Source organism: Lepidochelys kempii, chromosome 6, assembly GCF_965140265.1.
Source record: "Lepidochelys kempii isolate rLepKem1 chromosome 6, rLepKem1.hap2, whole genome shotgun sequence".
NCBI lineage: Eukaryota > Metazoa > Chordata > Testudines > Cheloniidae > Lepidochelys > Lepidochelys kempii.
In genome coordinates, this window is record NC_133261.1 from 6,075,133 (window position 1) to 6,147,221 (window position 72,089).

At 45.3% G+C, this 72,089-nt stretch overlaps 2 protein-coding genes and 3 pseudogenes across 2 annotated transcripts; all 5 read left to right on the forward strand.

The window, feature by feature from the left end:
* Nucleotides 1-4,273: 4,273 nt before the first annotated feature.
* LOC140912770 (olfactory receptor 5AR1-like) lies at nucleotides 4,274-5,212 on the forward strand. Its single transcript, XM_073347798.1, has one exon. The coding sequence runs from the start codon at nucleotides 4,274-4,276 to the stop codon at nucleotides 5,210-5,212; it is 939 nt and encodes a 312-aa protein (XP_073203899.1).
* A 28,469-nt stretch (nucleotides 5,213-33,681) lies between these two features.
* LOC140912775 (olfactory receptor-like protein COR4) lies at nucleotides 33,682-34,680 on the forward strand (annotated as a pseudogene).
* An 18,013-nt stretch (nucleotides 34,681-52,693) lies between these two features.
* LOC140913770 (olfactory receptor 5J3-like) lies at nucleotides 52,694-53,632 on the forward strand. Its single transcript, XM_073350568.1, has one exon. It carries the CDS (start codon nucleotides 52,694-52,696, stop codon nucleotides 53,630-53,632), a length of 939 nt encoding a protein of 312 aa, XP_073206669.1.
* A 1,608-nt stretch (nucleotides 53,633-55,240) lies between these two features.
* On the forward strand, nucleotides 55,241-55,970 carry LOC140912778 (olfactory receptor 5AP2-like; annotated as a pseudogene).
* A 12,659-nt stretch (nucleotides 55,971-68,629) lies between these two features.
* On the forward strand, nucleotides 68,630-69,398 carry LOC140912785 (olfactory receptor 5AP2-like; annotated as a pseudogene).
* The last annotated feature ends 2,691 nt before the right edge of the window (nucleotides 69,399-72,089 follow it).

Sequence of the window (72,089 nt, forward strand, 5' to 3'; positions counted from 1 at the left end):
AATAAATATTCTCTTTTGGTTCTGGCAATTCTGAATTAATTCTGATTCAGAGCCAAATCTCATGGAGATCAGATTTATTGACTCCAGAGGTCCTGACTTTTCTAAGAAGGCTGCATCCTCAGATGGTGTCAGTTGCTAACTCCACTAAAGCCAATTTTCCATGTACACATGCTGATGATCTGGCTCATTAGAGCAGAGCAGTAGCTCTTTTGTAGAAAAGGTTGAGACTCACTTATCATTGGCTCTAAAATCCACAGCCTTACTCAAACTGTCTTGAAAATGGCTCATCCTCGTGGAGGTCTAGGGTAGGGTTAATGGACTAAATGTGGAGTCATGCATGCAAGGGAGAGCCCCTTGAAAAGTCCCAGGATATCAGAATTATACAGTTCACATCACGTTGTTTTGTGAATGTCCTGGGCACGCTGGGGCTCTGATTCTCCCCAGACTGTTCTCACCTTCTCGGGGTTGATCCCAGCTAGTGTCTGGCACCCACTGACCCTCTGAGGAAAGGAACATTTCAAAAGTTATTCAAGGTAAACTTTCATGTTCAGGGGGAGGGCTCAAAGCCAGAGGGTTTGCAGGCAGCCTGGCCACAGAACAACAAGGTGGTTCAAGATGGCTGGATCCCAGTGCCCACCTTGCTCTGTGATTTTTGAATCCTGGCTTTGGCAGATTTCCACACATGTGTATTGTGTATGTATGACAAGGAGGAAGGTGGAGAGGAGAGCTGAATTGCATCTGTTTGTGCATGTGGTGGGAGGGAAAGCTTGAAGCAGCCAGGTCTTTTGTGAAATGGTCACAGCAATGGATGTGGTGGAGAGTTGGGCGTTGGAGAAGTGGTAGAATAATGCGGGGGGGATCTCCACTGTCCAAACACTAGGGCTTCGAAAACCCAGTTCGATGCCTCAAGCCCTGAAGAAGAACTGACTTTTGAACAATGTAGGGTTGTTATTTTCCTGTGATCCCTTAATGTATAAGAGATCGTCCTTGTCATAAATATAAAGGAAAGAGTAAACCCTTTTAAAATCCCTCCTGGCCAGAGAAAACAAATCTTCTTACCTGTAAAGGGTTAAGAAGCTAAAGCTAACCTTGCTGGCACCTGAGCAAAAGGACCAATGAGGAGACAAGATACTTTCAAAAGCTGGGAGGAGGGAGAAAAACAAAGGGGCTGTGTCTGTGTGATGCTTTTGCCAGAGACAGAACAGGAATGGAGTCTTAGAACTTAGTAAGTAATCTAGCTAGAGATGTGTTAGATTATGATTTCTTTAAATGGCTGAGGAAATAAGCTGTGCTGAATAGAATGAATATTCCTGTCTGTGTGTCTTTTTTGTAACTTAAGGTTTTGCCTAGAGGGATTCTCTATGTTTTGAATCTTATTACCCTGTAAGGTATTTACCATCCTGATTTTACAGAGGTGATTCTTTTTACTGTTTCTTCTATTAAAATGTTTCTTTTCAAGAACGGAATGCTTTTTTAAAATTTTTCTAGGATCCAAGGGTTTGGGTCTGTGGTCACCTATGCAAATTGGCAAATTTACCAAACCTTCCCCAGGAAGTGGGGTGCAAGGGTTCAGAAGATTTTTTGGGGAAAGACGTTTCCAAACAACATTTTCCCAATAAACCCAGATAAACGTTTGGTGGTGGCAGTGGAAGTCCAAGGGCAAAGGGTAAAATAGTTTGTACCTTGGGGAAGTTTTAACCTAAGCTGGTAAAAGTAAGCTTGGGAGAGTTTCATGCAGGTCCCCACAACTGTACCCTAGAGTTCAGAGTGGGGAAGGAACCTTGACAGTCCTCAAAGGGACCTTTTCTCTCTGGGAGCTCAGAGACGCTGACAGAGCAGAACCATAAGTGGCATAACTGGTGGGATGGGAAGTCGAGCCACCTGTACCCTTCCCCACCCATAACCCCCCCACCACCACCATTGCCCCACAATTATTCCCCAGGACAGTTTCATTAGGTGGAGGGAGGGGGCGCTTCTTCCCTCTACTTTTCCTGGGTAAAGGGAAGGAACCCCAAACTTCCCCCTTCTCCACACTGCAGTGGGGAAGGGGTAGGCTCACCCTTCCCTTGGTGCTTCTGCTTCCAGGGAAAGGGGGAGGTCAGAACAGAACTGGGAAGTGTGGGGAAGAAAGGAGGGCATTGGAGCTCAACAGTGGGAAGTCTAGCAGGAGCTTCTACTCTCCCTCCCCCCAGAAAAGCCTCCTCACAGCCAAGCTCTCTAATTGTGTCTCCTCTTCAAACAATTGCCTCCACTGACTCCGTGTTAATCCTTGTGCTGGTCCTGCATCCTTGACCTGCAGGAGGCCACGTGATTGGAGGACTGGTCTGCTCTGTACAGACAGAGAAACAGGAGACAAGGAGATGATGTAAAGATAGTGAAGGGACTGACATTCAGCTCCTGCTTTCTGTGGCCATGGGAATCCTTGCCAAAGGGGCAGTGGCTTAGGAGAGCTGGGCAGTGGAACATGAGGATGCCAAAATTATTGGACCAGAGAGTGCGAGTGGTTCGGGCACACACCTCATGGGCAGTAGACCCAGGTCCATTCCCCCTGCGCCAATCGCTCTTTCTTAATCCACAGTGGAACAGCTTCAACAGGAGAGACACGATATGCCAGAGGCCAGAAGTTAGAGCGCTCTCCTGAGAGGTGGGAGATACCTGTTTAAATCCTTTCTTCCCTCTCTTTCAGGGAAGGGGAATAGAACCTGGGTCTCCCACATCCCGGGCGAGTTCTCTAACCACTGGGCCAAAAGTTATCATGGGGGCAAGAGCACCACAGCTGCCTCCTTCCGCCATTTTGTGTAGAACGAGACCGGTGTCCAATTCATTCCCTCAAGAAACTGCTACGAAGCCAGGAGAGGGGTACCTGTGTGTGGGTTGCTAGTAGAGAGAGTCACGTAAATCCAGGTGGAAGGGAGGTGCCGATCTGTGAGGAAGGGGCAGTGCTTCGCAAATCGGTGGGTCCCACTGGCAAGCTTAGGGGACTTCCGACCTGGCATCCTGTGGGCTGTTGTGGAATGCATTTTAAGGTGCCTATCTGTCCCCATTCATTGTACAGGGAGACTGTGGAAGCTCCTTCGCTGGAGGTTTTCAAAAGGAGGCTAGAGAGCCATCTGCCTTGGATGGTTTGGGCACAACAAATCCTGCCTCTTGGCAGGGGGTGAGACTGGATGACCCTTGCGGTCCCTGTGACTGCTACGGTTCTATGACTCTACAGGGAGGTACCTAACTCGGCTTTCTGGATTGCACTGCTGTGCTTGTTTTTGTTTAGACACCTAAACATGAGGTGCCAGGATGCTCAGAGCTGCAATGCCTGAGTCCTTTCATGGATTCCAGCCTTTGAGACTTAAACACTGCGGGCCAGACGATCATCCCCATGGACATGCCGAATAGCATCAGAACCCACCATTGCTCCCGTCGAAGTGAATAGCACCACCGCCCTGCTGGGGTAAGTTTGATGCTCACATGAGGAAATGTATTGGATCTGGTGCTCTGAGTGAAGGAACTTTTTTTTTTCTTCAGAAAGGCAGGGCTGTAAAACTCAACTTGTGATAAACACGGCCATGCAGCTTTAAGAGCTGAGTCACTGCGGTAATGTGAGGAGTGGAACTGGAGAAAGAGGGTCAGTTTTCTGGAGGGACCTAGTTTATTGTGACATCAGGAGCTCAGGAGTGCGAACAGGGGTCAGGCTACTTGTGCACAAATGCTAGAGGCTCTGCATAGAACACTGGGTAGCCCCAGGATGCTGAATAAAGTTCTCTTTCCTGCAACTCCCTGCCTGCCCATATCCCTTATTGCTAATGAGACAACTAGCCTGGCTCCATAACAGACAGTGCATAAGCACCCATGCCTCATATACGTTCACACCCCAAGTAGTACTTTGCCCTGCAAAAAGTCTCATTGCCCAGTGGTCTCACTAATTGATGTGGGTGATTGTATCAGAATCTGACCATGGAAATGACATTGTGCAGGTGGGTGTGTTGTTAGCCGCAAAGATTGATCTCAAGATCATGAGCCACCGCTCCCTGAGCTAGAAAACCTAGCTTGAAGCCAGTGCTGGACTCCGAACACTACATGTAGTTCAGACAGTGGAGGGAAACAGAGATCTTCATGGTGGGTTTGAGGCTTATGGAATCCTGAGATGGATCCACTGCCTAGAGTTTATGCTTTGTTGAAAGTAACAGAGTTTGAGGTGTTTGCATTCAGCCGTCATTTGTCTCCTTTTTTAGTGTAGGCCTCACTTTCTCACCTGCAGTGGAGAGTGCGTCTGGGATAAATGACGGAGAGGAATCACACTGCAGTGAGTGAGTTTGTCTTGTTGGGATTCACACAAGACCCAAAGCTGCAGGTCATCCTCCTTGTGATGTTTCTGTTGATCTACCTGCTGATCCTAGTGGGGAACCTCACCTTGGTCACCTTAATCAGGACTGACTACCAGCTTCACAACCCCATGTACTTTTTCATCAGCAACCTGGCCCTCTTAGATGTTGCTTACACCACCATTATCACTTCCAGCATACTGATTACTTTAGTATCAGCAAGAAAAGTCATTTTGTTCCCTTTGTGTGCTCTGCAATTCTTCTTCTTATGCATCGCATTGTCCTGTGAATGTTACCTCTTGGGTGTCATGGCATACGATCGCTTCATGGCCATCTGCAACCCATTGCGCTACACTGTCATCATGTCCAAGCGGTTTTGCATGCTGCTGGTTCTGGGGTCATACCTAGTGGGCTGCGTGAATGCAATTGTTCAAACTATGTTTATATTCCGTTTGTCCTTCTGCGACTCAAATGTCATCAACCATTTCTTCTGTGATGTACCCCCGATCCTGAAACTGTCCTGCTCTGACACCCACATCACAAACATTGTTCATTTCACCTGTACCGCTGTGGTGGTAACACCTACTATCTTGATCATCCTTATCTCCTACATATACATTGTGGTTGCCATTCTAAGGATCAACTCTGCCAAGGGCCAACTCAAAGCTTTCTCCACCTGCGCCTCCCACCTGACGGCCATCACTATCTTCTACGGAACAGGCTCTTTCATGTATTTACAGCCCAGTTCAAAGTACCCCATAGATCAGGACAAAATCATTTCTTTGTTTTATACCCTTGTGATCCCCATGTTGAACCCCCTGATCTACAGCCTGAGGAACAAGGAAGTGAAAGAGGCCTTTATGAGGATGTTACACAGTAAGATTTATTCTCTGTGAATTTAAATGTTGGGAATGGGTTTTTTAATGGTAAACAGGAGTGAAAGTGGGGAGTGAGTTCTTTACATCATTATCTTGGTTTTTGTGAATTACCAACCTTGTTTGTCTTGCACCAAAAAAACCCTAAGGGGCAGGTTTTCCAAGGAGATCTGCACCAAACAGCTATGATTTGGCAACTCATCAAGTAGCCAGCTTCTCAGAGCTGCTCAACTCCCAGTTAGGAACCATTTTGTGCTAAGGCCACGTTGCCATCCTCAAGTGAAGGGCAGGCTGGTCCTGTAGTTCAGGCACTGGCTGAGGACATAGAAAACCTGGGTTCAATTTCTGGGTCCACAATGGACTTCCTGTGTGACCTTGGGCAAGTCACTTAGCCTCTCTGTGCCTCTGTTCTCCATCCTTACAACGGGGATGGTGGCACTGCCCAGTCTCCCAGAGTGCTGAGAGGGGAGAAACGTTAAAGAAAAAGACAGTAAAGTGCTCAGAGAGCTACTGATGTAAGCAATAGGCATTATTTTTATTATTATTTATTGATTTATTAAGTGTTTTAAAAGCATGAGCTGGGTCCTCTAATAATGAGAGTGGCTGAAAAATCATTCACATTTCATAATAATAATGAGGTGTGTGTGCTCATTATTTGCCTTCTAGTTTTTGAATATTTGAGTTATTCGAACTAGTGAATATTTGGGTGAACTCTGGTCATGTTTTGAAGATTTCATTACAGGGTCTTTCTTAAAGTTAACGGCATGTGCCAGTGAGCCACTTAGGGGCATTTCATCACTGCCTTATACAGTACTAGTCCACTTATTTTGTACAACCTTCTACTTACTCACCAACAGCCCTTTCTGTTTCATGGATGTCCACATCTAATTTACATCTGATAGTTGGCTGATTGTCGATGCTAAAAGTTTTGTATGGGTTTGTTTTTCTCAGGTTTCTAAGGATCACCTGACAAAATTACATACAAACAAAGCATTAGAAGTAAGTTATGCCTACTGAGAATTTGGTCCCATACATACATCAGTGACAGAAATGGCAAACACAGGCATGGTGTTGAGACTATCGCATTAACTTTAAAAATGTTATCTGTATGTCGGTGAGCAAAAACTCAGGAAACATGACAACATCATAGACTGTCATATTAAGAGGTGCCCAGAAAATATTCATAGCCCTTTGTTTTCAATAAGTGTTATATGTATTTGTGTGTTCTGGTTTCGCTGGGTGGGTGTGATGTGTTGGATGACAGAACACCCCCTGGGAGCTGCCAACTGATGTGCCAAGACTCCTTCTGCCCCTGCTTTCTTGCCCTTCCCAGCTTAGGACTCCAGAGTTGCCAAGAAGGCCAATGGCATTTTGGGGTGTATAAGTAGGGGCATAGCGAGCAGATCGAGGGACGTGATCGTTCCCCTCTATTCGGCATTGGTGAGGCCTCATCTGGAGTACTGTGTCCAGTTTTGGGCCCCACACTACAAGAAGGATGTGGATAAATTGGAGAGAGTCCAGCGAAGGGCAACAAAAATGATTAGGGGTCTAGAACACATGACTTATGAGGAGAGGCTGAGGGAGCTGGGATTGTTTAGCCTGCAGAAGAGAAGAATGAGGGGGGATTTGATAGCTGCTTTCAACTACCTGAAAGGGGGTTCCAAAGAGGATGGCTCTAGACTGTTCTCAATGGTAGCAGATGACAGAACGAGGAGTAATGGTCTCAAGTTGCAGTGGGGGAGGTTTAGGTTGGATATTAGGAAAAACTTTTTCACTAAGAGGGTGGTGAAACACTGGAATGCGTTACCTAGGGAGGTGGTAGAATCTCCTTCCTTAGAGGTTTTTAAGGTCAGGCTTGATAAAGCCCTGGCTGGGATGATTTAACTGGGAATTGGTCCTGCTTCGAGCAGGGGGTTGGACTAGATGACCTTCTGGGGTCCCTTCCAACCCTGATATTCTATGATTCTATGACTCTATGAGTCCTACCTGGTTTGAGCCAGATCTGCTAGCCTGCTGCAAACCCAGACCCGGTCTGAACCACGTCCCCTAACAGCTGTAGGCTTACTTGGAAGCAGCTTAGGAAGTGTTCCTGTCTTTAGCACTCAGATGCTCAACTCCCAATGGGGTCCAAATCCTAAATAAATCTGTTTTACCCTGTATGAAGCTTATACAGGGTAAACTCATAGATTGTTCGCCCTCTCTAGCACTGGTAGATATACACAGCTGTTTGCACCCCCACCCAGGTACTAATACATACTCCAGGTTAATTAATGAGTAAAAAGTGATTTTAAGTACAGAAAGTAGGATTTAAGTGGTTTCAAGTAGTAACAGACAGAACAAAGTGAATTCCCAAGTAAAATAAAATAAAACACGCTGATCTATCTCTAATACAGTAATAAAACTGAATACAGATAAAAGCCTCACCCTCAGTAAAGTTTCCATGAGCTTCCTTTTACAGACTAGACTCCCCCTACTCTGGGTCCAGAAATCACTCTCACCCCCCTGTAGTCACTGTCCTCTGTTCCAGTTTCTTTCAGGTATCCTTGGGGGTGGAGAGGCTATCCCTTGAGCCAGCTGAAGACAAAATGGAGGGATCTCCCAGGGATTTTTATAGACTTTGTCCTCTGGGTGGACATCCCTCCCTCTCCCTGTGTAGAATCCAGTTACAAGATGGAGTTTTGGAGTCACATGGGCAAGTCACATGTCCCTGCAAGACTGAGTTCCTTTCCAGTCAAGCCACATTCCTAGGAAAGCTCAGATGTGGAATGGCATCTCCAAATTCATTGTTGGCTTAAGTGGTTCTTGACTGGGCACTACTGAGAATAGTCTTCTCTTAGAAATCTGATTACATACTTTTACCAAGGCTACCCAGAAATCAAGCAAGTACACAGACAACATTCATAACCTCGAACACAAAAATGATACATGCGTACAAATAGGAGGAATAGATTCAGCAGATGACAACCTCTACAGAGACATGCTACATGGCATATGTCGCACAAAACATACTCCAGTTCTATCACATATACATTTATAAGCATCTCCCCATATAGCACGATGGGGTGCACCATCACAGTGGGTTTCCCACGGAATCTGGAGTCACTCGGGGTGAGTTAGGCAAAACCTAGCCTATAAAGCTTTGTCCTTTGGGATAAGTAGCAGTGATTGGTTTTACCTGTTTCAGGAGGCCTGAAACACAAATAAAGCCTTTTGGGTACAAAGGCTGAATTTAAATTAAGAGGGGCCCTTGTTTTGATCCAGCAAACTGGCACGAGCCATTAATCAAGGGCACAAAACCTACCTGGAGGGATTTTAAGACTGGAACCTGCCAGATCTCCATGTGGATGGTGGTTGGGCCTTGGTAAGCCAAATGAGCATTTTTTAGACCCTTTTATTGTTATGTTTTCTTTGTAATGCACCATTGCCAGCTAAAGTGAGAAAAGATAACATTGCGTTTCATGCATGGAAAATATCTTAACTCTTCATTTCTTTCTGCATACCTGAATGGCACAAGACACCAATGGGCAAACTAAACTCTGCATTAACAAAGGTTTGGGAATGGAATTTAGGCCAAATTTGCAGCTAAATATTGAGTGTGGAATTTTGGAACTGCCTAAATAAAAAGCACCCACTCCCTATTGTTTTTAGTTGGATATTTAACTCCTAAAACCATAATGCTCTTCAATGCGACTTTCTTTTGGAAGCTGTTTGATTTTGGTTTCAGAGGGGTAGCTGTTTAAGTCTGTGTCAGCAAAAACAATGAGGAGTCCTGATATCACCTTAGAGACTAACAAATTTATTTGGGCATAAGCTGACAAAGTGGATTCCAGGCCACAAAAGCTTATGCCCAAATAAACTTGTTCATCTTTAAGGTGCCACAGGACTCCCTGTTGTTTTTGCTGAAACAGACTACCGGCTACCTCTCTGAAAGGAGGTGAAAGAGGTCTTTAGGAGGGTGATAGGGGGAAAAAAAAGGGTTTTCCTTGGTGTATGTAAATGTTAGACTTGGCGGTTAATCAATAAATGGGAGCGAGATGGAGGAGTGAGTTTTCTGTGTCGTTATCTTTATATGAATAACCAGATGTGTTCGTCTTTCATTAAAAACAAACGAATGGCCAGATTTTTCCAAAAAGCTCTGTATTCAACAGCTAACATTTCAGCACTCAAACAAGTGAGTAGATTTGCTAAAGGTCTCTTTTCCCACTTGGGGACTTAAATTATTCATTTGGGACCTGCACTATATATCCCAGTGTTGGGTGCTGACCGCTGCTGTAACTCGGGCTTCCTAACTGAGGTGTCTAATAGAGAGAGCAGCACCTCTGAAAATCTGCCTCCAATTGTAGGTGCTGCTAGGCACATTGTACTGTCTGTCCCGAAATGTTCACTCAAAGTTTTCTCCTCTTTTGAGGTATATTGCCAGTTTGGAAAGATTTCCCATTTTATCAGAATAGAGCCCTTACAAATATAGGTCCCAGTTCTGGAAAGCATGTGCTCCCACCCCTCTCTGTCTAGTGAATCCATTAAGCATATGCTTGATATCGATCACGTGATGAAATCCAATTGAATTCCCGGCAATTTAAGCACACTCTTAAATGATTTCCAGAATAGAAATAGTTGACTAAGATGGGAGCAGAATCTTAAAAACAAACAAACAAAAAACCCCACAACCAAACATTTGAAGGATTTAATCCTAAAACTTAAAGACTCACAACAACAGCAGCCTTGTATCAGGCCTGATCAGTAATTACTCTAGCGGAATCCATGTCAAATGGCAAACAACCATTTCCTAGAGACGTGTTGACTGGATTAAGGCCAGGCCCCATTGTGTGTCCAGCAAGGTCAGAGGCACAAATGGGAAAACCCATCTCGCAAAGTTCTTACATTGCTAAATGCGGCAGTGACAGTTATCAGAGAAGAAATGGGGGATTTTGTCAAGGTTTGTGCAGCTGGCTCTTATAACACAAAAATATATTAGGAAAACCTGTCTAACAAAGAGAATCATGAACCAGCAATGCAAATCCAAATTGCCTTTTGCTAACCCATAGAAAATAGATGCATTCAACTCACACAGGCAAAATATATTAATGAAATCATGGGATGTGTTTGTTGTTGCAGCTATAAGTGCAATTAAAAAGGAGAAGTGGTGTAGCCACAATAAGAAAGTAGTGAATAAGTAAAGTACATTGTATTTAGAATGCGTTATATTCATGCTGAAACTGTACTGTTAGATGATGTAACCTTTGCATGACCCTTGCTCTGTATACAGTAGGAGAATTCAACATGGCTAGAGAAACACTTTCAACCTGACAGCATTTAGGTATTCTCCTATGCTTGGCTTCTGCAACCTTCTGTCTTGCATATCTACCTACCTATGTAAAAGTTTTATAGTATTTGCCAATATCATATACAATATTATATATAATAGTAGGTATGTTTATACAAGTATGAACTGTATTCATTTTAAGATCTTCCCAAACGATTTTTACTTACGTTATGCTATTTAGCCAAGGGGAGATGTGAACTATGGTAATCTCAGAGAACAAGGATAAGACAAATAATTTTGCTAAAGCCTCACTAACGTTGGCTTTATAACAAGTTTTTACTGGTAGAGGATGCTTCTAAGGTTTTGCCAACTTCTCAAATATAGTGGTCAGAACATAGATATTAAGGTAGTTATACATGTTGTCCTGTTTACTTTCGAGTCTGTGCCAGCCTAGCAAAAACATTCCAAAACATGTCAAAGATAAGAGATTAAAAAACCCCTCAACTCTAGTGTATATACAGAGGCAGAGTGAAGCCCAGATTTTAAAGCAATCTGACCTCTCCATTTAATGCAATCTGACCTCTGCACTATTACCATTCTAGCCCCATCTTTCTTCTACCCTTCTTTCTTCTAGCCCCATATATGATACCCCCCAAAAAATCACTTCCCGCATTCAGGGTATTTTAGGCTTTTTATCCCATTTTATTGCAAATTGTACGATGAGAGATCATCAAGACAACATTTTGGTGGTAAAAGTGTCTCCATTTTGAGAACAGAAAAAACAACAATGCTGTTTCTCAGTAAAAAGAATTGATCTGGGTGTCTTTACCAGGTAGTTGAAGAAAAGAAAACATTTCTTTTACTCAAGTTAGTCTTTGTCCGGTAATATTAAAGCGGCCTGTTGCAAGGGAGACCTCTCTCTTTCCTGGATTCAAACTGTGTAATTAGCGGCAGGGCGTATTTATTTGGTCTGCTGGCATTTGGAGAGAGAATCCCTCAGAGCCGTTAATCTCAGGTCTGGCACTAAAGGCATCATTAAAATGCCCTTTAGGTCACATGGGAGCAGTAGATAGTGGGATGCCAATCTGTTGGCTTCTAACTTTGTTCAAGTTCTTTGAAGTGTTGATGCTGCTCTCCATCCCTTTCCCCTGTTTTATGCATTCTATAAATCTGAACCTCCCCCAGCAAGAATTACTTCCAGTCGGGAGTAAATGTGGGAAAGTTTATTGAAAATGCATTTTCCATTACATTTATTTAATTATTTTGTAACTGCAGAGAAAATAAGAATGGAGTCATTCATAACACTGTTTTTTTGAGAGCCCAGAGACAGAAACTTTTTAAGCAGTTACCACGTAGAATGCAATGGATCAGGATTAAGATGCTTCTTTTCCCCCCAAGAGATGTCTAAAAGCCTGGGATTGGAGTGGGAAAAATGGCTGGAGATCAGGACTGAGGGGCACTGGCAGACTCAGGGATTCAGAAAGGGCTGCAGTAGCCTAGAGTGATGCCAAGAGTAATGGGATGAAGGGCATGGCCTGGGACATATCTCACCCTATATCAGCAATAATGTGTGTGTGTCTCTAATAGTGATGATGAAATGGAATTAAAAAATACCAGGATGAGCATGTCATGATAGAGACTAACAACTTGTGATTCTACTATGGAAAATCATTCCTCATCGATCTGCTATAATTCTTTTATTTTGTCTACAAAAGAGTGAATATGTGGGGAACCATCTGACATAATATACTTGGACTTTCTTTGACAAAGTCCCTCACATGAGGCTATTAAGGAAGTTAGGTAGTCATGGAATAAGAGGCAAAATGCTGTCATGAATGAGAAATTGGTTACACAACAGGAAACAAGTGCACATGTCATCAGAGACATCTAGACACCTAACGTCCGTTGATTTCAGTGGAAGTTAGGAGCCTACCTACCTTTGAGCATCTGGGCCAAAGAGTAGAATAAAAGGTCAATTTCAACACAGCAACAGGGAAAAATATGGGTCGACACAATGTTCTGCATTAGGACTGGTGGTGTTTCAAATATTTATTATGATCTGGTACAAGGAGCGAGCAGTAAGATGGCAAAATTTGCAGATGACATGGAATTGTTTTGGTGAGTCCAGGCTGGGGAATGAGAGTGAAAACATCAGAGGGACCGAGCTGGAAGTTGTGTGAATGGGCAGCTCAGTGGCAGGTGACATTAACTGTTGACAAAGGATTTGAACATTTCACGCACAGTTCTGTGTTCTAAGTTCAGTAACCGCCAGTGAAACATTCTCTGGGGCTCCCATGAAGAGCTGAGTGACAACTACTCCCCAGTGAAATGGAAAGTTGGCAAATTCAGAACTGAACAATGGAAATACTCATGCTTGTCACAAAACAGGGGAGTTTTTAAACAGGAAATGTGCTGCTGTTGTTGTTGGTTTTTTTGTTTTGTTTTGTTTTTTACAGAAAATATTAAACTCCAGAAATGTTCAGCCTAAAACTTTTGGCTGAAAACCAAAAATGTCTCTTTGGAAAAGTTTCCCTGCTGCCTTAGGGGAGTTATTGTTTGGGTGTCTTGTGTGGCAGTTGTCCTCAAACAGCTGGGGTGTCTAGCAGGATTATATCTCCCACTCTTCTGATACCGGGGTGCCCATCCTATGGCCTGCAGTCCATATATGTACGACCAGAGCATTTTGTAAAGTCTGCAGGCCACTTGAACACAATCTACTGATGGCCAATTCAGGGGCGCTGGAACAATTTTTATAGTGGGGCTGCTTAAAGCCACTGAACCAAACTTTAAACCCTGTACATGATGGAAACAACTTAAAGCCAGGGGGTGCAGAAGCCCCCCTAGGTCCAGCACCCATGGGCCAATTCATTAGTGTTTTGGTGCGATGTTTACATCATTTTAGTTTATACATGTGTGCAAATAGATAATCCTGTACATAGAAACAACCCAAAGACACAGGAAACAAGCTGATCTTAAAATATAAATCAATATCGGCGACTTTAAAGCTTATTAAAATGTGTAGAAATTGCTTGCCCCCACTGTTTGGTTTACATGGCCCTCCTGTGTAATAAGGTTGGGCACCACTGTAATCTGATCCATTAAAATAATTTCTTATGGCCCAAATCCTTGGGAATTAGGTGTCTAAATACCGTTGAGGATCGGGGACTGTGCTCCTATATACAGCACGAGCCAGGAAAGCAAAACCAAAATGTCAGACTGCATAAGGGATAAGATAGATTTTCAGTTTTTAAGGCCAGAAGAGACCATTTTTATAATGATATATTACAATTAACATTGAGCAGCACTTTTTGGTTAAAGGTCCTCTCTTCTATATGCTTAAACATCTGATTGCTTCTTTGGATTCTATTTTCTGTGCTAGGTCTCTGTTGAACCAAGAGAAATTCCAAGCAGCCCGTTGTTACAGCAACTGTGGGTGTGTCTGTACTGCGCCTCAGAGAGTGCACGCAAGCTAGCATGCTACAAATAGTAACGTGGGCATTGCAGGACCCGTGGCAGCTCAAACCAGCTGGCCGTCTCCAAGCCTGCGCGACCCCTAGGTCCAAACTCATGCGGCTACCCAGAGTCACTGTCTGTGCTGCAATGTCTAAATGGCAAGTTTTAGCACACTAGATCCAGAGGAGCTAAAGTGAGTCTGCCTACCGGGGCTGGGAGGCGAGCTCCCAGCAGCAGTATAGAAATAGCCTGTGTGGCTTAAGGCTAGGTCCACTTAATGTAAGGGCTGGTTTACCCTTAAAACACTACAGCGTAAACGCGACCTGCACTGATGGGAGGGAGTCTCCTGTTGGCGTAGGCAATCCCCCTCCCCGACAGGCAGGAGCTAGGTTGACGGAAGAATTCTTCCTTTGATTTAGCACTGCCTACATAGGCACTTAGGTTGGCTTAACTACATCGCTCAGGGTTTTGGATTGATGACAACCTAATTTTCTGGTGTAGGCCACGCCTAAGGCACACCCACACGCAGTGAGTTATTCCCCTTCCTGGGGGGAAGTCAGTGCATTAAGCATTAGGGAAGAGGAATGGTAGAAAGTTTTGGCTGTGGTGAGTGTGCTGCTCTGGGTTCTCCAAAAAGAGAAGTCTGTCGCCTGAATAGATGACACTCTATGGATCCACAATGTCCCCAGATATGTCACTGATGAAGTGTTGCAAGGGCAGGGGACCATCTGTTAGTGAGCCCAAATAGCATACCAGAGAGTTAAAATGTCCATAGTGTGTTTTGAAATCTGTCTTCCATTTGTCCCCTGCCCAAATGAGTGTTAGATTGCAAATCCTCGCAGATGTAGTTTGATAAAAACCTTTGCAAATTTCCTGTGAGCCAACAATTCTGGGATTCACAGCAGGGGGTTATGGTTCCAAACGATCACTTTCTTCAGGGGCCAATTGTCTAAACGGAAGCATAGTAGAGTCCCACATTTCTTCTTCCCCAAAAGGTCCTGGAAACCCGTGGGAAACGCTGAGTAGCTAATAAACACTTTGGACCAGTTTTCATGACTGTACGCTGGGAGAGCCAAAAATTCTGGTTCCAACAATGTGTAAATACAGCTAAAGGTAACTTTCAACCAAGGTTGTAGGTCAATAGGGCAGTCATAGTCCTGGTGCAGAGGCAACGAGTCCACATTTCTTTCAAAGGTATCCATGTAATCCGGGTATTTATCAGGAATGCCGGGTGTCCAAGTCAAGAATGGTGGAGTAGGTCCAGGGGTGGAGGCTGGTTCAAGGAACCCCAACATTTTCAGTCATTTCCATTCAACAACTCCAGTAGGGGTATCCCTGGGCCAGGCTCATGTAGTGAGGTCATAGTTCACACCTGGTGTGGAGTGTCCCTCTTGCATACGGGCCACTGCTTTTCTGCAAAAAGTTGAACCACCTTATGTCACATGCTGCATCTGATAATAAGGCCCAGTGGTTGGAGTGCAGGTCACAGTGAGGTGCAGGATTCTGCCTAGGCTAAGAGTGGTGCTAGAATCAAGGACGAGGGACACACCAGGGTCAAAACCGAGATCAGAGTCCAACAACAAAACAGAAGCAGAACCAGAGCCAGAGTCCAAGTCCAGGCCAGAGGTCGAAGCCGGGTGGCCAGAGACCAAAGATCAGCCAAGGCCATGTCAAGCCAGAGTCCAGATACAGGCCGAGGGTCAAAGACGGGTAGTCAAAATCTGAGGGCTTGAGGAAGATCAGGAGGAGGAGGCAGTGCGGGTGTGGGTGGGTGGAGGGCCTGGAGCGAGGCTAGAGAAGGGCAAGGAGAATACTGAGCCAGGGTTGGTAACCAAAATCTGGAGCCAAGGGTCATGCCAAAGTCATAGCCAGAGAGCGGAGCCAAGAGTCAAGCAAGATTCAATAACGAGGAACTGGAGGGCAGGGCAGGACAGGGTGGTGCATGCAGATGGGAACCAGGATGACTTACAGGTTCTCCTAGGCACTGCCCACCTGGATCCCTAGAGACCCCCCATCAGGGGTCTCCCTTCCTGGGAATAAAAGAAGGAGAGCAAGCTGACAAAGTTGTCTCTGACCCTGGGGTCCAAGCCAAGGGGAGCTCCCATCCAGGCTATGAGCCAGGATCCCATCACCATCCCTGTTCATTTTGCACTCAGAGACCCCCCGAGCAGGAGGGGAGAATAAAGGGTAGAAAGTGAAGGTGCCCCTCGGGGAAAGGGACAGAAAATAAAGATGCTCCTGGGGGAAAGGAACTAGCCTGGGACCCAGTCCAGTTCCCAGATCTACCCCCAGGAGTGTGTGACCAGGATCGCAGCCCTTCCTCTGTGTCTCAGACCCCACCTGCCAGATGGGGAGGATCCTTCCTTGTCCCAGGGTGCTAAGGGGAGGGTTTCATTTGTGGATGGGAAGGGTTCAGATACCATGTGTGTGGCTTGGACCTCAGGTGGGGGATGGTCAGACATTCACAGCGACGGGGTGACATGGGCCATGGGGAGGTCTGAGCAGTGATGACAGGGGAGGGGCTCCACATCGGGCCACCCCTCCCAGACTGCAATGGTTAGTGAGGATAATCCCTGGCTCTGAGGATGCTCTCATTTCTGGGCCAGCCCCACGGCCCTGACAGCTTGATGCTTCCGAAACTGGTCTCTGGGCATATGGGAAGGGACCTTATCTGGCCTGGCCTGAGCTCCAGGAGTCGGGTTGGGACATGGTGGTGGGAGCGAGGTGCTCGGCCTGGGTTTCTCTCAGTGCTGTGGGGTTTATGTCCACTCCCCCGAGCCCTTCTCCCCCAGGCCCAATGAGAAATAGCAGTACCTGCGGCAGGGAGTGGGAGCTTCTGGGCATGGGAAGGGGGGGCCCTTCAAGGCTGTCCCACTCAGCACAGCCCCTTCAGCTCTTTGGGAACCTGATGCAAGCACCGGATGTAGAAGAGGTGGGCCATTATCGTCGCTGTAACCTCCTACTGCTGCAAGGGAACAAGAATCAGTCAGAGACTCCGACAATCATGGCAACGAAGAGCATTAACGGCAATACAAACCACCAAAATTTCCACCCCAAACCTCCCCACATCTGAGGGATGGATTCCCCCACCCATCCCCTGCAATGAAATCTTGTCTCCTCTCTAGTGATCTCCAACCCCACTCCCACTATCGTTGAATGAACTCCTGCCCCCTTCCTCTCAGTCCCCCTGTGAGAGCTGTTCTACCTCCCAACCCAGCCAGGGATTAAACTCCGCTCCCCAGAATCCCCTCAGCCACCCTCTCCCGCTCCAGCTGAGGGGCTGGAAGGCTCTGGGCACTAGTGCTGTGGGGTGAGAGGATGTGGACAACTTTCCCAAGGGACCCCCTTGTTGTTAAGGTGATGCCATGGACAGTAGCTCTGGAGAATGGGGAACTTCAGCAGCCTCTGCTGACTGACTCCTCCAGTTCTCCCAGAGCAGGTGGTGGCTGGGATAACATGATACTAGGGCCCTAGGAACCAGCCTGAGGCCCGCAGGCGTATGAAAGGCTCACAGGGAGAGTTGGCAGCCCCTAGCATGAGCAATAGGAGCGTGTCATGTTGATGCAATGCCTGTTAGGAAATACCCAAGCTGGGTCTGCTCTGCTTTGAGCTGCTCAGGGGACAAGCTGGCTCCTGTCAATGGCACCTGCCCGGGTTCATCCTCTCCTGGCTCCCAGGTCAGTACATGGGGATGGGATGGGAGTGACTGTAAACGGCCTGGAGGTCCCTCCCCAACTGATCCTTCTTTGGTTACCTCATTCCCTATCAGCTGGCTGACTTCCCCCAGGATGGAATATGTTAGCACAAGCCCAGCCTGGCTGACACGGAGCTGGGGGTCGTGGATGGCCAGAAGCACCACCTGGAGGAAAGATCTTCTCTGGCCTTCCATGAAGATATCTCCAAAGACCTAAAACCAACAGTACCAGAGCCCTTGTCAATTGCCCAGAACCAGGCTCCAAATCCCTCTAGCATCTCACAAGGTGGATAAGAGTCCTGGGGCAGCCAACCTTTGCGGTCCCATGGACCATGGAGCCCCCCCTTCAGTAAGAGGTAGCAGGCACTGAGGAATAGCTCTTTCTGGAGCAGGATTCGCCACAGGTGCCATGACAGGCTGGGAACGTGTCTGCGCGGTCTGGAACCCAGCTCACAAAGACAACAAAGACCCCTTACTGCTCCCAGCAGCAATATCTCCTGCAGCTCACCTGCTAGAGGTTAGGGGCCTTTTCGATCTGCTTCTGTTCCTGCTCCCCACCCCACCAACAATCCCACGAGCGTCACATATGGTGCAGTGACTCAGCCCAGGAAAGGAGCTCAGTGTCCCTCACCCAACGCCCAGGGCAGGGGCAGGTCAGGTTCTGCTCCCTGACTGGCCATGGTGCTGGAAAAATCCCACACCCTGTCTGTGCTTCCACAGGTGCAGGGAAACCAGCGAGGATCTGGTCCAGCAATGACTGGTGTGAGCTTCCCAACTCACTGAGCCAAGGGCTCCCCTCTCAGACACCAGGGTGTCAGCCAGGGAGACAGTGAGCAGAGCCAGATCCCTGGGGATACAATCCTCCATTAACTCAACCCCTGATGGGATCCCTTTTCTGCCACGATCCATAAAACACACACAAGCCTGGACCATTAGCAAGGCTCCAACCCAGGGTCCTCGGCCTCTTGCAGCTGAACACTTTCTGCTGGAAATAAGTATCTGAGAATATCAGGGTTGGAAAGGACCTCAGGAGTTCATCTATTCCAACCCCCTGCTCAAAGCAGGACCAATCCCCAACTAAATGATCCAACAGATTTTTGTTCCAGCTCCCTAAATAGTCCCCTCAAGGATTGAACTCATAACCCTAGGTTTACCAGGCCAATGCTCAAACCACTGAGCTATCCCTCCCCCTCCATAACACACTCACTGCAGGGGGAGACAGCTCCACACCTGAGCTGCTGAAATGCACCGACAGAGAGTCCTTACCTCCCCCACCCTGGCCATGTTCCTGTATGCCAGGCGCTCGGTGTCTTGGAGCCCGTCCCGACACCACAGATCGCTCGCCGCTCTGATGTTCAGCCCTGGGGGAGAAAGACACACCCATTGGGGCGGTTTGGCATCTGGCTTTAGTGCCTGTTTCCTCCTGTTCCCTTTGCTGGGTGAACACTGGCTGGGGTCCTCGTGGCATCCACGGCCCAATGGATTCGCAGGGTCCCCACCAGGTGGTTTAGTACCTGAAGCGGGATTTGTCTTATTCATCACAGTAACCATCTGACCCTTAAGGTCACTGTGCTCTGGGAGTTGGTGCCTGTTAATGGTGGCGTCTAATACTGAAAACCCCCCACACCCACTGACATAAAGATCTGACCCTAGCTACCCAACTGGTGACATCCTACAAGCTTTGCGTCCATCCCCTGTAGTCCTGCCCCTGCCCTCATGTTGGGCTAGTTCCCTCCAAGTGTCTAAAGAGCTCCGTTCCTGTCCCCTCACCAGCTGGCAGCCCCCTGGGGGGGCTGATTTCCCTGCACTGGGGGACAGAGCCAGGCTCTGAGGTAAAGCAGCCAATTTCCTTGGCATGTTCGTCCCCTTCCTCTCTCCCTGAATTAGGGAGATGAGTGTGAGTCATCATCTAAGCTGGGGTCAGTCTCAGAGGAAGAGGCTTCTTTCTGTAAGGTCCCTTGGCCAGCAAGTTGGGGGCCCAAAACAGGGGCCTTCTTTCCATCGGGGTCCCTCTGCCCTGCTGCAGTTAGTCTAACAGACGAGACCTTAATTCTATTGGTGTCCCAATGGCCAGCTGGAGCTAGTCTCTAAGGGACTCACTTCTACGGGGTCCCATTGCCCAGCTGGGTTTCTGACCCCTCCTCTGCAGCAGGAGCCTCTGCAGCCAATAGATCCCATCCCTGGCTTGCCCACTGATGTCATTGGCTGAGTCAGAGATGTAGAGACCCAGCTGCAGCACAAAGTTGCCTGCCTTGGGGAAATCGGAGGAGGTCTGGTGGAGGAGGAGAAGGGGGGAATCCATCAACATTCTGCCTTCAGCTCCCCAGTTCCCCTGGGACAGAGCTCTGCTCCCATCCATCTGTAGGTGGTGCTGGGGGAGAGGAACTAGAGCCCCCTTTCTCTCTGCCCCCAAGGGAGCTTGGAGCAAATGGACCAGGGCATGGGCCCTCTATGAGTACTCACTGCCAGGCTTCTCTGGAGTAACAAGTGCACTGAGGCCAGGCACGACCCTGCCAGCCAGTGGCCTATGGAACATTACAGTCCTTTAGGGAGCCAGGGGGGACCACTTAACCAAAGGATGAGGAATTCAACTCAAGCCCTGGCTCTGCAGGATGCTGGGGTCAATGGTCACTTACGTCAAATCCGGAGATGGAGGTGGCGAATCGGAGCAGGGCAGCGCTGCTCCGTATGGCCCAAGCTCTCTCCTTGGTGTTCCTAGAGTCGAGCCAGAAATAGACATGCTGCAGGAGAAGAAGGCAGGGGAGGGTTAGCGGGCAGGCATACATGCTCTACAAATGAGCCTCTCCCACTCCACATGGGGCTGAGACCTCGTCCTCAGTGTGGAACATCTGACTTCTCATGTGGGGGTTCATGACACTGCCCACATCTTGCTGGGCACAAGCTGTCACTGTCTCTCCAGCCTGGGACAAAGCTTGGCCTTGGGGCTGGTCTATTTGCTCTGAACCCCTGATCCATGACCAGCCCATCAGGATCAAGGCACATGCCCTGGGCCCCCAGACCCCAGCTCCAGAGGCTTTGGAAGGATGGATCGAGGGGCCGTGAGGACAATCCCTCCGGGAACTGCCGTGTCCCTAGGACAGAAGAGCTGATTCCCTGAAGCTCCTCCTGTATCTCAGGGTCTCCCTAGAAAGGAGCCAGTAACTTTTCTCAGAGGCCTGTGTCCCAGATCACACACGGATTTCAGTCTCTCAGTCCCCAGCCAGGCCTGGAGCTCACTGTTAGTGCTCAATGGAACTGTGCAGAGCTCTGGCTGACAGTCCCAGCTCCTTCCCTCTGCCCCCCCTTCCCCTTCGCCGCCACCCCGGATGGCGGAAGGGCCCCAACATTGCACTGGATTGAGGGCTCTGGGAAACTGTGGCCACCTGGGTCCAAGCTGGGAGGACACAATAGAAACATGGTTCTTCTAGTCTCTCCTTTGCAGCCCTCCCACAGGGTTTATGGGAAATTCCCCCCACCCAGACCCTCCCATTCTGCTCACCTTAAAGAGGTGCTGCAGCTTGTCTGTGGTGGGGGTCTCGGTGAGCAGGTCACCGAGCATGGTGTCCAAGGCTCTCTAAATAGGTGTTGTGCAGAGCCTGCAAAAAGAGGGAGCACCCGTCAGTCATTGGAAGTGGGGCTACATCGGTCAGGGGACCAGGAGGATTCTCTGGGGAGCCCTGGCCAGACCCAAAAGGCACATCCTGGCCTCTGCCATTCACATCACTCCAGGGACACTTAGCAGGAATTCATGGCTGGATGCCTGCTGGCTCTTCAATCCTTGCCCTTAGCAGTTCTCTGTGCAGGGCCTGGTACCCAGCAGAGTATGGAACAGCCAAACTGCAATGGGTGGGAGGTAGGATCCCTGGGAGAGTCCAGGCAGCGGAGCAGAGAGTGAGGAGAAGAGGGAAGGCTGGGATCAGCCACAGAGGGGTAACACAATCCCCTCTGGAGGGAAGGGGTCCTCCCTGACAGTTTGTGTTGTTCCCCCCAACCCCTCCCTGCCTGGGCCTGTTCCCAGCTCTGCTCACCCCTCCCCTACTCTCAGCAGCTCCATCAAATCAAGGGAGCAGGGACCAGAGGCCGCTCCTGCTCCTGGGACAGAGAAGTAGGATCATGACATACCTGGAAGTGGGTGGTGTCTGCCCAGTGCCCATGGTGAAGATGGTGTAGAGTAGAGCCCGCAGGAGGCGTGACTCCAGCTCCAGGACAAGTGGAGGCTTCAGTTTGCTGGAGGGAAAGAGGAGCCCGTGTTATGCACATGACCCTCCTCCCCTGCAGTGATCCCCTCCCTATGGCCACTGTAACGTTACGGGAGTGAAATCACCCCCCAGCCAGGAAAGAGGGGATGTTCCCACCTCCTCTGCTGGGGGATGCAAACAGCCATGGCTGGAGTTAATCTAGGCCCGAGAGGATCTGCACCAGGGTTAGGGCAGCTGGATGGGAGGGTCCTGCTACCTGAGGCTGCAAACCGCGGCCATGGAGCTGGAGACGATGGAGCTCGGCTCAGACACCATGGGCAGATCTTCAATCAGCTCCTAAGAGACCCCAAGGAGATAAAATCCCATGTGAGATTCAGGGCCTGCAGACCCTCAGGCGCTTCCCAGGGAGGAGGCCAAAGTGATCTGCACAAACAGCCAGTGTCACCCCAACCAGCTAGGCCCCCCATTCCTCCCATCCATCAAACTTACTCCTTCCTTCCCCCTCTCCCACCCAGTTCCTCCCTCCCCTCAGCCTCAGCTGTCCCTCTGGCCTTACAATTTCCTGAATGCCGGCTCCCCATCAGTGTCAGAATTTCCCCTTCCCTGCTCCCCTGCCCTCATCCCCAGGAACCCCTCCTCCTCTCCTTACCCCTCCAGCCCCACTAACTCTTCCTCCCATGTCTGGCTTCCTCACCCCAGGGGCCAGGCACAGGGTCCCACTCACCACAATGCTCTCCACGAGGGCCGCTTTGGAGAACTGTGGCTCCAGAGTGTCCCGCCCCTGCTTCTGTGCCGAGAAGCACAGATGTGGGACAGCGTGGAGGAAGCGGAGCTGTTTGGCCCTGTCCTCCACCCACTAAGAGTGGGACTGGTGGAGAGAGAGAGAGATGGTCAGGTAGGGACCTCCCCACCCCACCTACACCAGCTCCAGGGCTCAGGAACCCCATGGAGTTGGAAAGGGAAAGCCAACCTGCTTCCCCAAACCAGTGTCGCCCTGCACAGACGGGGTTGTAACTGGGACAGTGTCTGCGGGGAGCGGACACCTTGGCCTGCGTGAGACGAATGTCCCCACTTTGGGGTGCCAGGTAACAGGGGAGAAGTGCCCACTATTGGGGGTGGATTCTCTGGGACAAGACCCCCCAGTGTGGGTGGGGATGGAACAAGGGGCAGGACAGACTTGGGGGCAGTGCAGCTGGAAGATTTTTGTACCTCAGCTCCGCCCTGGAGGTGCTGCTGGATGACCCTGATGGTGTCTTGTTCAGGGGGCACATCCTCCTCCTCCTCCTCCTCCTCCTCCAGCTGGGCACTGAGGGTCTCTGCACCAGGGAGAGAAGGAGAAAGGGTCATTTCTGCTGATGCTGTGGGAATGCAGGGTAGAGAAATGGCTCAATGTCCCCCCTCCTCTTCAAGGAACCCCACGGCATCTAGGGCCCCACCCTGCCCCTCTCAGAGACGCCTTCAACCCCATCAGCCTCAGGGCCCCGTGGCCATCAGCCCCCCATCCCAACATCATCAGGGGAGGCTGGAGCTCCCCCAACTCTGTCCAGCATCCCCTGCCACAGGGTGTGGCTGGGCCACTCCCACTGGTGTCAGTGGGGCTCCTGTGGCTCAGTCCCGGTGCCTTGGTGAGCCAAAGGGCACAGAGTGGTACTACTCCCCAATGCCCCTGTCCTCCCCCCTGTCCCGTGGGTCTCCCCTCACCTGCACAGAGGGAGCCTTCAGCCTCAGGGCTCTCAGACCCCACGGAGGGGCTGCTGGCCCCTCGGGAGAAGGAGGAGCTGCTGGTCCCCATGCCAGAGTCGCCCAGCTCCTGCTCTGGGCTGGCTGGGGGCTCCTCAGTGGCCAGGCTGGTGGATGGCTCTGTTTGGGCACTGGGGTGCGGCTCCTGGCTCCTCTGCTTCCTATAAAGGAAGCCGCAGAGCTGCCTTGCCCGGCTCCCTCCCGCTCCTGGGTCCCTCCCACAGAGCATCACCCTGGGCCACCTCCATTTGGGGCCAGAAGGTGCCTCAGGGTATGGTAAGGGAGCTGGTGTCTTCCTCCTCCTCCACAAGGCCAGGGAGCTCCTCCTCCTCGCCTGGCCACTGGTCTCTTCCCCGCCTGTGGGGACAGAGGGGCCGCTCTCCTCCTGGGCAAGCCGGCTGCTGCTTCCCACTAGCTCCAGAGCCACCAGCCCGGCCTTCCTCCTCAGCATCCGCCTCAGCCTCTGCATCCTGGGTCTGAGTGGGGAGCAGCCATGAGTCTGGGCTCAAGGCAGCCGCTCTTTAATGTACCTGCCTGCACCCTGCCAACCTCCGATTGCTGAGGCAATTTCTCCTCACCACACACCCCACCCCAGGGCACGGGGGCTGCCGTCCACACCCACTGGCAGCAGCTCACAGCACAGGCTGCTCTCAACGCTCCCCCTCACCAATGGGGCCCTGTGACACCAGGGGAGTCTCGTCGTTTCAGAGCAGTGGGGCTCTCTGTTAGTTTGGACAAGCAGCTCCTTCCATACCTCCAGGACCCACTCCCTCCCAGGCCAGGGAAAGAGCAGCACCCGGATTGTCCCCAGCGACAGTTTACAAGGTGCCAATCCTATGAGGCAGGAGTGGCCCTCAGTTCCCACTGATTTCACTGATTCGGGGTGGGGGTGTTCAGCACCTGGCAGGTTCTGCCCTCCCCAAATACTCTTGACACAGGGAACAGTCTCCTGCAAGGGAAGGGCTGGGAGCCCTCTTGCTGGGCCATTCCCACCACACTGGGGATGGCTCTGGAGAACTCCACTCACTTGCTCTAGATGGGAAAGCGCTGGGTGGCAGATACTCACCGATGCCTAGTCTCTTGCCCTCCTCCTTGATCTCCTGCACCCAGGTGGGCTGGAAAGGATGCTGCCCAATGCCCTGGCAGCAGAGCAGGGGGTATAAGCCTGGAGATCAAAAGTGGCTGTGAAAACAAGATGATGTTTTATTGCCAGGGGATGTATACACCCAGGCTAGCAAGCCGGGGTTCACAACACTGACCTACAACCAGCCGCACACCTCCCATCTCCAGGTCTCCTCATACCTCATGCACATTCCTGAAGCGTGACGACCCAAGGGCTATAGAGGAGTGTCTCCAGCCCCACTGATGGAAACAAAGGTCTTGTCAGGAGAAGCCACTGCCTCAGGGTCGCAAACAGAGTCAGGGATGGAGCCGGGGATGGAGCCTTTGTCCAGGCTCTCGCACTAACCACTAGAGGAACACTCCCTTCCAGAGCTGGGAAGTGCCAGCGAGACTCGATTCCCAGTCTCCCTGGCTCTGAGTGTGACCTGTTGTCATGACTGAGGCAGGGGGTTGGGAGTCTGGACTCCTGGTTTTCATTGGTGATTTTCTTCTACTCCCAGCCTCCCTGGCCCTGAGTGTGACCTATGGAGGTGGTGGAATCTTCTTCCTTAGAGATTTGTAAGGCCCAGCTTGACAAAAAAAAATCATCTATTTTAAATTGAGGGAGACATTTTTGAGAATCTCTTAGATAATTTAAATAAAAGAGGAAAAAATAACATGAAGTGGAACATGTTCACTGCCAAGTTTTAAAGACAGTCACACCACTGACATGATAGCTAAGGCCCTGGAAGCAAAGTTAGCTGAAACACTAACCCAGCTTTGGACAGCAATAGCTTCCTTGGAAGGTGCAGAAAATATTGTCTTCCTTTCAGTTTATTCAAAGAGTTCAGTTCAATGGCTAGTTCATTGAAATTCAAGAAAGCCATTGGGAGTTCACAAAACAGGCAAACTTCTTTTCCTCCCTCAATCTATGGATAAAAACTAGGTGCCAGGGGATGGATCTACGAGTTCCTAAATCTAGAATCATGTGGAGACCAGAACGTATCATTTTAATTCACTAACCACCCTTCAAATTTCCTTTGTTTAAGAAATCAGTGTTAAATGCAAAACATTTTGATTCAACTTTTTTCTTATGCTTCTCTTTCTAGCTGTAGCATGACCTTGGTGCGTGACCAAAGAGAGGTCACTTCTTTTCACTCTCCCTCTGTATCATGGGGTTGGCAAAAATTCTCTAAGTCCCAGCGGGCTAGAGATTTAAGCACGTCAGGCATGTTAGAGCTCTTGTGCTCGAAAGGACAATAAGCAATGGTTGTTTGGGGCAAGAATCCCGACAGATTTGACACTTGTCCCCCATCCAAAGCCAATAACACATCTCTGTATCTACAATCATGAGTTAGACATTCTCAGCACTCCTCTATCTCCCGTAGCCCTCAGGTGTTCCTTGGATTATGGAGGCTTGGTTGCTAAGAGGACTGGAATTTTTTGCGGGCTTCCTGGGTTTCCCTAGCCAATAAGGGTCTCAGTCTGGCCTCTGAGGCCCACACCATGAGATACTAAAGATCAGGATGGACTGATTTCACTCCAAGCTTTTTGTATTTGTATTTCTGAATTATTTTCCTAATGAAAGTTTGATTCTCATGAAATTCGTAGAGCTGGCAGATGACAGAACAGGGAGCAATGATCTCAAGTTGCAGTGTAGAAGGCTTGGATATTAGGAAAAACTTTTTTACTTGGAGGATGGTGATGCCTTTGAATTTGCGAGGATAGAGTCCCCCATCTTCTACTTAGAGCCTATATTTTTTCTTACCTTCTATATAGATGACGATTTCTTTCCACACAATCAACACAGTAATGAAAACAATCCCAGAGAATCTCCTCCACACCAACCGTCTCTTGGTCCTCACCGGGAGACCGCGAGATGGAGGCTTGCTGCAGCAAGGCTACAGGGGTCTCCGAGGTTCCCCCTGCCCCGCAGCCCTGTCCTGCCGGGCTGTTGTCAAGGGAGCTCTGTGGGGTCACACCCACCTCATCATCTTTGCCCAATAGGCTGAATTCCAAATGCCTTTTGTGAAGTCACTGCCACACTCACCTTTGCCTTGCAGGCCTGATGTCTGCCCCTGGCCTGCCCGGATGCATGTTTGAGCTGCACCCTGGATCTCCCCAGTTGCTCATTATTGATTCTGGGGAGCAAGCAGGCCACCCAGTAAAACAGCAGAGTCTATTCCTCACCCTAAACTGGGTTTTCCATACAGATATAGATTGTGAAACTATTTGATCTCCTAATCCATCTTCTATTTCACTGGCTATGAAATTTCACACGCTTACCACCATATTAAGCCCAATTGCTTGTAATTCATGAAAAGGTGCCATGGCACCTTCCAGAATGATAACCAGTTGTGATGTGAGGATACCAGGAAACAGAGAATCCACCTCTTCTTTGGGTAATTTGTTTCAGGCATTAGTCTCCCTCCCTGTCAAAAATGTGTGCCTTACGTCTCATTTGAATTTCTCTGACTTCAACTGACAGCCATTGGTTCCTGTTGTGCCTTTCTTGGCCAGATCCAAGTAGCCCTGCCCCATGAAATCCAATTTTCCCATCCTGCTGGAATCCCCCCAGCCAGTAGGGTCCTCCGAGCTGTTTGTCTGCTGGGCTGGGGATATCAGACGCACCAGAGGCATGCAGAAGAGAGTGCACTGCATCAGCCCTGTGTTGGGCTCAGGGGTTTGGCCTTGGCAACTTCTGCTCCAGCCACATCTCTGTGTGCCTGGGCTCAGGGCTTCTGACCCCCGTGGTTGCAGCCAGGGCTGGGATGCTGAACTCAGGACTTTCATGCCCCTACTCACTCCTGCTCGCACTCTGGGTGCCTGGGCTCGGGGCTTCTGCCCGGCATCTGCAGCTGGGGCTCAGGGCTTGCCTTGCACTTCCTTCTGGGGCTCAGGGGTCCATTTTTCTGGATGCAGCCAAATTGACCCTTGAGTTAAATTGCCAGGGGACTAGTAGGTAGGAGCCGCCAGTTGAGGTGCTCTCAGATGCAGGGACCCACCCGCACATCTTAGAACCTCCTCTAACTTCATAAAGATTCTTGTCTGCTGCCCTCAGAGCCCAGGTCTGAAGGCAGCACGGAAGTGAGGGTGGCAATGCTGTGACCCCCTCCTAGAACAACCTCTGAACTCCCCCATGATCCCATTTTGGTCGGGACCCCCACCAAACAAAATGTCATTGAGATGGACGTGTTCCCAAGGAATGTGTCAATTTCAAGGAATCAACATTTCCCAGCTGAAAAAAATCTTCTCCTGGAAAACTTTCAATTTTTTTCAGAGTGGTGGCCATGTTAGTCTATATCAGCAAAAACAATGAGGAGTCCTTGTGGCACCTTAGAGACTAACAAATTGATTTGGGCATAAGCTTTTGTGGACTAGAACCCACTTCATCACATGCATGGAGTGAAAAATACAGTAGCAGGTATAAATACACAGCCCATGAAAGGATGGGCATTGCCTTACCAAGTGGGAGGTCAGTCTAACGAGACAATTGAATTAAGAGTAGGATACCAAGGAAGGAAAAATCACTTTTGTCGTGGTAATGTGGGAGGCCCATTTCAAACAGTTGATAAGAAGGTGTGAGTAAGAGTAGGGGAAAATTAGTATGGGGGAAGTTAGGACTTTTGGCTGCAGAATTTTATTTCATTTTTTAATGAGATTGCGTCTTTTAGGTTTTGTGGCACACAAGTAGAGAAGTTTGCAAGATATTGCAAACTTCCAGCAAGAACAATAACACACAAGAGCCCCAAAATCAGAGGGAGAGACTGTAAGCTACTGTCTATAACAGAGAGGCACAATTCACTGGGTACCTGCTGACTGACTGCTGCTAAGCCCCCACTGAGCTGTCTAGCATACAAGTAGGTCCAGGAACCGTGCCCAAAATGTAAAGTCGCAGTATTTAATTTTAACACAACCACAAATACACCAGAGCCTCCAAATTTTCTGTTTTACAAGGTCTCTCCTTGTTTTGGAACACTGAGTTCTAAACATGCCATGGGGAATTTGAATCAAATTTCAGCTACTTATTAGTATGTGTTTGGAACAATCACTAGTGTGCATTCGGTGTTATGTTGTTGGTTTCTTTAGGAAATGCGGGGAATCAGGAGCACTAGGAAAGCCTATTTCCACCTTCACACACACACACACACACACACTCACACTGCACATTTGCTGCCCACTGGTGCTGCCTGAGCAGTAGCATTGTGACATCAGAGATAATCCACCACTCAGCGCTCCCTGCCTCCAGCTCCTTGTCACACCTGGGGAGAATGACTAGCCCCTGGCTGCCACGGCAACAGCTACCTTTGACAACTGCTTGTCCCTTCTTACCAGAACATCATCACAGAAAGGCAGTTTGTAATGAAACAGGACCAGATTTGGATAAGCAGGACAGCCGCCTGCTGGGCTCATTTGGGTTTGTACTGTGGTACGGTACAGTGTTTCTTCTCAAAGGGAAATTGTTTGCTACTTTCCTTAGTAAAGGCTCAGTGAAAATAAGATGCAAAATTCCTGCTCTTTTACTTGGATATTGTTTATCTGCTTCTTACACATTCAGGGTTATAGCTTAGAACTTTCACTGAAACTCAAGTTGCATAAAATGACTTTTGTTTTAATACAGTTTAATTTAATTACTTTCAATACTGTGTTCAGCACAGCACTGAGTGGTGAAAAGGGACCTTCACAAAGATAAGAATGGCAATAAAATATATACTGAAAACAACAGATGAATAAGAGGTTCATTGTTTAAACAGCACTTATATAATAGTTTTTCTTTCTATTAAAAAAACTAAGGAAATTAACAAACCAAAAACCCTTCATTTAATGTTTCTTAGTTTAGCTTTCATCAATAAATTAAGCCGTCAAATAATTCGGATATACAAAGTCAAGGTTTTAAAAAGGATTAAAAGATTACAACTTTTAGCATTCTCAGGTTAGCAAATGTCCAAATAAGTGTTGCCCTGGCACCCTTAATTCAGTCATCTTGTGCCTCTGCGTGGTGATGCAGATTTTAGTTACATCATCCCATGTTGTTTTTTTCCCGTCAGGACCCTGCCTTATTCAGTGTACAAGATTTTCTGCTCTGGGGCTGTGTATTGAAGGAGTCTGTTGTCTGTAGGATCCCTGCCTCATTTATTGCAGAGTTAATGTTGCGTGGGCAACGCTCATTCTGGTAATTCCTAACTTGAAAGTGCTTGACTTTGAAACCTTTTAATCCTTTGTGTATTTTCTATTTTTTAAGGCTTACAACACTGATGAAACCAACCTTTATGACAAAGGGTATTTTTTTGATTGTGACATATCTATTATTTGTCTGTTTAGTGTCAATAGTGTGTACTTTACAAGACAGAAAAATTAAAGGTACTCCCTAATACAAAGACCTAAGGAAGATGGACACATACAAAGAAACCAGCATGTGTAAGGACTGGGAATTTCTTTTTCTCTCTTTCTTTTGAAGTCATTTATACTTAATTATTATTATTTATTAGTAAAGAAAGGGTGGCACATTGGGGAAGTTGTGTGGTGAGGATGTTCCATGCCGAGGGAACAATATGGAAAGACACGAAGAATGGAATGGGAGAAAGAAACACCCATGGTATTGGTGCTAGCTGTACTGGTAAAGCAGAAAGGGAGGGAGGCGATGTAGAAAAGGACAAGATTGCTGATTATGGCCTGTCTCTGTAAATAGCCCTGTACTGGGATGGTTTGGCATTTTAAGGACTGGAGGCCTGAGCTCAGCCAACCCTAGCAGCTAAGAAGGCCCACCTGAACACGGATCAGTGGATTCTTTACTGATCATCTGGGAGCAGAAGAGGAAGTGACTGAGAGAATTGCAGGAGCTGCAGAGAAAGGAAGGAGCAGCAAGGAGGGCTAGAGACAGAGTCTGGCAATAACCTTGGAGGAAAGACCCCGAGAGCAGAGACTAAGGCCAGCAGAAAAATTGCCTTATGCTGTTCTTCTCCTTTTGGTTAGTTGTCTCTTGGAAAATAAATAAAACCTGGCTGGAAGGGCCAGTGAGACTGATCTGTTGTGAGTGCAGCTGTGGAGTCTGGAGGAGGGAGAGATGGATTGCAGGGTGCTACAGATAGACTCAGGCCACCAGGGGATGCTTGGGAGGAGGTCATGAGCAGGGGAGGAGTGGGGTTTGGGAGGAGATGCTCTACAACAGGGCCAAACAGGAACCCTGAATTTGTGCACCTAACAGCTTTCCTGACGTTTCAAGTTCTAAACTCCAACCTGGTCAGAAGGCGGTTGTTCAGAACCATTCATAAGTCACATTTAATTGGTCTGCAAAGTTTCACAGTCACAAGGTCATGCTCCCAGAGTTCAAATAAATTGGAAAACCAGCATCATACGTTGCATGTAGCACCCTGGGCCGGCAAACAGGATGGAACATGGCAGGTACCATTGCTGGAGCAGGCTTGCTGCATGCCGGGGAACAAGTCATGCTCTCCACCACACTGTTAGAGCCCCTTGGGAATCAATGATGAGAATGATGTTAAACCTACTCAGGACCAGCACAGTATAACCACATAATAATGCAAGGCTGGCCATACCTTGACCTTCCCCTGGATTGCTCCAACCTGCCTCGTGTGACAGGCGCTGGGTCAGGGAGCCAGGGGATGGGTTCTACATCAGCCACAGAGCCCATATCTCCTCAGTGGCAGAAACCTTTGCAAAACTTTTAAAGATAATGCATCTACATGTGATTATCCCCTGTCCCCAAGAGAAATATGGTATATTTTAATGAGTCTGCCCATGCTTGTCTTGATGATCAGAGCTAAAAAGTGCTGCAGGGATTCTCTCTCAAAACGATGCTATGCCAAACATTAAAACATACTTCCATCCTATACTTTGAAATCATGAAAGACAACATCTCTCAGAAGGTAGGAGTGAACATTATTAACATTACAATAGAACTGAATTCTCCTTTTGTTTTTACATCAGGAAAAACTCTCTTCAAGTTACCTTGCCCAAGATAGAAATTTGCAGAAGTCAACTTGTTGATTATTGGAATCTGAAATGCAGCCATATTTTTCTTTCAGGATAAAATTATACTCTGGAAGGGGCACTGCTCTCTGGTGAGGACATCAGAAGATGTGAGAACAGAAAGGAGATTGTTCTGAGTCTTTCACATGACTTCTCTCTCGTAGTCCATACCTTGGGTGACTTTCTGAGTGGATTATTGACATGTTCTCTGTCATGAGAAACTCAGCCCAAGCACAGATATTGCCCAATGCAGCTATCCACTAAATTGAGGGGATATTACACCTAAGAAGAAATCCTGGGTCACTGAAACTAATGTGAATTTTGCCATAGACTTCAGTGAGGCCAAGATTAAATATGTGGGGAGTGATGGTTGAGCATTCTCACTGGGGACTCTTCTAAACCTGGACGTCATTTCCCTGGGTACGCAGGTCAGAACTCTGCGTTTTCAGGGCACAGTGTAAGGCTCAGCTCTTTCTCTGACTGCTGTGTGGAGGTTTGGTTGTGGTGAGCTGAGTCCAATGAAAATAAATCATTTCCGTGAATTGAATGGGCTTTCAGTGATATGGCCAGCTCAGTTGCTCTACTGAGCATTATGTAGAATGTGTTTACATTAATCTTTTCTCTGATGTTTTTAACTCCATCTGTCCTTGAATTATATAAAGGGGAATTTGACATCCTCTTTTGAGAGAACTTTTTGCTTGCAGATAGATAGATAGATCTGAGCTATATGAACAGACAGAAGAGCTCTTTTAGCATCAATCCTGCTCTTCCTTTAAAAGTGGGGGTAGGAAATAGTTACATTATAGCAAATTTCTATTAAGCTCTCTGATCTCTGGTTCAGAGTCTCTCTTGAGAAGGAATTTGGTCTGCAGGGGCATTTGGCTTCACCGGTCTTTTTATGAAACACTGAATAAACACACAGTAATTGCCAGATTGGATCAGACCTGAACTCCATCTAGTGTCTTGTCTCTGATAGTGGCTAGTACTAGATGTTTCAAAAGAAGGTTTAATGACCTTTAATATTCAGATGTGGAATAATCAGCCCTTCCCCGCATCTCGCCCTGAACTCTAATAGTTAGAGATTCATTTAAGCCCTGAAGCATAATGTTAGTATCCCTTAGGCATCCAGATCCATACACTATGCTATATAAAGCTGTCAAATCCCTACAGTTTCTTTGTAGTTCTGCTTAACAGCACTCCTAGGATCTACAGACATTTCCCAACTTCTCAACTCACCCATAATACATTCACATAGGATGAAACAGGTTTATAGGCAGTTTGATCCCAACTCAATAATCATAATAAGAATATTATTATTCTTATCTCTATAAAGTTAGGTTAAAAGATAAATCTATTCTGACAATATTTTTTCTTATCATTATAAATATATGTTTCTGAAAATATGTTCACTGTGGTTAATTTTCTCACAAATATTCACCCCTGGCTACACACTTTTAGTCTGATCATTAGAAGTGTATGTGTGGTAATTTTTCAGCAGCCAAAGAACAAGAAGCTTCAGGATTTAGTCAGCATGGCTGTAGTGTCCAGAAGGGATACATTTGGAAGTTCCATTTTTGAACTATTTCCTCAATGAATGTATGTACATACTGTGTACTGCCTGGTTGCCAATGATTTAAAAACATGAAGGCAAATTTCGGTGCTGGAAACTGTCACCCAATAACCAGAGAGTGTGATGCACTCTGTGTCTTCCTCCTATCCATGTTATTGTCCACAGGCATAATGGAGATCCACGGATCCTAAGTCTACACTGATCAGTGAAATTAAAATATCAGCCGAATCAGGGTCAAAATATAAATCAGACTAAATAGCAGAATAATGCACTTTCCTACAGATAAAGGATTTTTTTTTCTCCCTTAGAAGAAGTGAAGGAGTTCTGGGTTTTCCCATCAGTTGTTATAGGTTCCATTCCATAACTCAAAGGGTCTCTGTGCATATGACCACAGTTCTTTATATTAGCATACACAATTCGCATAAGAACTAATGCCTTCCTTTATGGTTGATCCCGCAGCAAGCGCCCAAGGCTGAATGAATGGCTGGAGGAAATTGTACTGCAGTGACCGAGTTCATTCTCACAGGACTGACAGATCGTCTGGAGCTGCAGGTCCCCCTCTTCGCAGTGTTCCTAGTGATCTATGGTATCACCCTGGTGTGGAATCTGGGGATGATGGTTTTAATCAGGATCAACCCCCGACTTCACACCCCCATGTACTTCTTCCTCAAGAATTTGTCCCTCATGGATGTCTGTTACTCCACAGTCATCACTCCCAAGATGCTAATGAGCTTCTTAGCAGAGAGGAAAGCTATTTCCTACACAGCTTGCATCATCCAATATTTTAGCTTCATATTGCTTGCCATCTCTGAGTGCCTTCTGCTGGCAGTAATGGCGTACGACCGTTATGTAGCCATCTGTAACCCGCTGCTGTACACAGTCATCATGTCACCAAAGCACTGCCTACAGCTGGCAGCTGGTTCATATCTATGGGCCTTCCTGAACTCTGTGATACACACAAGCGGTTTGCTAAGATTATCCTACTGCCACTCCAATCTCCTGAATCATTTTTTCTGTGATATGAACCCACTTCTAAAGCTGTCCCCTTCTGGCACCTATGTCAATGAGCTACTTGTTTTCCTCTTTGGCAGTCTGATAGAGGTGATTAGCATTGGGACCATCCTCATCTCATACATCTAAATTATTGCAACTGTGCTGCAGATCCGCTCAACCGACGGCAGGTGCAAAGCCTTCTCCACCTGCACCTCCCACCTGACGGCCGTCTCCATGTTCCACGGGACAATTCTCTTCATGTACTTCCGACCCAGTGCCAGCTACATGCTGGACACAGACAAAATGGCCTCAGTGTTCTACACGGTGGTGATCCCCATGCTGAACCCCCTCGTCTACAGCTTGAGGAACAAGGATGTGATGGATGCCCTAAGGAGAGCAATAGAGACAAAATTGAGGGCCCATTTTCCCCCAAAGGGTGTCTTAATAGGAAAACCAAATCCTTCAATGGCTGCTCTGCACACATAGGGCTTGTTTCCACTATGGGGTGGATCAATGTTGTGGCGATCGATCCACTGGGGGACAATTTAGCAGGTCTAGTGAAGACTCACTGGATCGACCCCGATTGCTCTCCCATTGACTCTGGTACTCCACCAGAATGAGATGAGTAAGGGGAGTCAACAGGAGAGTTTCTTCTGTAGACTCAGCGAAGTGTGGACCCAGCAATAAGTAGATCTAAGCTACGCCTATTTGAGTGACACTACTAACAAAACTCAAATTATGTAGCTTCGATTGACCTGTTCCCTAAGTGTAAACTAGGCCATGTGCTCTGATTCAGAAAGTCCATAAGCACATGTTTAAGTATGTCTCCCTTCGGCTTCAGTGGGACATAACCATATGTTTAAAGTTAAACATGTATTTAAGTGCTGCCTCAGACAGAGATGCTTTTCTGAGCAGACACCTTATGTGCATAAAAAGGCCATGTCAGTTATTAAATGATGGTTTGGCTCCCCTGTACCGATAGTAAAATACTTTGAAATTGATTTTTCAGTGTAAGATGTAAGAGTGTGATTCAAATATTGCTTAGAATTACTGAATAAAAGGGAAAAGTTCACACTGCAACCATGGAGTCATGAGCAATAACCAGGGCTGGTTTGATACTCCAAAAACATTGACAGATAATTTTTCAAATAAATGTTGTGATTTTGCTTCAATCAGATCCACAGCCCAACTCATCTGTTTTCCTGGAGACACTTGTGTCCATGTAATTATGTTGAAAACTTTGTCTGTTGAAAGGGAGAATGTCATGAATGCTCACTCAGATATAATATTTTGTCAGTACTCACACCAAAAATCGCCCCCGCCCCCACCCCACACACACGCACATAACTCTTTGGTCACCTAAATTACCTGGTCTTTAATTGCAACTCCTAAACTCACAAACACATACAGACACATTTTCAAGGATAAAGAAAAGGAGTACTTGTGGCACCTTAGAGACTAACCAATTTATTTGAGCATGAGCTTTCGTGAGCTACAGCTCACTTCATCAGATGTATACCGTGGAAACTGCAGCAGACTTTATATACACACAGAGAATATGAAACAATACCTCCTCCCACCCCACTGTCCTGCTGGTAATAGCTTATCTAAAGTGATCAACAGGTGGGCCATTTCCAGCACAAATCCAGGTTTTCTCACCCTCCACCCCCCCACACAAATTCACTCTCCTGCTGGTGATAGCCCATCCAAAGTGACAACTCTTTACATAATCAAGTCGGGCTATTTCCTGCATAGATCCAGGTTTTCTCACATCCCCCCCACCCCCATACACACACAAACTCACTCTCCTGCTGGTAATAGCTCATCTAAACTGACCACTCTCCAAGTATAAATCCAAGTTAAACCAGAACATCTGGGGGGGGGGTAGGAAAAAACAAGAGGAAACAGGCTACCTTGCATAATGACTTAGCCACTCCCAGTCTCTATTTAAGCCTAAATTAATAGTATCCAATTTGCAAATGAATTCCAATTCAGCAGTTTCTCGCTGGAGTCTGGATTCGAAGTTTTTTTGTTTTAAGATAGCGACCTTATAGTCATTGTTGGTGAATGCCACAATTATTGAGATCTCAATGTAAAAGACCTTGGGCCCTATTTTCCTAAGTGCTGAGTACTTGCAGCTCCCCTTGACTTCAGCTGGAGTGATGGATCTTTTATTTCTGGAAATGAGGGATCGAGGGGACTGAAGTTGGGCACCAAAAGCACTGGCCATTTCTGAAACTTTTGGGCATGGCGAATTACAACAGTGAATACCTAAAGCACCAGTCACCTCAGAGTACATCCACACTGCAATGTAAGCCCAGGGTTTGAACTCATGCTCAAGTCAACTCAAGCGCCCTTCCATCTCCACATAAATTACACTAACCAAGGGCTCAAAGCCCGGGTCCGAGGACCCCACAGTGAAAGAAGGTCTAAGCCTGAGTCAAGCTGAAACCCAGGGGTTACATTTTTTATTGGTTTGCAGTGTAGATGCAGCCCCTCTGGACTCCTGCTCTGGGAGTCAGCCAAAAATATCCCAAAGGCTGAGTTTCTTTGTCCTCTGGACAATAAATAATAGGAAACTGTCCCACACTGCACCACGAACAAAGAGCTAGAGTGGTCACATTTTGGAAGTGCGCCAGGAACTCTGGGATCTGGGTGTTTGAAATGGGAATCACATAATGCCGTGTAGATGCTGGAGCCCCAGTTTGGGATCCAGGGTACAACAATCCCTAACCTGGGGTTACAAATGAGTGTAGATTCTCAAACCCGACGTTAACAAACTCAGGCTTTGCAAATGTGAGATCTACAGCCCAGGGCTTACACTGCAGTGTAGACATGTCCTCAGAGAGCTAGTGAGTCACTGTGGTGTGGCTGTGTGTTCAGCACAATGGGGCTCTGGTCTCGGTTTGCACCTCCAGTCACGACTGTAAAAGTGAGAACATTGAACTTCGGGCAAGTTTCAAACACCTGCCAGGCTCCTGCTAAGATTCTTTGATTTCATACGTATGACGCAGCAGAGTTCCCCTCAGGAAATGGAGAGATTGAACTAATCTGTGGAATCCCAGCCTAACCCCTAGGCCCACTGCCTTTCAGACCCATGACACCCAGTCAAACATTTCCCTCTTTTTCATGTAATTTGTTCCCTTCTGCCTCTGTCTGCTGCCACCCCCTTTCTGCCCTCACCCATACACCGTTTGGTTTTATCTGAGCCCAAAACACAGCTCGGACCCAGGGCAGGGGACAGAGCAATTTTAAAGGCTGGGGAGCCTCCTGCATGGCCTACAGAAGCAGCAGAATCCCAGAGCTGTGCAGGCAGAGGAAGGGGGCAAAGAACAGAGCCACACCCAGCTACCAGCACCAGCCGTCTTAACAGAAAGCATCACCCAGCCCATCACATAGAACCATAAGACTAGTCATACGGCGTCAGACCAATGGTCCATCTAGCCAAGTGACCTGTCTTCCACAATGGCCAATGCCAGATGTTTCAGAGAGAATGAACAGAACAGGGCAATTATCCAGTGATCCATCCCCTGTCATCCACTCCCAGCTTCTGTCAGCCAGAAGTTTAGGGACATCTATAGCATGGGATTGCGTCCCTGACCATCCTGGCTAATAGCTATTGATGGACCGATCCTCCAAGAACTTATCTAATTCTTTTAAAAACCCAGTTATACTTTTGGCCTCACAACATCCCCTGGCAATCATTGTCCTCTGAAGAGCTCTACTGCTGACAGCTGAAATTCTTCTTATACACCTCAAATATTGGCTTGTGTTTTAGGGACTGAGTTCCAAACCCTACGTTGTTGTATACTTTCATTGAAGTCACTTGAAGTCAAAGGAACTGCACAAATGACAGCAAATGAGGATCTGGCCCTGCAAATAAGGAGTTCTACTGATATATCTTATTTTTATTACTTAGTTTATCCAAGGGAAGGTCAAGAAGTGCCTTAAGCATGCTATATATGTGCCTGTGTGGGACAAAGATTTCCAATCGGGTAAGGATCTTCAATTCTGCAGACAGAGGCATAAAATTCAGTGACTGGAAGCTAAATAAACTCAGTCAAGATATGAGGTGCACCTTTTCTTCCTGAGGGTAATTAATTATTGGAACAAATTACTTATTACTGTGGCAGATGTTCCATCACGTAATGTCTTAAAATCAAGGCGATATATCTTTCTATATCATATACTATAGCTCAAAGAGAATTCATGGGCTCGATGGATAAATTAAGGGGTGAGGGACTTGTGCCTATCTTATAAAGGAAGTTCAACTAGATGAAGGTATTGTTCCTTTCAGCATGTTTAAGTCACTTTAAAAAAATCCAGGAATCTGAGTCTCTTTATGTCTTCTCAACACATCTTGATTTCTGACCTATAATGATACAGAACAATAACCCTGTTATCTCTGTTCAGAATATGACATTTCTTTCAGCAGCTATTCGCACATCCCATAGCAGTGTGGAAGTGGAGACACTGAGAGAAATCCTGGGCTTAACAAGACACGTATAAATCTGGAATAACTTTATAGATTTCACTGGTTTAACGATGGCATAAGAGCCTGAGCCAAAGGTGCTGAACTCAATGACAGCTTTCCATTGACTTCAGATCAAGGCATAGAATTTGATGCACTACTTAACTCTTCCTTGTTGGGAAGAGTCATCTCTGCCTATATCTCCTCCCATCCTGAACCAGGAACTGGGGGTCTTGCCAAGATGCTCCAATACAATGCAAGGCTCTCTCAGTCTCACGAGCTGCAAGAAAAGAGAGTTCCCAAAGAACAGCAGCAAAAGGGTTAAGGAGCATAAAGTTTAATTCTACAGACACAAAACTATTCTTGTCTGCTAACTATGCCCATTGCAACTGATGTTCAAGAGATGTCTTCAGATGCTGGTATTTACATATTCCCAATATATTTGATTATCGTCATTATGTTTATACCCAAGAGCATATCTAGTGTTGCAGTGGGTGAACGAATACTTTGATCAATACTGAGAGCAAAAGGCCAAACAGGAAGGAAGGGCTGGCAGTCTGGGTTCTAGCCTGGAATTTAGAAGTTGAGTTAAATTCCTATCTCTGCCACAGATTTGCTGTGTGACCTTGGACAAGTCACTTAGCCCCTCATTTGAAATTCTGTAAAATGGGGTTAATAGCACTTCCTTATTTCACAGAGGTGTTCTGAGGACACAGTCATGAGAAGGTTGTGAGATACTCAATCGTTGCAGTATCTGGAGCCATATATGTCCTTTAAACACATCGCAAATACCTTACTTATGTTGGGGAATGCTGATCCACATGAGCTGTCCCATTCACTACTGCAGGAATAAGATGTCACCCATCAATAAGAGTCCAGTGATGCGGCTCAGACAGATGTAGAAAATGGTTACCATTATCAATAAGAATATTCTTATAACCGAGCTATCGGGACGCCTTTGGTGTGGTGTGTGTGTGTCCTTTCTCGTAGATACCACGCCTGACATTCAAAGTGCAGGGCATTTTTTCATGAAAAGGAGATAGAAGGGAGGGGAGTTGAATTAATAATAAATTTGTGTCATATGAATTCCCAAAGGCCTGCCCCTTCCTTTCCTCTTCTGTGGCAAATATCCTAAACTCTGGATTGAGACATGGATTCCACAGGCCAGATGCTTTGAAAATGATCCACTAGCTGATTCAGAAATGACCATTAAAAGGAAGAGAGACAAGCTATGGAATAAAGCTGTGGATAGAGGTGAACGCATTTGAAGAAAATCAGGGCCCAGTTGTGACAGGGTGTGGCCAGACTGCACTATTTTGTGGCTATACTGTGCTGGTGTAATGGCCCTGAGTATATTTAACATCATTACATAAGAACATAAGAACTGACATACTGGGTCAGACTAAAAGTCCATCTAGCCCAGTGTCCTGTCTTCCAACAGTAGCCAGTGCCAGGTGCCCAGAGGGAATGAAAAGAAGAGGTAATGATCAAGTGATCCTTCCTTTGTTGCTCATTCCCAGCTGCTGGCAAACAGAGGCAAGGGACACCATCCCTGCCCAGCCTGGCTAATAGCCATTGATGGACCAATCCTCCATGAATGTATCTAGTTCTTTTTTGAACCCTGTAATAGTCTTGGCTTTCACAATATCTTCTGGCAAGGAGTTCCACAGGTTGACTGTGCATTGTGTGAAGAAATACTTCCTTTTATTTGTGTTAAACCTGCTGCCTATTCATTTCATTTGGTGACCCCTAGTTCTTGTGTTATGAGAAGTAGTAAACAACACTTCTTTATCTACTTTCTCTACACCAGTCATGATTTTATAGACCTCAATCATTTCTCCCCTTAGCTGTCTCTTTTTCAAGCTGAAAAGCTCCAGTCTTATTAATTTCTCTTCATATGGAAGCCGTTCCATACCCCTAATCATTTTTGTTGCCCTTTTCTGAATCTTTTTCAATTCCAATATGTCTTTTTTGAGATGGGGCGACCACATCCGCACACAGTATTCAAGATGTGGGCGTACCATGGATTAATAGAGAGGCAAGATGATATTTTCTGTCCTATTATCTATCCCTTTTTTAATTATTCCCGCCAGTCTGTCCTGTTTTTGGACTGCCACTTCACATTGAGTGGATGTTTTCAGAGAACTGTCCACAATGACTCCGAGATCACTTCCTTGAGTGGTAACAGCTAACTTAGACCCCATCATTCTCATCACTGATTCTGAAGGGTCTGTAACAGTGTGGCGGAGAGCATGACTTGGTCCCCGGCATGCAGCATCCCTGCTCCCACAGTGGTACCTGCCATGTTCCATTCTCTTTGCCAGCCCAGGGTGCCATTTGCAATGTACAATGTTGGTTTTCCAATTTATTTGAACTCTGGGAACATGACCTTGTGTCTGTGAAACTTCGCAGCCCAATTAAATGTGTCTTATGGATGGTTCTGAACAGTCACCTTCCGACCGGTTGGAGTCTAGAACTTGAAACATCAGGAAAGCTGGTGGGTGCACAAATTCAGGGTTCCCATTCAGCCCTGTTGTGGAGCAGTCTCCTCCCAAACCCCACTCCTCCCCTGCTCATGACCTCCTCCCAAGCACCCCCTGGTGGCCTGAGTGGTCCTGCAGAACTCTGCCATCCATCTCTCCCTCCTCCAGGTTTCACAGCTGCACTTACAACAGATTGGTCTTGCCGGTCCTTCCAGCCAGGTTTTATTTATTTTCCAGAGACAACAAACCAAAAGGAGAAGAACAGCATAAGGCAAATTTGCTGCTGGCCTTAGTCTCTGCTCTCGGGGTCTTTCCTCCAAGGTTATTGCCAGACTCTGTCTCTAGCCCTCCTTGCTGCTCCTTCCTTTCTCTGCAGCTCCTGCAATTCTCTCAGCCACTTCCTCTTCTGCTCCCAGATGATCAGTAAGAGAATCAGCTGATCTGTGTTCAGGTGAGCCTTCTTAGCCGCTAGGGTTGGCTGAGCTCAGGCCTCCAGTCCTTAAAATGCCAAACCACCCCAGTACAGGGCTATTCACAGAGACAGGCCATAATCAGCAATCTTGTCCTTTTCTACATCACCTCCCTCCCTTTCTGCTTTACCAGTACAGTTAGCACCAATAACATGGGTGTTTCTTTCTCCCATTCCATTCTTCGTGTCTTTCCATATTGTTCCCTCGGCATGGAACATCCTCACCACACAACTTCCCCAATGCACCACCCTTTCTTTACTAATAAATAATAATAATTAAGTATAAATGACTTCAAAAGAAAGAGAGAAAAAGAAATTCCCAGTCCTCACACATGCTGGTTTCTCTGTATGTGTCCGTCTTCCTTAGATCATGAGTTCTTTGTATTAGGGAGTGTCTTTAGTTTTTCTGTCTTGTAAAGTACACACTATTGACAGTAAACAGACAAATAATATGTCACAAACAAAAAAAAATACCCTTTGTCATAAAGGTTGGTTTCATCAGTGTTGTAAGCCTTAAAAAATAGAAAATACAAAAAGGATTAAAAGGTTTCAAAGTCAAGCACTTTCAAGATAGGAAATACCACAATGAGCGTTGCCCACACAACATTAACTCTGCAATAAATGAGGCAGGGATCCTACAGACAACAGACTCCTGCGATACACAGCCCCAGAGCAGAAAATCTTGTGCACTGAATAAGGCAGGGTCCTGACGGGAAAAAAACAACATGGGATGATGTAACTAAAATCTGCATCATCACACAAAGGCACAAGATGACAGAATTAAGGGTGCCAGGGCAACACTTATTTGGACATTTGCTAACCTGAGAATGCTAAAAGTTGTAACCTTTTAATCCTTTTTAAAACCTTGACTTTGTATATCCGAATTATTAGACAGCTTAATTTATTATTGAAAGCTAAACTAAGAAACATTAAATGAAGGGGTTTTGGTTTGTTAATTTCCTTAGTTTTTTTAATAGAAAGAAAAACTATTATATAAGTGCTGTTTAAACAATGAACCTCTTCATCATCTGTTGTTTTCAGTATATATTTTATTGCCATTCTTATCTTTGTGAAGGTCCCTTTTCACCACTCAGTGCTGTGTTGAACACAGTATTGAAAATAATTGAATTAAACTATATTAAAACAAAACTCATTTTATGCAACTTGAGTTTCCGTGAAAGTTCTAAGCTCCAATCCTCAATTTGTAAGAAGCAGATAAACAATATCCAAGAAAAAGAGCTGGATCTTTGCATATCACTTTCACCTAGCCCTTACTAAGGAAAGTAACAAACACTGGCCCTTTGAGAAGAAACACTGTACTGTACCGCAGGACAAACCCAAATGAGCGCAGCAGGCGGCTGCCCTGCTTATGCAAATCTGGTCCTGTTTCATTACAAACTGCCTTTCTGTGATGATGTTCTGGTCATAAGGGGACAAGCAGTTGTCACAGGTAGCTGTTGCCATGGCAGCCAGGGGCTAGTCATTCTCCCCAGGTGTGACAAGGAGCTGGAGGCAGGGAGCGCTGAGTGGTGGATTATCTCTGATGTCACAATGCTACTGCTCAGGCAGCACCAGTGGGCAGCAAATGTGCAGTGTGTGTGTGTGGGGGGGGGGGGGAAACAGGCTTTCCCAGTGCTCCTGTTTCCTCAAATTTCCTAAAGAAACCAACAACATAACACCGAATGCACAGCAGTGATTGTTCCAAACACATACTAATCAGTAGCTGAAATTTGATTCAAATTCCCCATGGCATGTTTAGAACTCAGTGTTCCAAAACAAGGAGAGACCTTGTAAAACAGAAAATTTGGATGCTCTGGTGTATTTGTGGTTGTTTTAAAATTGAATACTGCGACTTTAAATTTTGGGCACGGTTCCTGGACCTACTTGTATGCTAGACAGCTCAGTGGGGGCTTAGCAGCAGTCTGTCAGCAGGTACCCAGAGACTTGTGCCTCTCTGTTATAGGCAGTAGCTTACATTCTCTCCCTCTGATTTTGGGGCTCTTGTGTGTTATTGTTCTTGCTGGAAGTTTGCAATGTCTTGCAAACTTCTCTGCTTGTGTGCCACAAAACCTAAAAGACGCAATCTCATTAAAAAATGAAATAAAATTCTGCAGCCAAAAGTCCTAACTTCCCCCATACTAATTTTCCCCTACTCTTACTCACACCTTCTTATCAACTGTTTGAAATGGGCCACCCTCATTACCACAACAAAAGTGATTTTTCCTTGCTTAGTATCCTACTCTTAATTCAATTGTCTTGTTAGACTGACCTCCCACTTGGTAAGGCAATGCCCATCCTTTCATGTGCTGTGTATTTATACCTGCTACTGTATTTTTCACTCCATGCATGTGATGAAGTGGGTTCTAGTCCACGAAAGCTTATGACCAAATAAACTTGATAGTCTCTAAGGTGCCACAAGGACTCCTCATTGTTTTTGCTGATACAGACTAACATGGCCACCACTCTGAAAAAAAATGAAAGTTTTCCAGAAGAACATTTGTTTTCAGCTGGGAAATGTTGATTCCTTGAAATTGACACATTCCTTGGGAACACGTCCATCTCAATGACATTTTGTTTGGTGGGGGTCCTGACCAAAATGGGATCGTGGGGGAGTTCAGAGGTTGTTGTGGGGGGGTCACAGCATTGCCACGCTCACTTCTGTGCTGCCTTCAGACCTGGGCTCTGAGGGCAGCAGCCAAGAATCTTTCTGAAGTTAGAGGAGGTTCTAAGATGTGCGAGTGGGTCCCTGCTTCTGAGAGCAGCTCAGCTGGGGGCTCCTACTTACTAGTCCCCTGGCAAATTAAGACAAGGGCCAATTTGGTGGCATCCTTAAAAATGGACCCCTGAGCCCCAGAAGGAAGTGCAAGGGAAGCCCTGAGCCCCAGCTGCAGATGCCGGGCAGAAGCCCCGAGCCCAGGCACCCAGAGTGCGAGCAGGAGTGGGTAGGGGCATGAAAGTCCTGAGTTCTGCACCCCAGCCCTAGCTGCAACCACGGGGATCAGAAGCCCTGAGCCCAGGCACCCAGAGATGTGACTGGAGCAGAAGTTGCCAAGGCCAAACCACTGAGCCCAACGCAGGGCTGATGCAGTGCACTCTCTTCTGCATGCCTCTGGTGCGTCTGATATCTCCAGCCCAGCAGACAAACAGCTAGGAGGACCCTACTGGGTTCTCCTGGCTTGGGGGATTCCAGGAGAGATTGGATTTCATGGGGCAGGGCTACTTCGATCTAGCCAAGAAAGGCACAACAGGAACCAACGGCTGTCAGCTGAAGCCAGAGAAATTCAAATGAGATGTAAGGCACACATTTTTGACAGTGAGGGAGACTAAACCCTGGAACAAATTACCCAGGGAAGAGGTGGATTCTCTGTTTCCTGGTATACTCGCATCACAACTGGTTATCATTCTGGAAGGTGCCATGGCACCTTTTCGTGAATTACAAGTATTGGGCTTAATATGGTGTTAAGAGTGTGAAATTTCATAGCCGGTGAAATAGAGGCCGGATTAGGACATCAAATAGTTTCACAATCTATGTCTGTATGGAAAACACAGTGTGGGGTGAAGAATAGCCTCTGCTGTTTTACTGGGTGGCCTGCTTGCTCCCCAGAATCAATCATGAGCAAGTGGGGAGATCCAGGGTGCAGCTCAAACATGCATCCAGGCAGGCCAGGGGCAGACATCAGGCCTGCAAGGGAAAGGTGAGTGTGGCAGTGACTTCACAAAGGCCTTTGGCAGGAACTCAGCCTATTGGGCAAAGATGATGAGGCGGGTGTGACCCCACAGAGCTCCCTTGACAACAGCCCGGCAGGACAGGGATATGGGGCAGGGGGAACCTCGGAGACCCCTGTAGCCTTGCTGCAGCAAGCCTCCATCTCGCGGTCTCTCGGTGAGGACCAAGAGATGGTTGGTGTGGAGGAGATTCTCGGGATTGTTTTCATTACTGTGTTGATTTTGTGGAAAGAAATCATCATCTGTGTAGAAGGTAAGAAAAAATATCGTCTCTAAGTAGAAGATGGGGGACTCTATCCTAGCAGATTCAAAGGCATCCCCACCCTCCCAGTGAAAAAGTTTTTCCTCATATCCAAGCCTTCCACACTGCAACTTGAGATCATTGCTCCTTGTTCTGTCGTCTGCCAGCTCTACGAATTCAGGGTTTAGCTCTACGAATCTAGGGTTGGCTGAGCTCAGGCCTCCAGTCCTTAAAATGCCAAACCACCCCACTTCAGGGCTATTTACAGGGACAGGACATAATCAAAAATCTAGGTCTTTTCTACATCACCTCCCACCCTCTCTGCTTTACCAGCTAGCACCAATACCACGTGTTTCTTTCTCCCATTCCATTCCCTGTGTGTTTTCAAATTGCTTCCTCTGCATGGAACATCTTCACCATGCAAGTTCCCCAATGCACCACCCTTTCTTTAATAATACTAATGATTATTCATCAAAAGAAAAAGAAATTGCTAGTTCTTATATACCCTGCTTGCTTTGTATTTTTCAGTCTTCCTTCGACCATAGGATCTTTGAATTAGGGAGTGTCCTTACTTTTTCTGCCTTGTAAAGCACACACTGTTGATACTGGACAGATAAATAATGGATACATCATGCACACACCAAAAAAAACACCTTTGTCATAAAGGTTGGTCTTGTCAGTAAAGTAAGCCATAAAAATTAGGAAAGGCACAAAGAACCAAAAAGCTGCAAACTCAGGTTAGGAAATACCAGAATGAGCATTGCCCATGCAACATTAACTCTGCAATAAATGAGGCAGGGATCCTACAGACAACAGACTCCTTCAATACACAGCCCGAGAGCCAAAAATCATGTGTACTGAATAAGGAAGGGGTCCAGAGGCAAAAAAAATAATATAGGATCATGTAATTAGTCTGCATCATCATGCAAAGGCACAAGAGGACTAAATTAAGGGTGCCAGGGCAACATTTATTTGGATATTTGCTAACCTGAGCATGCTAAACTTTGTAACCTTTTAATCCTTTTTAAAACCTTGACTTTGTATTTCTTAATTATGTATGGTTTCAGTTATTGATGAAAGCCAACTTAAGTAACGTTAAATGAAGGGGTTTTTGTTTGTTAATTTCTTTTTTTTAATAGAAAGAAAATATTTTATATATGTGCTATTTAAACAATGAAGCTCTTACTCAAGTGTTGTTTTCAGTATATATTTTATTGCCATTCTTATCTTTGTGAAAATCCCTGTTTCACCACTCAATGCTGTGTTGATCACAGTATAGAAAGTGAGTAAATTAAACTGTATTAAAAAAAACCCCTCATTTTATGCAACTTCAGTTTCAGTGAAAATTCTAAGCTATAATCGTCAATTTGTAAGAAGCAGATAAACAATATCAAAGAAAAAGAGCTGGAATTTTGCATCTTATTTTCAGTGAGCCCTTACTAAGTAAAGTAGCAAACAATTGTCCTTTGAGAAGAAACACTGTACCGTACCACAGTACAAACCCAAATGAGCACAGCAGGAGACTGTCATGCTTACCCAAATCTGGTCCTGTTTCATTACAAACATCCTTTCTGGGATGATGTTCTGGTAAGAAGGGGGCAATCAGTTGCCAAAGGTAGCTGTTGCCATGGCAGCCAGGGGCTAGTCATTCTCCCCAGGTGTGACAAGGAGCTGGAGGCAGGGAGCGCTGAGTGGTGGATTATCTCTGATGTCACAATGCTACTGCTCAGGCAGCACCAGTGGGCAGCAAATGTGCATGGGGGGAGGGGCGGAGAAACAGGCTTTCCCAGTGCTCCTGGTTTCGCTAATTTCTTAAAGAAACCAACAACACAGAAAACACATTAATGGTGATTCCACACACATGCGAATTAGTAGCTGAAATTTGATTCAAATTCCCCATGGCTTGTTTCGAAACCAGTGTTCCAAAACAAGGAGAGACCTTGTAAAACAGAAAATGTTAATGCACTGGTGTATTTGTGATTGTGTTGAAATTGTGAGTTTAAATTTGGGGCATGGTTCCTGGACCTGCTTGCATGTTGGAGAGCTCAGTAGGGCAGCACGCAATCAGGGCGTAGTAGCAGTCAGTCAGCAGGTACCCAGTGAGTTGTGCCTCTCTGTTATAGTCAGCAGCCTACATTCTCTCTCTCTGATTTTTGGGTTCTTACATGTTATTGTTCTGGCTCCTGAGAAACAAATTAGAGAGACATTGTGAACTTCCAGCAAGAGTATTTTATGTTTTCTCTAACTTCTCTGCTTGTGTGCCACATAACATAAAAGACACAATCCTGTAAAAAATGAAATAAAATTCTGAAGCCAAATGTAGTTTTGAAACAAAAAAATTCAACCATTTCATTCTGATAAGGTTGATCTTCCTGAAGCACTTCACTTTTCCTTTCCCTTTCACAGGGAGGAGCCTAAATTAGGTTTCCCTAAATCCATGATTGGAATACTCAAACATTTCCCCTCTTTTTCATGCAATTTGCTCCCTTCTGCCTCTGGCTGCTGCTACCCCTTTTCTGCCCTCACCCAAACACAGTGGAGATTTTATCTTGCTCCCTTGCCGCAGTACAGCTCAGACCCAGGGCAGGGGAGCCAGCTCTGTGGCCTACAGAGGCAGCGGTATCCTAGAGCTGAGAACTGTGCAGGCAGAGGAAGAGGGCAAAAACTAGAGCCACCCCCAGCTACCAGCACCAGCCATCTTAAGAAAAAGCATCACCCAGCCCATGATAGAATCACAGAATTGGAAGGGACCTTGAGATGTCATCAAGTCCAGCTCCCTGAGCTCATAGCAGGAGCAAGCACCACCAAGAACATCCCTGACAGGTGTTTGTCTAACCTGCTCTGAAAAATCTCCAACTGCCCCAGGCAGTTTATTCCAGGGCTTAACCACCCTGACCGTTAGGAATTATTTTCTAACGTCCAACCTAAACCTCCCTTGCTGAAATTTAAACCCACTGTTTCTTGTCCTACCATCAGAGGTTAAGGAGAATAATTTCTTCTCCTTCCTCCTTGTAACAACCTTTTAAGTATTTGAAAACTGTTAACATGTCCCCTCTCAGTCTTCTCTTTTCCAGACTAAACAAACCGAATTCTTTCAATCTTCCCTCATAGGTCATGTTTTCTTGACCTTTAATAATTTTTGTTGCTCTTCTCTGGACTCTCTCCAATTTGTCCCCATGTTTCCTGAAATGTAGTGCCCAGAACTGGACATGATACTCCAGTTGAGGTCTTATCAGAGCTTTGTAGAGTGGAAGCATTACTTCTTGTGGCTTGCTTACAACACTCCTGCTAATGGTGGATTGTCTGTCACTTGAAGTCTTCCCAACTGGATACCTAGCTAAATGATGTGTTAGAGCTAAAATAATAATAATAATAATAATAATAATAATAATTAATAATAAAAATTTGAGCTTGATACAGAAATTATTGGACAAGGTTTTGTTATGCGGGAGGTCAGATTAGATGATCATATTGTCCTCTTCTGGACTTAAAATGTATGAAAAATCAATTTTACCCCATGAGGAGTGGTAAACTCTGCTCTGTGTGGATGCCAAGCCTTACAATTAGTGCTTTACAAAGTTAAAGTTGTTTGATTGCTGTAACTGTGCTCTTTCCACAGTTTAACATGTCTGGATTTCTTTTAAGCTTAACTTTGACACTGAATTCACCGACTCCTCCATACGGAAAGACAGACTTAGCCATTCATTTTCAGTTACACTGCCCCTGAGACCTCTTTTGTGGCTTAGCAAAACAGTGAGAGCTTTCTGTAAAACTAAGCAAAGAATAATAGAGAAAGCTACTTAGCACGTGCATCATTTGGAGGTCAGATAGGGCACCACAGAGGGCATTGTAATGAGCCCCTCTATGCCTGGCTTGAGACTATAATTGAAGGTGTAACGTACTTCGGAGACTTGATCCCTAAATGCCACAGAAATGAATATATAAGGTTTGTGGTGCCTTAACATGTTCCTTAGGGATGAAGAGTGAGTGAACACTTTCATCCACCAGCAGCTATGGTTCAATACCTCTTTCCTTCAGTGGAGGTGGGTTAACTATTTTTCTTCCCTTCTGATTCCTGGACATAATTTTTCATTTTCTCCATTTACTTAGACGTGTGATGTTAGTGTAGTCAACCTTTTGGCAACTTGAGACAGACATTGTTTGTTTGTTCATTTTTTCTGTCTCAGGATAAATAACAGTGAAAACGGACATGGTTCATGAAAAAGAGCCTGAAAGGTCCAGGTGGATACTAGGTAAGAATCCAGTATTGTACATAGAGATGCATCTGAGTTACACACTTCAGAGATCTGGAATCAGATTCAGATCCAACTTCTGTAACCTTTGATGATTTTCAGATTCTGGGCTTTGGTTACAGCCAATTATAGAGATAAGTCAGGGTTGTAAAACTTGTATTTATTGTTGTTGTGTTATCAGTTAGAGATCAGTGCCCCCACTGTACTGGGTTCACCGAAAACACATAGTAAGAGATAGTTCCTGCCCTCAAGAGCTTATAGGCTAACAAACAAGACAGAAGAGGGTGGGTGAAAGGAAGGTTTATTATCCAAATTTAATAAAGAGGGAATTGAGGCAAAGAGGAAATCTTTGTCCGAAATCACACAGGCATTCTGTAGCAGAGCCAGGACTTAAAAGGCCAATCTCAGTCTAATGCCCCTAGCGCCAGTCTGACCATTATCCAGTGTTGTGTATGGATGTGAGTAGGGGTGGGGGAGGGGGAGGACAGACACTTGGATCCAATGGGTTGTGGTGTGGCCGATCTCTCACCATAAGGGGGAAATAACAATAATTATTTGCACTGCAGCAGCTCCAGACATCTTTGTGTTTGTTTGAAAAATGTGACCAGTGGGTAGCATTGGAAAGGCGGAGGTGGTAGATGACATTTCAATAGCAGAGGATCCTCAAGGTGTTGAGAGCCTGTGAAGGGCCTTGGATTGAAAACAAGCTGTTTGTGTGTGATGAAATGGGGAAGGGGGAGCCAGAAGAAGGAAGCAAATGGAGAAAGCCTCACTTTTGAGGTGTTACATAGTTTTGGGTTCATGTCTCTTCAGCCTTCTTTCTTCCTTCTTTCTCTCTTCCTCCCCATTCTTCTCACACTCCTTGTCTACACAGCAACTTCTCCATTTATCTTATTCTCTCACCTGTGGCTTCTGGCATTCCCTGTATGCTACCTTTTCCAGGCATCCTGCCTCCCTCCTTCAGAGCCTTGCTTTGCACACAATTTCCCATCGTCGCTTCTGTGCCAACATTATTCCTTCACCTTTTCCTGTCTACCTCATACTCCTGTGTCATGGCGAATGGCCCAGAGAGATGAAGGACCTGGCAGTGTGTACCACTAGTAGGTGTAAGCAGTTGGGACTGCAGACAAGTGGCCAGAAAGCTCCTAGAGAAGGAAAGCATAGACCGAAGGCACAGTTGCCAATTCTCATGATATTTGGTGCTTCTCTTAAAGCCCCAGCTCCTTCAGCCATGTGATCACTTAAGAATCTCAGATTTTTTTAAGTATGTTTCTAGCCCTCAGAGTTGCTAAGAAAAGCTTGGAAACGTGACCCCCTTCAGGGCCCAGAAACATTGTTCCATTGCAATTTGCTGACTGAATGAAATTGAAACATTTCGTGAAGACAGGCCAATTTCACTGCAGCACCACGGAATTGGGGAAACTCTGCCTACATGAGAATTCTGCCTGGTTTCTGCTAGTTCACTTTCCCAGCTCCTTGGCAACTTGCCATGTGGCCTGCTAGCAACCAGAGTCCACGGCCTTGGAGCTGCTACACATGCCATTGCCCTGGGGGCTGGGTACACCCAAAATTTCCAGGGTCCATGGCTCCAGGAATCCATTCCCTTTTTCAGAGACTTACTTTTTCAAATACTGGGGGTTTGGTCCTAACCCAACAAATTCTGAAATAACAAAATCTTGCAAAAACAAAACCTTTCCCTGCCCTTCTCTCCGGACCACCCTTAGGCTTAGGCAGCAAACACAGCTGTGTAGGGCACCTGAAAATTTGGGCCACCCCTGAGTCTTAATATCCACCTACCCGCCTCTTCCTATCCCTGTTGCTGGTGGCTGCTGCAGCCTGGTGAGTCTTCCTCTGGAAGGGATCGAGTTAACTTAAAAGTGAAAAAGCCTCCAGCCTGCCAGACCTATTAGCACAACAATGAAATTCTTAAAGAGCCATTAAAGTGGTAATGGAACCATTTAATGGGCATTTGCCAGCTCCTGGATATATACTGTCAGTTTCTGAATTTACTGACAAAAACAGTTGTGCATCACTGTGATATTTACTCAGAACATGTTAGTCTACCGGAGCTACGTTTAAAATCTGCTTTAAAAATATTTCATCAGTATGTTGCTGAAGATTATAAAATCACAACTCTAAAAAAATTGCTGTCATCCCCCTAAGGCTGCCATTGGGCACAGGGTTTAAAAATACTTCTTAAGACCCCATATATCCTAAAGATGGATCTACCCTTTCTAAACCCTTTCTGTATTATTTTAAAAAGGTCTCAAGATTTTAAGCCAATCGCATGATTTTTGGAAGCCTGGTTCCTGGTTTTCAAACGCTTGGGATTAGCAACAGGGGATATGTTATGAAGCAGCAGTAACCAAGTGACTGGGACACAACTGAGATGCTGTAGTCATCTAAAAGGGTTATCTGGGAGGAGTCTGAACCCAGAGAATAGGATCCCAAGTACGAGAGCTTTCTAACTTACCCTTAGTGAGCAGACAATATAAAGTAAACTCATAATTCATGCAGGTATATTTCATTGGGGAAAATTTGTAAGAATGTGCTTGAATTTGGAAATTCCCCAAGGGGAACTGGATGCCTAATTCCAGTCAATTTTATGGAGACTGGGATGCCAAAATCTCCTAGAGAGCTTTGAAAATCCCAGTCCTCATGAAAAGGGAGTGTAAATCAAAAAGTCCATCTCAACTTTTCCCAGACATCAGGGTGGCTGGTTTCCTGTAAGATATTCACTACCCACTCTCAAGCCCGGTGGTGCCATTCAGATTTAATTCATGCCATGAAATTTCCTTCTTCCACGCTGCTTTCTCTTATTATCCGGCAGGTATGGTTTCATGTACCCCTGTATAAATGGCTGAGGGCAATCACAGCATGGTGACCCAGTTCATCCTCCTGGGGTTGACAGATCGTGAGGAGCTGCAGATACCCCTCTTTGCGGTGTTTCTGGTGATCTATATTCTTACGCTGGTGGGGAATCTCGGGATGATCATGTTGATCAGGGTTGATCCCCGACTCCATACCCCCATGTACTTCTTCCTCAGTAACCTGTCTGTCACTGACCTTTGCTATTCCTCAGTCTTCACTCCGAGGATGCTGGTGAATTTCTTAGTGGGGAGTAAAAGCATTTCTTACTCTGCCTGTATTGCCCAACACTTCTCCTTCGCTGTTTTTGTGACCACAGAAGGGTTTCTGCTGGCCGTGATGGCATGCGACCGCTATGTAGCCATCTGTAACCCTCTGCTGTACACTGCTGTTATGTCTAAGAGAGTCTGTTTTCGTCTAGTGGCTGGCTCATATGTAGGGGGGCTCGTGAACTCACTGACCCACACATGTGGCTTGTTGAGGTTGTCATTCTGCGGGCCCAACATCATCAATCATTACTTTTGTGACACTAACCCATTGCTGAAGCTCGCCTGCTCTGATAACCGCATCAATGAGATTTTGCTCATAATGTTCTCTGGGGTTATTGCCATGTCCACCCTCCTGATTGTCATCATCTCTTATCTGTACATCCTCTTCTCTATCCTGAGGATCCACTCTGCTACGGGCAGGCAGAAAGCCTTCTCCACCTGTGCCTCTCATCTGACAGCTGTCACCATGCTCTATGTACCTGTGAGCTTAAGCCACATACAACCCAGTTCCACCTACTCGCTGGAACAGGAGAAAATCTCTGCTGTGTTTTATACCCTGGTGGTCCCCATGCTGAACCCCCTTATTTACAGCCTGAGGAACAAGGAGATTAAGGATGCTCTAAAGAGGGTGGTAGACTGGAAAAACATTCTCACCTAATTTGTTCACCATGACAATTCCAGTCAATTGAGAAGAACAATTGGAAGAAGGAGAGGAGTATCGTCTATGTGTCACTGCCTTCATTTGTGTATCTCAAATGTTGTACAGGAATTAAATGAACCTCAAAGAACTGATGTAGCATGTGGAAATTACGTTTTACGATTGCTTGAGAGGAACAATGTTACCTAATGTCCTGTCATTATGTGGTTGTTCCAACAGACACCCTTCCTTATTTCTTGACCATGAATCTATTTGAAATGCTGCCCTGAAAGGTTATCTGAGATTTAAAATAAAATAAAACTTGTTTCTAACTTTAATTTCTTAATGTGTTGCTCTGATTAATGCTCAGTATGTAACTTGCACTATGAGAATTCAATACTTTTGCTCTCTTTAGTGTCTGGGCCTCATAAGGGCTTTGTGAGCCTGACACAATTAATCTCTATCCCCTTTATAACAGCCCTTAACGTAGCTGAAGACTGTTATTAGGTCCCTCCTCAGTCGTCTTGTCTCAAAACAAGACATGCCCAATTTTTTTTTAAATCTTTCCTAATAAATCAGATTTTGCAAACCCCTTTTGTCATTTTTGTTTTTCCCCTCTGGACTCTCTCCTATTTGCCCACATCTTTTCTAAAGTGTGACTCCCAAACCTAGACACAGAACTTCAACTGCAGCCTCACCAGTGCCAAGTACAGCCAAACAGTTACTTCCTTGGTCTTACATACAACACTCCTGGTAATACACCCCAGACAGCCTTTTTCAGAACTGCATCTCATTGTTGGCTGATACTCAACTTGTGATCCACTTGAACTCTCAGATCCACCTCAGCTGCACTTCTCTCTAGCAGGTTATTCCTCACATTGTATTTGTGCATTTGATTTTTCCTTCCAGAGTGAAGTACTTTGCACTTGTCTTTATATTGATCACATCTATACTCAGACCAGTCCTATATACATCTATTCTCAACAGTGCTATCATATATACTTAGGCTTGGAAGGAATAGACTTTTCTCAAAAAAATGTTGGTAAATGTTGATTTCACCACAAGCACACAAACCAATGAAAAAAATATTGCTTTCAATAATTGAAATGTACAGCTAGGCAAGAGTAAGAAAAATTGCAGCTTGAGAATGTACAAGAGTTTGATTTAAGGATATTTATTTTGACATGTGATGTTGTTGACAATTTGTGTTTTAACAGTTATAAAGCTTTAACTTTTTGAATCTCAGTGTTGGCTGTCATTAAAAAAATTATGTCTGACCTCCCATTGCCTGATCTCCCATAATTTCTTGCGACTGTAAAGGTTTGAACATTTAAAACAAAAAGACTTAAAAATAAACATTGATATTATTAATTAAAATTATAAAAAATATTTTAAAAAATAAAATTCTGAACAAGGCTCTCTGTACTTTTTATACAGCTTTATTCTCAATCATCTTTCTGTCACCTTATTCTGTTCTCCATCTGTACCTCTTGTCTCTTATTTTAAGCTTACATTATGAGCTCCTTTGGCCAGAGATTGTCTTTTTGTTATATGTTTGTACAGCACCTAACAGAAGGGGGTTGGGATTAAGCCTAATTCTAATGAATTAATTCAGTACTATCAATAATAATGCTCATGTAATGTTACTCCCACCAATACCGTATATTTCAGAGGGGTAGCTGGGTTAGCCTGTTTCAGCAAAGACAATGAGGAGTCCTGTGGCACCTTAAAGATGAACAAGGAAGCTTTGCCTGGTGGCGGTAATGGCATCTGATCACTTCCTAGCACTCGGTAGCCCCTTGCTCTAGAGCCTCATCATGTCAACGATACTGTGTGTGTTTACTAGCGGTTGCTTCCTACATATGTGGCTTTGTGAACGCGGTTCTTCAGACTCCATTTATAATTTACCCTGTCCTTCTGTGACTCCAATGTCATTCACCATTTCTTCTGTGACATCCCCCCAATCCTTAAGCTGTCCTGCTCCGACACCCACAACGCTAACACAGTGTATTTCACCTTGTCCACTATAGTGGTCATGACTACGATTCTCATTGTACTATTCTTCTACATGTACATCCTCATTGCCATCCTGAAGATCCACTCTGTCAAGGGCAGACGCAAAACCTTCTCCACCTGCGCCTCCCACCTGATGGCCGTAACAATTTTCTACGGGATTTTGATCTTCATGTATTTACAACCCAGTTCCGACTACACCACAGACCCAGACAAGATCATCTCTGTGTTTTATATACTCATAATTATCATGCTGAATCCCCTGATCTACAGCTTGAGGAACAAGGAGATGAAGGATGCCTTTAGAAGGATGATAAACAGGAAGGTTTGTTCTCAGTTAATATAATTATTGGGATTTGTGCTTATCAATAAACCAGTGATGAATTAATAGTGAATTCTCTGTGTCATAGCTCTGATTTCTTTGTTTTAACTGTATTCTGTGGCTTGTTCGGAAAAAAAAGGAATCCAAGACTGTTAATCTTGGAAATTCAGTTTCCCATGTTCAAGAATGACTGCGAGGCTGCAAAGAATACAGACGCTCCCCGACTTATGCAAGCTACCGTTCCGGAATGCCTCGTGTACCTCGAGTTTTGCGTAAATCGGAAACGTATCTCCGACCATTAAGCGCAAAAAAAACCCCAAAGAAACTCCTATTTCTAGTTTACGGAACTTTTCCCATAATCTCGGATTTGCGTAACTCGGTGAGAGTCTGTGCACTATTGTAAGGGAGCATTTGTCACAGTTCCCCTCTGACTCCCTTTGCTGGATATGCACCGACTTGTGTTGAGGGGAATCCCATCTTGGATCCCCAGTTGTTTTAAGGTGCCAGAGATTGAATGGAGCCAGTCACTGCTGCCGTCTTGGGGTTCCTAGGCACACAATAGGGTGCAGGCCCTCAGCCTAGCGCCCTTTCTGGAGAGCTAGAACCTGCTATCTAGCTGCCTAGTCCCTGGGCTCAGGGATGACTTTTCAGACTCTGCCATAGCTTAAACACCCCGTGTCCTAGAATGCCACCAAACAGTGTGAGCCTTCTAGGTTACAGCTGAACTCTCCCATAGGGCCACACAGTATGTGTAAAGAATATAACACAGAGAGAGAGACACTCTGAACAGGAATCTAACACGGCAGAGCGAACACTTCACCAGTAAAGCACAAGCTCATTCAGAAAAGGACACACATCCTAACTTCAATGGGCCTCACTAGCTCATCCTTTCCTTGGGAGTCCCCTTGTGTATACATCTATGTTCAGAAAGACTGCTCCTCTCCCTCCTCATCTAGCTCCTACACACAGCTCCTCTCAGTTTGAGCTGGTCAAACATGGCCAGGTAGAGCCCAAATTGAGCAGCTTTTGCCCTTTTATAAGCATCTTACTCTCTGTCAGGTGACCTCATGATCAGCCTCTGCGGATGGCCAGATACTCCTACCAGACAACCACTGCTTCCCCCTCCCACCTCCCGCCTCCCACCCGCATCAACAGAAAGTTTAGATAGAAAATTTTCAACCACCTCCAGCCAGGAACAGATCCAAAACTAATTGAAGCCAATGAAAAGACTCCGATTGACTTCAGTCAATATTTGGCTCAGTCTGCAGGAGTTTAAGTAGGGATATTCAAAAGGCACCAAACTCCCATTCCAGGGAGTTGTCCAGGGAACTGGATGTCTAACTGCTCATTGAAAATGTGCATTTGCTCACAGGCAGTTGTTGATTGCACTATGGGGTTTCCAATCCTGGACCGGTATTGAAGTGTTGAAAGGAAAATAGCATTGGAAGCCAAATGAGTTTGGCCCACACACATATTGCCAGTTTAAGAACATCATGACGTTAATCAATAGAGTAACTTTGATGTCTTTTTAGTGATGGCAGTATGGCTTCATTCCATTTTGCACATATATGGAAAAATCATAAGTAGTATTCCTAGGAGCACAAGAAGTGGATTTAAGTGATTGATGATTCAGAGAAAACTTCCCTGGACTAACCAGAGCAGATGAATATTCAAATGTCAGTGTGTGAGCAAGCTTGCTTGTGCTATGAATATTGATAGCCCCATCACACTAGTACTTCATAACGGGTACGAGTACATCACAATCGTACATCTTTATAAATTGATTGGACTACATGTATCATTATCTGTCCCCACATCATACCCGCAAGTCAATGGAGTTACTTCTAGGATGAATCTGTCTCAGGGTTTACAAAGTCCAAAGAAAGCCAAACAAAGCAGATCTTTGACATAATTTCATGATCACCAGAGAAACTCTTTCATAGGTTGGTGAGAAGATAAAGAAGTAAATTGAAGCACTCCCATAAAAATGTCTAGGACTGAGATCTATGGTGCTGAACTAATGTGCACTGGAGAGACTCCATTGAGTCCAATGGCCAATGGCTCTTGTCCTTAATGAATGACAAGGGGGCTGGTATAGTTTTTTCAGATTGATTTGAATGAGAAGGGGCAGCTCTTTTTTTTATACACAGCTGTTCTCTGGGAGAAGGTGCCACTGTACAAATTGTCTTGGCAAATTATCTTAACTTCAGTTACACTACAAATAGGTTTACTTATTCATTACTCTGGCAGAGCAAGTGTTAATATTGACTTTATTTCTGTATCATGACTCATATGTTGTTTTCCTAACCATTCCCAATATGTTTTCTTGCCCAATTAGATAACGACACAATTGCTCAAAAAACAATGTTTTAATGAGGCCCACAGCAGCTTATTATAATCCATAATAATGGATGCCATCTACATAGTTCTCCAAACTTTGGAGAATTATGTCAATATGAACATTACTGGCATAACCAGTGCTGGACAATAGCATTTACTCTTTCCCGTTTTTTCCCCTTTCAATATCTTCACTTTTGGGCCAAATTCATCTCTGGCATCATTCTTTTATGCCAGGGCTATATTTGGCCCATTGTGTCCAAAGCCATGCCAAATCAAACCAGGTCACTGCAAGCGAGAGTCTATGATCCTTGCTCACATTGACTAGCACTTACTCATAGCAGGAGCCCCAATGAGATCAAGTTCTACTCAATGCAAGTAAAGCCAGATCGGCTTAGGTTCCAAATAAACTAAAAATTTTAATGTGCACAAGACAGACAAGAAGGGGCTTTATCCCATACATAACAACATGTTAGAGCATCTCGAAACTATAGGCTCGATTCTGTTGTCCTTACACTGAATAGCCCCTTACTGTGAGAGTGGTCTCATGGACTTCCACCTGCTGAAAAACTGTGGGTAAGGGCATAAAAATCTGCCATTAAAAAGCCACGAAACTATGTTAGGGAAATAAGCAGAATATCTTATTTAATCTGGAAGAAACAGTGCAATCCTCAGAGTGTTTTATGTCAATTCAACATGAATACAAATCAGTATTGAAACTGATGGTTAAGTGAAATACACTCGGCCAGATTCTAAGCTAGTGTAAATCAGCATCACCACATTGATGCCAAAGGGGCAGAAACCCCAGGTAATGTAATGTAACTTGAGCGAGTGCCACTTAAATTAATGTGGCTATATCGCCAGTGGGTGTAAATCATCTTTGCCCCATTGAAATCAATTCCATATGGCTAAATTGAGTGGAAATCCATCAACCTCAACAAAAACCTCACAGATACAGATTGAAATCAATGGCGCTCCAGCTCCAGTTGGTGTAAGCTAGCGTCACTACATTGCAATCAATGGGGCCAGATCCCCAGCAGGTGAAAATCAGCATTAGCTCCATTGGTGCTGATGCGTGAGACCCCAAAGTAAATAGGTGGAGCGCTACTGAACGCATTGGGCCAGAACCATAACTAGTCAAAATTGGTGTCATTCCATTGAAGTCAGTGGGGCTACACACATTTACACAAGAAGATGATCTGGCCCTTATGACCATAGGATTTCCCAAGGCACATTAATGACTTACGGGCAAACGTCCTTATTGGGGCAGCAGTCTGGCTTGTTCTATCCAATTGGCAGATCATGTCCTTAACTTGTAACCTGGTGTAGATATGTAACCCACACACCGCCTGGGTGTGGTGCTCTGTCCCATCTGGTGGCACTGAGACCACTCAGAGAGAGTTTAATGAGTCTACCCTACATCCTTAGTCAAGAGCCATGTGGCTTTTAGCTCATGTGGTAGAGGCTCATGTACTAAGCTGCAGAGGTACCAAATTCAATCCCAACCGCCGAAGACTGGGGTCTGTCGGTGTTACAGATGCACATTAAATTATCCAGTCACAGGGGCAAGTGTGAATTGTCTGATTTTCATAGCTTCCCGACATTAACCTTAATCCTAACCATACCCCTGCAGAGTTTGGGGAAGTTCTGGGGCAGACTCTTGTTCCATGACTGAACTAACCTGTAGAAGCTACCAGTTCCCCTCCGTCTCATAGAAACATGGGGATTGCCAGACAGGATCAGACACAAGGTCTACCTAGTCCAATAGCCTGTCTATGACAGTGGCTTATACCAGATGCTTCTAAGGAAAGCGGAAGAAGCTCATAGTAGGCAGATGTGGGATAATCTTCCCCCAACATTAGGTCACTGGAGAATGAAAATAGTGGTATATTAGGTGATGGTCTGTTTCCATCTTGGCATTTTGTCAGAGGCCCGTGCAGTGGTTATTCTGACGTTGTTTAATCAGTTCTCCCTAAGAATCATCTGCATTGTCAGCTTTGTCCACAACACGCCCTGACTTTGTACAGGTCCATATCTGAGTCTGCACTGGGATCAGAGTGAACTTCACATGATCTATGAGTTTGATGGAAATATTTTCCACATACCAGGCCCTGAGTTCTCTCTCTGATCCCACAGGATTGACATGTACTGTTCTCTGCAGTCCTGGCCTCCTTAAAATTCTGTCACGGAAGTGCTGGAATTGAGATTGTGTGATCTTAGCACACCAGGAGTTGAGCACAGTCTAACAAAAGAGAATATAAAATAGATGGGCCTGTATATTTAACAGCATACTCTATTGAGATGCAATTTCAGAACAGCTCAGGTATTTGTATGACTTCAGCATCCTTTTACCTGAGTTTCAATCTACAGAGGACACCCAACCTAAAGCACTAATGGTAACTGCAATTCACCTTTAAATCAAGAATAAGAGGCCTGTGATTTACAAACAGAATCTCATGAGGTCTAGCCTTACTGAGTACAACAAACTGCAGACGCCCTCTAAGTAGAATGCTGGAAGTGTGCTACTCCCATAATAACCCAGTGGTCGGTGGATTGAAACCAGGGTCAGCTAGCCCTGGCCTGTTTATTATTTACGGGTATAAAATGCCCATGACTAAAGTTAGTCTGGAAAGTGGAAGAAAGATTCTAACCATCAGAGGAGGGAGGTTCAGGAACAGCCTCCCACTAGAATTAGTGTAGTTATACAACCTAACTCAATTTAAAGTGGAGCTGAATAAGTTTATGAATGGGATTAGATCATTTTGCTGCCTGCAACAGCAGTAGACTGGACTCAATGACCTTGCTGGGGGGGTCACTTCCTGTCCTATGTTGCTCTTGGGATTGCCAATATTAACGAGCCTGCATTATGAACAATCATTTTTGTGCAATGCAAAGACATGGTGCAATCCGAGAAATCAGGATGGTGACCCAGAGAACTTGCACCCTCTCTCACAGCTGTTTATTGATTTTTTTAAAAAATCAGGAACTACATTTATTGAGAAAATATCGTCCTGTATATCATCCTTCTAAAGGCATCCTTCTCTCCTTGTTTCTAAGGCTATATATCAGGCGGGTCAGCATAGGGAACACAGAGATGACGTTGTCTTGGTCCAAGGTGTAGCCAGAACTGGGTCGTAAATACATAAAATGAGAGTACCGTAGAAGGTAGTGACAGCTGTCAGGTGAGAGGCACAGGTACAGAAAGGTTTGAGTGGATCTTCAGGATGGTGTATTAAGAAGACGGCCTGAAACATAAGGCCATGTATCAGAGTCCTGGTGTGAGGCCTAAAGCCTGAGCTGAAGTAACCAAAACTTTGCAGATCTAAAGCAAAGCCAAGCTGTGAGCAAGAGGCAGGCCCTGTTCACAGAATCTGGCAAGAACAGGGCTGATATTGCAGAATCACACATGCTTAAGTAGAGCTAGGCACAAGTATATATACGCCAGCACATTCCAGAAAGGCGGTACCAGAACACCTCGATACCAAACACATGCCCCAGAAATACCAGGAGCACGCTGACCCATCTTAAGGATAAGGTCAGGATGACAGCATGATGGATAGAGATGTTTTAATCAAACCAACATGTACAAGGTAATGGGCAGCCCTTGTATCCGTCAATGGGTGGCACTCTAATACGTCAGAGAGTGTCACTCTGATACGTCAGGGGCAATATGTCACTTGTTTGTATTTGTGTAAAAAGATGTATCTCAGAGGAAGTGTCTTTGGCCAGCCTAGCGAGCAGTGGAGAGTCCCACCAATGCCTGAGTTGCGTCCATTGACACAAGCATACAGGTCTGACTATCCATCCAGATGCTATTACTGTGCTCTATTGACAGTAAACCTGGCCAGGTGCCTTCACTGAACATTGAGTCTGTGGATTTATTGGGCTGTTTAATTGAGGTCTGCTATCTCCACAGAGCTGGGACAGCACACTGAAAGAACACACACGCAGCCAACATCTGACCACAGGTGGTGACGAGGCTGTACATATTAGAGACTATCTAGAAGAACTAGCATAGTAATCTTGACAAATATAGTCGACAAGTTGAAATGAATAACATCATTGTGTTGTGTATGTCAGAGCAGGACAGCTTAAGGAAGGGGAGGTATGCCAGAGAAGAAACGATTGCTGACCCTGGGGTGAGAGAAAGACAAGCTGAATATACAAATTGTTCTGGCCGTTGAATTCACAAAGACACAACGACTATCAGCACACAGAGTTTCCTGGACATGATGACCCTCTAGAGCAGTGGGTTACAGATGACTGTGAATCGGTGAGAGGCCATGGTGGCCAGGAGGCATCATTCATTGGTCACAAAGACACAGACAAAGAAAAATTGCACAGCTCACTCAGTGAATGAAATGATTCTATTACTCTCTGCTACAGAAGTCATGAGCACCGTAGGCGCAATGACAGAGGAATAACCAACACTGACAATGGACAGATTACTGAGGAAGAAGTACATAGGGGTGTGAAGATGGAGTCAATCCTGATTAAAAGTCATCCCAAGATTCCCTACCAGTGCGATAACATAGCTCGGTAGGAACAACATGAAGAGTGGGACCTGCAGCTCTGGGTGGTCCATGAATCCCAGAAAAATCAACTGTGTCACCATGGTATGAGGCAGCATGGGTGGGAAATCTAAATTTGCAAATAAACTGGAGCCAAAAAGGGAGCATGTGTAGATTCCTTGTAACAACTCTGACTGCTCCTGTGAAACAGTGTGTCTCGGGGAATGTATTATGAGTTATGCACACACTTCCCCCTGGAGCTACTGCACTGTCTCCTTACAGAAACAAAACACTGTGCATTGTTTTGCATTCAATTAAATATGTGCAGAGATTCCGCCACAATACAAGAGACTGTCCAAATCTGAATCGTTCCCATGCCAGAAATATCCCTTAGGGCACAGGGCTTTGCCATCCATGTCTCTCCTGCCCACCCTCTCTGTTGTTAAATCAGATTAGTTTGGAAAGGAGGTAAATCATCTCTTGTAAATGTATAGACAATAACGAATGGTGTAGAACGTTTTCATTTACACTGGTTTTCTCTTCTGGCTCCCATCAATGTCAGTGGGAGTTGATGGCACTTGGCACCACTGAAACTCAAAGCAAAAGTCCTACAAATGATCTGTGTCTAACGTTGGGAATCCCCAGCAGAAAGATGTTGCAGGGCTAATGCGTACCTGTAGAGACATTCATGTCATTGAAAGTCTTTTTTTCTTCCTGAAGGCTAGATATTAAATGGAAAGATCTGCTCAACTTTAGAGAGTCATGAGTACCAAAGGGCAATAATACATGTAGATGACCATAAGTAATAGCTAACATAAGGACAGTAAGAAGTTCTAAAAATCATCCCCCCCCCCGCCCCCTCATTGGGTATATCTATGCGCCATTCCAAGGTGTGATTTCAGCTTGGGTATTCCTCAATCTCTACAGAAGTGGTGTAGGCCCAAAAACCTAACTTTGACAATTGTTTTAAAGGATAATTATTTTAAGTGGTAATATTATAAGTGGGTACAGAGGTGGGGAAAGGATTTCCTGTCTCCTGATTCCTGATATTCAAGATTTCAAAATATTTTCCCATTCTACATTGGGATGAAACCAGGTCTCCTGGAAAAACTTCACAGAAAGTGAGAGATAGAGAAGCTTGACCCATGAATAACCAGTAGCCCAGTGGTTAGGGTACTCATCTAGGTTAAGGGATGAACTGGTGGATTTTCAACAGTTCCAGGGAGACTCGCTGACAGTCACTAATGTGACTTGGCCCTCCAGATAAGCCCCAGATACTACCACTCAAAATGCCACCCAGCAATTGCCTGGTGGGTCAGGATGACTTGACCACCACAGAAAAGGTTGGGGGAGAAAGGATGCTGGAGAGACTCTAGTAACACTTATAGAAAGGGGTGCATCCGTTTGTCATCATCCATGTCCATCACCTGCAGTACCATTCCCCATAGCTCTCTTCCCTCTAGGCAAACCCACAGTTTCTTGTGGATGCTCTTCCCCGGGCCACACCTAACTCTCCCCAAACTCACTATCTCCCCCACCAAGCTGATCTCAACTCCTTCTTCCCCATTCCAAATCAGGCACTTGGACTTGGGTCTCTCACATCCCAGATCAGGCTTACAATCACTGGGCTATCAAGATAGACTTTCTCTTTGTGTGTCCCAATGAATCCTTTATTATTCACCCAACAGGAGATATTGAGAGACAGAGATGCACCATAAAGTACAAAACAGGGCAGACATTAGGGCACTCCTCTGTGATATTGGAAACATAGATCTATTTCCCTGCTCTTAATTAGGCAGAGAAGTGACCTGAATAGGGGTCTCCCACATCCCAGGTGAGTGCCCTGCAAGCTGGGATTTGGCTATTTTGGAGTTGCTCTCTCTATGTCTCTGGAGTTTAATCACAAATTCCACCCTGAACCTGAGAAATGTTGAATCAAAACTGAGACATTCCAATTAAAAGATTCCTATTTGGCAAATCCATATTTGTGGTGGAAAATCCATTTTATTAAAAAAGTTTCCAGCCAGCTTGAGTGCAGAGAATGGAAAGTGCCCACTTTGTGAGCAGCTGTTCAGTATTTTGTTTTAGCCTCATCATTCAATGTGTGGGCCCAGGTGTGACGGAGAGCTGGGCAAGAGCTGCTGACTCAGCCCTCTGTCAGGCCAGCTCCCATTAAGGGAAGCAAATTGGAGCTGGCTAGAAAAACCTGCACGGAGTTGGTGAATGGGAGACACTTATCCACCCAATTAGCCTGGGGCTATAGAAAAGGCTGGGAGAACAGCTGCGGAAAGTGGGGGAGAGTAAGGGAGTAGAGGCAGAAATAGTGCATCTTTCCCAGGTTGACATGGAACCTAAAGCTGTGTATGGTGAAAAGGTGGTGGGAACAGAACCTGTAAATGAATGACCCCAGTGATTATTGAACCCCAGGGTCTCCTAGGGACTTTGTCAGCCTGGCAGGAGCTAAGAGGGCCCTGCAGATCCTTTCTACACCAGGCCTTATTTAAACTCTTCCAGCCTTGCTCTGGAGACAGAATTCATAATTTGCTCATATGCTTTTCCAGGGTGTTTATCACTGTAGTGTGTGAATTTATTTTCAAAATGCCCCTGTGAGGTAGGGAAGTGAGGCACAGAGAAATTAAGGTCAAAACTTGCCACTAATTTTGGGTGCCCAATTTGAGACCCTGCAACAGCCCAGAACTGGAATTGCTGGGAAAATCCCCTGCTCAGCCCCTGGAATCCCTGGGATGTTGCCTGCCCAGGGCAGATGGACTCTTGGGGGGATTAAACTGGGAAGCTCTAGCAAATCTCGATTGATCCTGTGTGAGCAGCAATTTTTTAAAGGGTCAAATTTGGGCAGAATTTCATGAGACTGGCATAAGGCAGCGCCCTGTCAAATTTCAAGTCACTGCTGCAAAGCTTGGGGTCACCAGAGCTTTTCAGAGGAAAAGTCATCTGCGGTGGGGTGTTTTTTTTTTTTTTTAATGTGGGTAGAACAATGTCTTTTCCCCTAGCTTTGGTCTCAGAAATGGCAGAACAGGCTGAAACTTTCCAACTAAATACATTTCAATCTGAGGCAGGCAGTAGCCTTTTAAGTCAGGTCAATACACCGACAGGAAGCATTTCAATTTTGGAACGTCCACATGTTTCATGCTGATCAAAAATTTGAAAACCAAAGATTTTGACATTTGCAGATGGACATTTTTCAGAATTTCCATTCTGTTCAAAATGTTAATATTTGAGCTTTTTTCCTTGATTTGTCACCATTTGTTTACATCCCAAGTCAGTTTTTCCGATGGCATGGAAATTCTGAATTTCACTCAGCTCTGCCCTGTAGAATAGACTCAGCTACAGCAGGGTAAAGGTGTTTTGTTCTAGGGTAGCACTAGGGAGAAAGCACTAATGCAATGCGATAGGTAGCTCTGTGGTGCAATGGCTAGTCCATGATCCTTGCTAATGGAGGTGGAGATGTACAGATTGGGGTTTCACCTGAGTTGATCCTTTCAACATTTCCTTTAGGGCCTGTATTACACAGGAGGTCAGACTAGCTTATTACAATGGTCCTGTCTGGCCTATAATCTATGGACCTATTCAGTATATGGCACCTTTATACTGATATAACTTCATCCACACTCATGCTTATACCAGTATATCAGAGGAGAAGCACATCCCTAACAGATATAGCAACACCTGTAAATCGAAATTTCGGCTGTAGGCCAGATCTAAGTGTTGGCACGTGGCAGAGATGAAACCTGTACTCCTAAATCGAATTGCCACTTTGGGCATCTCAGTCTAGAACCATGCCCCATTGCTATTCCTGAAATCCCCTCTCAGCTGAGGCCGAACCCCATAGATGCCTAAACTCACTTGGCACCTACATTCTTGCAGTAAATGCACCTTTGTGCCTGTTTCAGCCTCTGAGGATGCACACTGCTACTTCTTTCTGAGCATCCAGATGCCTACCCCTTCCACCTCCAAGGAGAAGAGATTTCACCAGGGGTCTCCCACCTCTCCTGTGGCCACTGTAGTTGCTGAAATATGCGATATTCTGGTGTGGTTCTCCCTCGATCTCTCCTTTTAAAGCTGTTCTATTTTGGAATCTGTGATTTATTATCCCCAGCCTCCAGGAGACATCAAAGACATTTTAATGATCTCTTCTGTCATTCTATCAGGGGGTAGCCATGTTTGTCTGTATCCACAAAATCAACACGGTGTCCGGTGGCACCTTAAAGACTAACAGATTTATTTGAGCATAAGCTTTTGTGGGTAAAAAACCCACCACTTCAGATGCATGGAGTGAAAATTACAGATGCAGACATTGTTATCCTGACACATGAAGAGAAGGGAGTTCCCTCACAAGTGGAGAGCCAGTGTTGGCAGGGCCAATTCAATCAGGGTGGATGTGGTCCATTCCCAATAATTGATGAGGAGGTGTCCGGTTTGGCCAATGTACATGGTAGAGGGGCATTGCTGGCACATGATGGGATATATCACATTCGTAGACCTGCAGGTGAATGAGCCCCTGATGGTTGGCTGATGTGGTTGGGTCCTCTGATGGCATCACTGGAGTCGAATAGGGACTTGGAGTGGCTGGCTCACTACAAAAGCAGCTTTGCCTCTCCTGGAATTGACATCTCCTCAACAATTATTGGGAGCCAAACCAGCCCATCACTTCCTCCACCAAATACAAACCACAATGGAATTTACTGAGTGTACACCTACACCATGACTGGTAAGAAATGTCATTATTATTATCTTTTGAGCATCTCTTGGTGAATGTGGCAGTGAAATTCCATAGAAACATAACGACCATACTGGGTCAGACCAAAGGTCCATCTAGCCCAGTCTCCTGTCTTCTGACAGTGGCCAGTGCCAGGTGCCCCAGGGGGAATGAACAGAACAGGGAATCATCAAGTGATCCGTCCCCTGTTGCCCATTCCCAGCTTCTGGCAAACAGAGGCTAGGGACACCATCCCTGCCCATCCTGGCTAATAGCCATTGATGGACCTATCCTCCATGAGCTTATCTAGTTCTTTTTTTAACCCTGCTATAGTCTTGGCCCTCAAAACATCTTCTGGCAAGGAGTTCCACAGGTTGTCTTAGTATTTATCCCTAGGAGATGCATTTTCTCATTTCTAGGCTCTGGGAATCTGAGAGTCAAAAGTAACCATAGAATCAGTTACAGTCCATACCACTTACAAATGTTAGTACCTCTGGGAGGATTTGTAAGAGGGAGGAAAAATAATGCACATGGTGAGAAAGAATGTCTGTAAAACATACACTGACTCCAATAGGACTGTGACACTTTAAGGCTACATAGACAGTGATACCAAACTTTTCCGCTGGGGCTGCCTCATAGTAGGCACCTAAATGTCTATTTAGGCACCTATATAAAAGGGGCACTGAGCATCCCTTGTGCCCTTTGAGGTCGTTCGGATTAGGAAGAGAAAATCAATGACCATGAATAAACTCTATGGCATTGATTTTTTGCGTACACTCATAGGAGATTTTTTGCCTCCTTTCTAAACTAAACACTCCCAATCTATATATATCTTATTTTATAGAAGATTTGACCCACTGGATGGTTTCATGCATATTAACACAGAATACACAATATTTCTGTAGCTGGGTCATATCCTATCTCTAATGGAAAGCATGTGGGTAATACAAAGAGAACATTCCCTAGGAGTGTCCTTTGACGTGTTATGTTTATATACTGTTTCACAGGAACAATCACAGGGATTATGAGGGATCTGTACTCAATACTTTATTGTCCCATGATTAATTGTAATCCTTATTTTTATTTTTCACGAGCAGAGGAGAGAGTTTCTGGAATAAATGGCAGAGAGAAATCACACCACGGCGACAGAGTTCATTTTCATAGGATTCACAGATCATCCAGATCTACAGATCCCCCTCTTTATGTTGTTCCTAGTGATGTATGTGGTCAGCCTGATGGGGAATCTTGGGATGATAGCGTTAATCATGGTTGAAACCCGACTTCATACCCCCATGTACTTTTTCCTAAGCCAGATGTCCATTGTAGATATTGGATATTCCACAGCCATAGCTCCCAGGCTGCTCATGACCTTGGTAGCAGAGACGAGAACCATTCCTTTCATTGAGTGTGCGGCACAACTATTCTTCGTCTGTTTCTTTGTGACCAGTGAATGTCGCCTCCTGGCTGTGATTGCGTATCACCGCTTCCAAGCCCCTCATGCTGAAGCTGTCCTGCTCCGACACCCAGGTCACTGACCTTGTACTTTTCACTTTCTCGACTGTAATTGTCACGACTACTTTCCTGGATGTCCTAATCTCCTACATGTGCATCCTCGTGGCCATTCTCAGAATCCATTCTGCCAAGGGGAGACGCAAAACCTTTTCCATCTGCGCCTCCCACCTGACAGTCGTCACTATGTTTTATGGGACGCTGATATGTATATATTTAAGACCCAGTTCCAGCTATCTGATGGACCAAGACAAGGTTACCTCTGTGTTTTATGCCCTTGTGATCCCCATGTTGAACCCCCTGATCTACCGCCTGAGAAACAAGGAGGTAAATGATGCCTTTAAAAGGGTGTTATATAGGAAGATTTTTGCTTGGTAATTATAATCATTATTATATTTTAACCAATAAACGGCAGATGGCAAAATGAATTCTCTGTATCATTATCCTTAGTTCTCTGACTCAGCTACTCCATGTGACGTTACATTCTATTGGACTACGTACAGAAAATATAATGTTAGAAATTGCTGTTTTCAAGATCCACGAATGAGGGTCTGTGACACTACGTAGAATTGGCAAGATGCTCTGGCATTTGGCTTAAAGGACAATTGCTGTTGGTCCCAAAACCGATCCCTGGGGAACTCCACTGGTAACTCCCTCCAGCCTGACAGTTCGCCTTTCAGTATGACCCGCTGTAGTCTCCCCTTTAACCAATTCCTTATTTCTTTCAATTTTCATATTGATCCCCATCTTTTCCAATTAAACTAATAATTCCCCATGTGGCACCATATCAAACGCCTTACTGAAATCTAGGTAAATGATAAATAGCATGGAGGGAGAGGAATTATTTAAACTCAGTACCAATGTAGACACAAGAACAAATGGATATTGTGGAAGAAAACAAGTTCATTCTTTTAGTTTGGATGCAAGAAGTTAGAGAGAGTTTTATTTTTAGGCAATTGCAAGAAGGAAGACAGCCGTTTGGACAGAGTGTCTGTTTTTATGCTAATTTTTAAAGTATAAACAATGTAAAGCAAGTATTAATACTGTTTTATTCACATAAAGCTCTCCTTTGTTTATACATTTTTAAAAATATTTTATTTCTTTTAAACATTTTTTACTACAATTACATTTTATTATTTTAAGGCAAGGTTAAAAACAGCTTTGCTTTGCAATTTTTGTTTGCTTACACCAGTTTTGCTGCCTTGATAAGTTTTATGTTATTAGGGGTTAGAGTTAGCCTGACTTTTGCTTTTTTTTTTTTTTTAACGGAACTAAGATGGCTGCCCTTAAATACTCTTTTTTTACTTTGACACTCCCCCCTTTAGTGCTTTTAGCACAACCATCATTTCTAAACTTTTATTTTTTAGTCCTTGTATTTTTGATTTTAGATTAAAAGGATCAGGTTTAGTCCCATAACTTTTGGTTGGATGTAACGATAATGCGTAATTAGTATGAACATGAAAGGTAGTTTTGTTCTTTTTTATAACAACATATTTTTAAATTAAACAAAAACATTGCTTTTATTGTAATAGTATGCTGGGGTTATTTTGTAGCCTTAGTTACATAGCACCATACATTATGATTAGTCCATAAGATAAATGCTTTATAGACGGTATGAAAGGCATGTTTTTTAATTTGATATATAATTTGAAGCACATGGATTTGGCCTTGTAATTTAGAGATTTTTCTAAAGCTTTGGTTGGAGAGAGTGTAGGTTTTGGAATTAGTCGGGTATTAAGGTGGCTTAATTAAAGGGTATTTAAAGCCTTAAATTTAATTATAGGATTTTATTTGCAGGCCAATAGATAATGATTTTTTGCAGCAGTGGTGAAATTAAAATGTATGTTTTGCAAAATGGTGACCTTAACATTTACACAGCTGTAATTAGCTTGGAAGAGCAGGTGTTTTGTTAGGGTCGCTTTTTGTTTTCTACTTTGTTTAACAAACGCTGTTATAAACCGTGACAATTTTTTTTGGCTTTAGCTTTTGTACGCACTGAGGCTGTGGGGGCTTTAAAGGCCAAAAATGTTTGTTGGCTTTTTATTTTTATTTAAAAACTGGGTGTTATTTTAGGAGCACTGACTATAAATTGGCTCGGCATACCAGGGGAATTAATTTTTTAAATATTACGGTGAATATTTGTTTCATGTTATATGCGTTTTTTTTACGGACCTGCAGGATTTGTTATGTGGGAGCCCACACCCCTTTAACCGGCCCGTAGGCTTGGAAGGAGCACTGCGAGTGTTTGCAACTTTATCCTGAACATTTTTAAGTTTGTTTTTATGGCCACAAGTTAGATGGCATTTTTGAAGCACTAGTAAGGGCCGTGGGCCAAGCCTGATGCTTAGGGTTACTTTCAATGGCCGTTAGCTGGTTATTTAGGAAATTTTGAATTTTTGAACATGACAGATTTTACTGCAATTTTTTTTTTGCCTTCGTGATATTTAATACTATTTTTATTAACAACTTTTGGGTTATTAACCTAAGGGTGGAGATAACATGTAATTTACCCATTCTAGCTTGTGCTTGGGTTAACTCTGCTTTAGTAAAAAGACATGTGGCCGTTTTTAAGTTGCCCTGATTTTTTATTATGTTGTTGGCTTTTATAAATTGCTGCTGCACTATTGGCACCATTTGACAGGTTTTTTGAAGAGTACATGTCGCAGGCACAAAGAACCCTGAAAGCATAAAGATCTTTGGCCCAGAAACATCGCACAGGTACAGCCATGTAGGCCTCATTCCTAATATTTCTGGGGCTAGCAACCCCACACAGCAACTAGGTCTTAAACATACAGGAGAATCCATACTGTTGCTAACCTGGAGACCATCAGCTCTAAAGCCTTCTGGACAGCCTCTGCTGGTTCCTTCTCTCGTGCCATTTCTTTTGTGTATCCTGAGGCCTAATAATTTTTAGGTGAGCGACACCACACAGGTACTCCCCTACAGGCTTGAAGCTTTACAAACCTTAGGTGCACTTACCGCACAGTGGTGCTGACTCTCAAAATGCTATCAGTGAATAAGATTAATTATTACACAGTAATTATGTGGTGTTAGCAACTGAACAATTAC

Excerpts from the sequence above, each read along its gene's own strand:
- LOC140912770 (XM_073347798.1), top strand. The coding sequence starts at position 4,274 with ATGACGGAGAGGAATCACACTGCAGTGAGTGAGTTTGTCTTGTTGGGA.
- LOC140913770 (XM_073350568.1), top strand. The coding sequence starts at position 52,694 with ATGGCTGAGGGCAATCACAGCATGGTGACCCAGTTCATCCTCCTGGGG.